The sequence below is a fragment of the Leucoraja erinacea genome, chromosome 37 (genome assembly GCF_028641065.1).
Source record: "Leucoraja erinacea ecotype New England chromosome 37, Leri_hhj_1, whole genome shotgun sequence".
NCBI lineage: Eukaryota > Metazoa > Chordata > Chondrichthyes > Rajiformes > Rajidae > Leucoraja > Leucoraja erinaceus.
In genome coordinates, this window is record NC_073413.1 from 2353875 (window position 1) to 2424613 (window position 70739).

The following is a 70739-nucleotide window of genomic DNA, read 5'->3' on the forward strand; positions in this document are numbered from 1 at the left end:
ATTACTCTAGAAACATAACACGCGAAGATTGAAAATAAAGAACTCATATACTACCTGACGCGCTGAGATCCTCAGGCGCCTTTTGCTGAGGACAAAGGTATTTGTGAATCACCTTCTTTTGTATTTGCGGCAGTGGAATACCGGGCAGATCGCTGCACTGCGGCATCCCACAAAGTAGGCAGGTCACCACTAGGGCGACCTTTACCCGCTCAAAAATTCCTCTCGCACTATGCGGCGAGGACCCGGGCGTCACCCCGGACCGTTATTTTCCTTACTCATTAGTTTAAGGCATAAGGACTAAACCTCGCAGCGGCAAAGAGGACTCTGGCAGACCCGCTCTGGGTCAGGGTGAGACCATCATCAGCTCACTCAGAATGTCACAATCTATGCCGGGCAGCATTGATTCCCCACAGTGTTCGATAACTTTCCCCCAAAACACCTCATATGATAAAATTGAACACAAACATTTCTTATGTAAAATAATAATTCCCGGGGTATTATGGGAGCGACTGTGCAGCCGAGCGGCGATACCGGTGGGGATTGTGGGATTTGTAGTTTAATGCTGGGCCTTCCAATTGATCAAGGCTTTGCATTTAGTGAATCTCCAATAAATGAGGCCATTCGGCCCACCGAGATCCTAGTTCCGATTCGCTGAGTTACATCCTAACATCATCCACATGTCTTATCGCCATATATCTTCACTTCCAGCAACATAATAAAATGTATTATTACCATTATTTGCATTACTTGCTGTTTGAATTCTGTGCATGTTTAGTTTAGACATGAGCTGACAGTGCTGCTGGTCACAGTTTCCAACAGCTGGGTTCGTGTCTGTCTTCAGGTGTTTTCTGTGTGGAGTTTACTTGTTGGCTCTGTGATCGCGTGGGTTTCCTCCAAGGTGCTCACGTTTCCTCCCGCATCCCAAAGACGTGCGGGTTTGTAGGTAGACAAAATTGCTGGAGAAACTAAGCGGGTGAGGTAGCATCTATGGAGCGAAGGAAATAGGCGATGTTTCGGGTCGAGTCCCTTCATCAGACTGATGTGGGGGCGGGGGGGGCAGAAGAAGTAAGGAAGAGGTGGAGACAGTGGACTGTGGGAGAGCTGGGAAGGGGAGAGGAAAGAAGGAGAAAGCAGGGACTACCTAAAATTGGAGAATTCAATGTTCATACCGCTGGGGTGTAAACTACCCAAGCAAAATATGAGGTGCTGCTCCTCCAATTTATGGTGGGCCTCACTCTGGCCATGGAGGAGGCCCAGGACAGAAAGGTCGGATTCGGAATGGGAGGGGGAGTTGAAGTGCTGAGCCACCGGAAGATCAGATTGGTTATTGCGAACTGAGCAGAGGTGTTGGGCGAAGCGATCGCCAAGCTTGCGCTTGGTCTCACCTATGTAGAGCAGCTGACACCTAGAGCAGTGGATGCAATAGATGAGGCTGGAGGAGATGCAGGTGAACCTCTCACCTCTGTTTGTAGGTTAATTTGTCTCAGTAAATTGCCCCTAGTGTGAAGGTGAAAAAGTGGGATAACACAGAACGAGTGTGCATGGGTGATCACTGGTCAGTGTGGGTTTGCGGTCCTGCCTTCGTTCAGTTCAGTGAGACGGCATGAAATGTTTTGATCCAGAGGAGTTCCCTGTGTAAGAAAGCAATGTAGGCTCACTCATGAAGTTGATGTATTTTTGGATTATTGATGGAACTGATGTCTGAAGGATTAATGCTGGAAGGGCTGGCCTACTTTTGTTTCATGCCCTTGAACCAAAGATCCTTTAGCGGCCTTGAACATCGAGGGCGGCTTGGAGGAGTGCACGACAGCGCCACCCATCGGTTAGAAAACCGCCAACAGTCAGTCGGAAGAGTGCGCAGCAGTGACCCCGCCGGTCGGAGGACTGCACCGCAGCGCCACCAACCGGGCGGAGGAGTGCACGGCAGCGCCACCAACCGGGCGGAGGAGTGCACGGCAGCGCCACCAGCAGGGCGGAGGACTGTACGGCAGCGCCACCAGCAGGGCGGAGGACTGCACGGCAGCGCCACCAGCCGGGCGGAGGACTGTACGGCAGCGCCACCACCAGGGCGGAGGACTGCACGGCAGCGCCACCAGCAGGGCGGAGGAGTGCACGGCAGCGCCACCAGCAGGGCGGAGGAGTGCACGGCAGCGCCTCCCGGTCGACATGCGGCGCCGCTGTCCGCCGTGCGCAGGCGCGGCGGAAGTGTCATGGCGGCGGACGCGAGTGCAGAGCGGCTTCTCGAGGTCGAAGATGAGATCGAGGACGACGATAATGTAAGGAGCCGGGAGGGTGGAGGAGGAGGGTGGAGCGAGGTCTGGAAGGAGGCCGCAGCTTGGATCTAACTCGTGGGCTCTGCTCCCGCTCCCTCATTGAGCCCCACCACGGGAGCGCTACCTCCCTCATCCACCCCCTTCCTGCTACCACCCTCCCCTTTTCGTATTCCCCCACCTCCCCGTTGCATATCCCCCCCCCTTCCTTGTTCCGTATCTCCCCCACTCCGTCCCATTTCTCCACCCCTCTTCTCTGTCCCGTCTCCCCCAACCCCGTTCCGTGATCTCAGAACCAGGAGCATAATATTATCGAGTCATAGAGTGATACAGCGTGGAAACAGGCTCTTCGTCCCAACTTGCCCACATCGGCCAACATGTCCCAGCAACATTAGTCCCACGTTTGGCCCTCCTAACCTGTCCTATCCATGTACCTGTCTGACTGTTTTTAAAAGCCTCAACTACCTCCTCTGGCAACTTGTTCCATACATCCAACGCCCTTTGTGTGGAAAAGTTACTTCTCCGATTCCAATTAAATATTTTCCCCATCACCTTAAACCTATGCCCTTTGGTCCTTGATTCACCTACTCTGGGCAAGAGACTCTGTGCAATCTACCCGATCTATTCCTCTCATCATATTTATAAACCTCTATAAGATCTCCCCTCATCCTCCAGTACTCCAAGGAATATAGTCCCAGCCTACTCAACCTCTCCCTTATAGCTCAGACCCTCTAGTCATGGCAACATCCTAGTAAATCTTCGTTGTACCCTTTCCAGCTTGACAATATATTTCCTATAACATGGTGCCCAGAACTGAACACAATACTCTAAATGCAGTCTCACAAACGTATTTTACAACTGTGACATGATCTCCCAACTTTTATACTAAATATGCTGCCTGATGATGGCCAATGTGCCAAAAGCCATTTTGACGACCTTATCTACTTGTGACTCGACCTTCAAGGAACCATGCACCTGCACTCCTAGATCGTTCTGCTCTACAACACTCCCAAGGGGCCTACAATTCACTGTATAGGTCCTGCTCACGTTAGACTTCTCAAAATGCAATACCTCACATTTCTGTATTAATTTTCCTCAACCTTTCATCGGCCCACCTGGCCAATCGATCAAGGTACTGCTGCAATTTTTCACAACCGTCTTCACTATGTGCAAAACCGCCCACTTTTATATCATCAAACTTGCTAATCTTGCCATGTATGTTCTCATCCAAATCGATGATGTAGATGACAAACAGTTACAGGAGCAGCATCGAACCCTGACCACTAATCACATTCTTCCATTCCGAGAAGCAACCTTTCACTCTCTGCTTCCTTTCATTAGCCAATTTTCTATCCATTCAGCTATCTCTCATTGGATCCTCTGCGATCTAACCTTCCAGAGCAGCCTACCATGTTAAATGCCTTACTGAAATCCATGTATATAACATCAACAGCTCTACCTTCATCGACCTTTTAGGTTAAGTCTTCAAAAAACTCAATCAGATTTTTGAGCCGCAAGACTATCTCTAATCAGCCCTTGTCCATCCAAATGCCTGTACAACCTATCCCTCAGAATACTGTCTAGTAACTTTCCAACTACAGATGTTAAGCTCACTGGCCTATAGTTCCCAGCATTTTCCCTGTAGCCCATCTTGAATAGAGGCACAACATTTGCCACCCTCCTGTCTTCCGGCACCTCTCCTGTATTTGAAGACGACTCATAAATTTCAACCAGGGCTCCCGCAATTTCCTCTCTAGTTTCCCATAATGTTCTCTCACCAACCTACCAGAGCCTGAGCCTCAGCACAACCCACCAGTTTTTCATCTTGGCTCTGAGATTTATCACTGATACAAGCTTAGCACGGCACTGCTGTTAAAGAACTGGAGACCCGTGCCAGTGACAGGACTGGCTGGTGCACCAGCACTAGGAACATGGTCACCGAAGCCAACTCGTTAGTGTCAGAGACAGGAGGAAGGCTGCAGCCCTAAATCCTCCCACAGTGGCCTCCATGTGCCCCCACTGCTCCCGCATGTGGCTCGTGCATCGGACTAGTGAACCACACTCGATCCCACAAGACAAGAGACTGCACAATTATGCTATCGTCGTCTACCATGGGCCACCACCACATGCGGATAAAGGATTAACTCTGCCAATTTTCTTGTGATTGCAGCTCGACGAGTCCCTGGCAGAGAGACTGTGGGGGTTGACAGAGATGTTCCCAGAGGGAATGCGGAATGCCTCCGGTGTAGCCGCAAGTTGCTCGCTGACGATAGCCAAGAAGCTTTACAGGTGTGAAGCAGGCAGTTCAACGTGGTTCCTGGAGATAGCGGGGACATCAACCACCCTAGTGCTAACAGAGACAGCAGCAGAGTGAAGGGTACAGGAGAGGGTGATGGAGTTTTGCAGCACAGAACACAGGCCCTTTGGCCCCCCTATTCCATGTAAACCATCGACCCATTTGGCGCACAGCCCACTAAACACTAATGGGATGTTTCCACAAGTGAGAGAGTGTAGGACCAGAGGGCGCAGCCTTAGAATAAAAGGACGTACCTTTAGAAAGGAGGGGAGGAGGAATTTCATTAGCCAGAGGGTGGTGAATCTGTGGAATTCATTGCCACAGACGATGGTGGAGGCCAAGTCTTTGGTTATTTTTAAAGCTGAGATAATAGATTCTTGATTAGTACGGGTGTCAGGGGTTATGGGGAGATGGCAGAGGAATGAGGTTGAGAGGGAGAGATAGATCTGCCATGATTGAATGGCGGAGTAGACTTGATGGGCCAAATGGCTTATTTCTACTATTCCTTATGAACTTAAAGGCCCCTTGCCCTGGCTGCGTGTAGGGGGAATTTTGTTGGGGGGGGATGGAGAGACGCTGTATGCTGGGTGCAGTGTGTGGGGAGAGGGTGAGACAGTGGGTGCTGTGTGTGTGTGTGTGGGGGGGGGGGGGGGGGGGGGGGGGGCTATTTACCATGTGGTATGTGAGGGAGAGTGTCTGGCAGATGCTGTGTGGAGTGGAGACGTTGTTTGCCGGTGGTGTGTGTGGGAGACTGTCTGCCTAGACTGTCTAGAGACAGTGTCTACCAGGCCATGACACTGAGCTCGGGACCTGTGTTGCAGCTTCACTCGCTCGGCCCTGTGGGTGGGCACCACGTCCTTCATGATCCTGGTGCTGCCAGTGGTGTTTGAAACGGAGAAGCTGCAGCTGGAACAGCAACAGATCCAGCAACAGAGACAGGTCAGTACTGGGCTCTGATACGGTGGGGAGAAGGGAACAGAAGCTGGGCCTGCGGTGTGAGGCATGGCCTTGGGGAGTGGGATCGGGGCCAGAGGAGATGCAAGAGCTCGGTGCAGGGTGTGGAGTGGCCAGTGTTTGCCCACCTGAAGGGTGAGCCTGATGCATGTGCCCCAGTCCGAAAGTGGAGCTGAAGCTCTGTTGCGTGACATGTGTCTTGTAACTGGAGGCGTTCAAGCAATGAGTGACTGAGGAAGGGAAGCTCGTACTGACTCTGCTGGCAGACGCTGGAACTTTGAGCAAAATCACAAAGTGCTGGAGTAGCTTGGACCAGGCAGCATCTATGGAGACCATGGACTGGTGACATTTTGAATAAGTGTCCCGACCAGATACATCCACAACGAAACAAAGCTGTCCACAACAATCTCCAGAGATGCTGCATGACACGCTGAGTTACTCCAGCACTTTGTAGCTTTTACTGAATCCGCTGGTCAACGTTTAAACGAGTTGTGCTTCTCTCCTGGGCTTTAATTATATTTACATAAAAATCACCATGTTTTTTTTCCTGAAAAGTCAGACGTCGACTTAAAAATGATAGAGAGCAAACATTTCCCATTAAGTCAGGAAGTTGGACTATTTCCACTCCGTACCCTCCCTGCACTCACTGGCCTTCACAGTATGATTTTCGTTTGGGAATCCTCTCTTTAACTCGAGTGCCCGTCTCAGGAGCGTTTAGAGAAACAGGCCCTTCAGCCCACTGAGTCCACACACTAGGGACAATTTATATTCGTACCAAGCCAATTAACCTGCAAATCTGTAAGTGTGGGAAGAAACCGAAGATCTTGGAAAATACCCCACGCAAGTCACAGGGAGAATGTACAAACTCTGTAAAGACAGCACCCGTGGTCTGAATCGAACCCGGGTCTCTGGCGCTGTAAGGCAGCAACTCTACCACTGCACCGTGGTGCCGCCATAGTTGGTAACCATCCAAATAGCGTTTAGCGCCACTGGCAGACCTGCCTGTCCCTGCTGGTTCCACCCATAGGGCCCAGTGATCAGGTGGGCAGGCAGGCAGGTTAATTTGCCTCTTCCTCAGCCACAGCCTCCACAGTCAACCTTCACAGCCCCTCTCACCATGGACAGCCTTGGAGTAAACTGGGTGGCGATCACCCCCTCCCCCCCGGTCTCCCCTTCCAATGACGACCGTGGAGACTCCTGGCCCTGACCCCTCTACCCACACAGCCTCAGTTTCTGTTTAGTTTATTGTCACGTGTACCGAGGTACAGTGAAAAGCTTTTGTTGCGTGCTAACCAGTCAGCGGAAAGATAATACATGATTACAATCGAGCCTTTTACAGTGTACAGATATGCCTGTTGATGTTAAGGGGAAAGTGTCATCCCCTTATCACCAGGGCGTGGAAGGCAAGCAGCTTTCGTGTCGGCTGCAGGAAGTTCAGTGCGGACAATGAATGAATGAAAACTTGTCATGTGCCAAGTCACAGTGAAATTCTTTGCTTGCGTACCCAAGGTATGCAAATAGTCGCCACATAAAGGGCGCTCCTTCCCGAAATGGAATGAAACCCGTGTAGGGAGGGTGGTAGGAATTGGGAATGGTGCTGTGGTTTTGGGCACGGGATGTGGGTCGGGTCGGGGTGGGCAATGGGGCTGTTGTTTTGCGCATGAATGTGATCTGCATCGTTTCCTGATCTCTCCTCACTGGGTGTTTCTCGTTCCCAGATTCTGTTGGGCCCGAACACGGGGATGTCGGGTGGAATGGCGGGTTTGCTGCCGCCTCCGCTTCCAGGGAAAATATAACGGAGCTGACCCTCGGAGCGGGAAGCGCTGGGGATCTGACAGCACGTGCAGACGCGGGACCCCGGCCCGTCGCCAGGGAGCGTTGCGTTGGTCCCGGCCGTCCAGCTCTGGACCCACCAACCGCACCCAACCTGCAGGAAGGAACTGCAGATGCTGGTTTACACTGAAGATAGACACAAAAAGTTGGAGTAACTCAGCGGGACAGACAGCATCTCTGGAGAGAAGAAATGGCTGACGTTTCGGCTCGAGACAATTCTTAAGAAGGGTCTCGACCCGAAACGCCACCTATCTCTTTTCAGAGATGCTGTCTGACCCGCTGAGTTACTCCAGCTTTTTGTGTCTAACCACATCCAACACATTGAGCGCCCGGTCTGCAGGCACTGCCAGTCTCTCGGGATGGGGGAGGTTTGGGGGATATCCGTACCAATATCTGCCGGCTAGTTCATGGCAGGGGGTGGAGACAACTCAGCGAGTGCTCCTGCCCTCTCACCCGTGATCTGCAATCTGATCGTCCGTAGCAGCTTCATCAGCAGGTGTACAAGCTATTCTTCAGCAGCTTCGGGCACCAGTCATTCATGAATGAAATTGCCGTGTTCACCAAGTTCAGCCGGGGAGGGGGAGGTGGGGGGTCAGCAGAGGGGTGTAAGGAGCAGAGGTACCAGTTCAGAACTCTCTTAGCAGAGAACAGCTCATATGTTCATAAGTGATAGGAGCAGAATTAGACCATTCGGGCCATCAAGTCTGCTTCTCCGTTTAATCATGTTGTTTAAGAAGGAACTGCAGATGCTGGAAAATCAAAGGTACACAAAAATGCTGGAGAAACTCAGCGGGTGCAGCAGCATCTATGGATCGAAGGAAATAGGCAACGTTTCGTGCCGAAACGTTGCCTATTTCTTTCGCTCCATAGATGCTGCTGCAACCGCTGAGTTTCTCCAGCATTTTTGTGTACCTCCGTTTAATCATGGCTGATCTATCTCTCCCTCCGAACCCCATTCACCTGCCTTCCACCCATAACCTCTGGCACCCGTACTAATCAGCCTGCATCTGTCTGCCTCGATGTGACAAGCAGGGCAAGGCTACTGATATGTGCTGGCTGCAGCAAAGACAGGCACAGTTAGTGCATGGCGTACGTGACTCGTGTACAGTCAGGGTGCCAACACTGATAAACGAGACAGGCGTGGGAAGGATGTGCCGACGTTGGTTTACACCAAAGATAGACACAAAATGCTGGAGTAACTCAACGGGACAGGCAGCATCACTGGAGAGAAGGAATGGATGACGTTTTTAGTCAAGGCCCTTCTTCAGACTGACGAGGTCATTCCCTCTCTCCAGTTCTGCTGAGTTCCAGCATTTTGTGTCTCTCGAAGATATTCGAGAGACAAAGAGGGATCCAACTGCTTCCTGTAGCCTAGTGCCTCCCTGACTAATTGCTGGGCAACCAGGCTGACAGAATGGTGTCACTGGAGATGTGCAGGGTGAAAGAGATGGGGCAGGTTGTATTTCATTGCTGATACATGACTCTGGACAATATTTCAGAGACCAGCCTGAACTGCATGCAGACTGGCGATAAGTTGACGTGGAACTGATTGATTTGTATTGTAATAAAGCTCTGGTGCTGGATTGTGAAAGAGTTAACTTTTCTAATTGAAAGAGGGTGCACACACACACTCACATTCACATTCTCGCACAGGAGTGACTGGTCTGGCACTTAAAGCAGTCGCACTAAGGCTGAGCAATTGCACAGGGCCGAGAGAGGCCAAAAGGTCTTGGCCTGCCCTTTCCCACTTGCTCACTAACGCAGTGTGGAAACTAAAAGCTACTCTGGTCTGGTTTGGCTATTCAATTCCATGCAGATGGATACTGTAGCTGGTAGCAATGTTCAGATAGGTATCTCAACTGAAATGGGCTGCAGTGAAGGTTCGTCCAACTCTGCTGGTGCACCTGCAACTGAAGCTCCAGCACCAAAACGACACCACCTTCACCAACTCCCAATCATGACGTTGATCCTAACTGACAGCCGAGAGGAATTTTAACCCTGTATCTAGTTTGTCTGTCCTTGTCCTGGGTGTGCTGGGACTATGCAGAGCTTTGCTCTTTAACCCTTTTCCACTTTTTTTAAATTAAATAACTATTAGAAACAACAGCATTAGTTAATAATATTGACTTTAGTGTTGAGGATGCACTCAACCCCCAGCAGATTCCAATTGTGTGGCCTCCAGTAAACCTGTGTCCCCTCTCTAGACTCAAACATAGACTTTAGAGATACAGCAAGGAAACAGGCCCTTCAGCCCACCTAGTCCGTGCCAACACATACACAGACACACATACAGGCTAGGGGCAATTTTACTTACCAAAGTCAATTAGCCTTGAATCCTGTACGTTTTTGGAATGTGAAACAAACTGTGGAGCACCCAGAGAAAACCCACGTGGTCACAGGGCGAATGTACAAACTCTGTACAGACAGCACCTGTAGTCAGGATCGATCCTAGGTCCCTAGCGCTGTAAGGCAGCAACTCTATTGCTGCGCGACTGTGCTGCCCACATTGTGTCTGAGGACAAAAAAGCCACCTGGACTGGACCCAGGAGCAGAACAACAAGGAGCTGACCTATTCCTCCCCCACCACCAAATGCTAGAGATTGGGAGAATGAGCCTGATGTGCATTCAGAACTTGAGTTGTCCTTCAACCATTCAAAGCTGGCTGCAATTTCACATATTCCATGCACACACATGGAAAGTGGATATGTAGAGATTACAAGTGACCTGGGAACTCATGATGCAGCCTTAAACTCTTGCGCAGAACGGCCCTATGTAACTGATGTGTAAACACAATCTGTGAATGTGAGGAGCACACAGATTTTGCCAAGAGAGACATCTTCATGCACTATTGCCAGGTTTTCACCCAGGATGTCTCAGAAGATAGGCACAAAATGCTGGAGTAGGTCAAGCAGCATCTCTGGAGAAAAGGAGATAGGTGATGTTTTGAGTCTGGGCCTTTCTTCAGACTAAGCGCGAGGGGAGAGGGAAACTAGAGATATGAAAAGGTACAAAGAACAGACGAATGAATGAAAATAACAACTCATGATGATCAATGAAAGGTAGAGAGCACAAGGGTCCATTGTTGGCTGTGGGGAAGTAGGTAACGAATGGGTGCAAACGGTGAAACAGCAGGTCGGAGGGGGCGGGGCGGTGAGGTGAAAAGAGGCGGGGCGAGGTGGTGACGCGCAGGCGGGGGCGGTGACCAATATTGAGAGGCGAGGAGCCGCGCACGCGGAGTGGGAGACGCGGGAAGGGGGGCGGGGATTGGCGTTGTGGGGAGGGGTTGATGACGCGCGGAGGGGGTGTGGTTGATGACGCATAGAGGGGCGGGGATTAGAGTTTGGGGGCGGGATGGTAACGCACGATGGGGGCGGGGTTACTGACGCATGGAGGGGGCGGGGATTGGCGTGGGGGCGGGGTTGATGACGTGTAGAGGGGCGGGGATTAGAGTTGAGGGCGGGGATGTTGACGCACGATGGGGGCGGGGTTACTGACGCATGGAGGGGGCGGGGATTGGCGTTGGGGGCGGGGTTGATGACGCACGGAGGGGCAGGGCTCACTTGGAAGGGGCAGATGGAGGGGCGGTGACGTGCCCGGTGTGGCGGGGACGCGCATTTGGGGGCGGTGACGTGCCCTGTGTGGCGGGGACGCGCGTTGGAGGACCAGGGCGGACCAGTGGGCAAAGACACTACGATCTTTGCTAGCGGGTGTCATGGCGCTGCCTGCAGGAGAAGCGGGGGGCGGCGGGGATGCGGACCTCCACCGCTACCGTTCGCCCCTGGTCAGCCGGTACTCGTCCCCGGAGATGGCCTTCAACTTCAGCGAGGCCAAGAAGTTCAACACGTGGCGCCGGCTCTGGCTGTACCTGGCCAGGGGCGAGAGGGTGAGAGGCCCGGCTGGGTCTGGGTGAGGGGCGAAGGTGATAAGGTCACAAGTGATAGGAGCAGAATTAGGCCATTCGGCCCATCAAGTCTACTCCGCCATTCAATCAATGCTGATCTATCTCTCCCTCCTAACCCCATTCTCCTGCCTTCTCCCCATAACCCGTACTAATCAAGAATCTATCTCTGCCCTAAAAATATCCACTGACTTGGCCTTCACAGGTAATAAATTCCACAGATTCACCACACTCCCTGAGTAAGAAATTCCTCCACATCTCTTTCCTAAAGGAATGTCCATTAATTCTGAGGCTGTGACATCTAGTCCTGGACTCTTCGACTAGTGGAAACATCCTCTCCACATCCACTCTATTTAAGCCTTTCACTATTTGGTATCAGAGAGAGCGAGAGCAGGGACACTGGGAGAGGGGAGGAGGGGAAAGGTTGGTTGGGGACAGGGGTGGGGAGCAGGGGATGGGTGGTGGGGAGAGAAGATTGGGGGAGGGAGGATTAGGGTGGGGAGCAGCAGGGGAGTGGGAGGAGGGGCAATGAAAGGAGGGGGAGCCAGGGGGTGGTGGAGCAAGGGGAATGGTGGGATTGGGGAGCAAGGTGGGGTGCAGGGGGAGAGGAGCATGGGGAAAAGGAAAAAGTGGGATTTGGGAATGACTCGGGGTAAATGAGAGCGACGGGGCATGGAGTGAGGAGCGGAAGGTTGGGAAACTAAGTTTGGATAGAATTTATAGGATTTGTTAGCAAAAGTGGTGGAAATTGATGGAGTGTCTACCCTAGGAGAAAACATATTAGGAAATGTTTGATCGCCTTGCTTTACTGGCTGGATCTTTTACGTCACCACTATCCCCATCTCCATGCACCATCATTTTCTTTAAACACGGGGTGCTTTTTGTTTTAAAGCACGTGCCCTTGTGTCAACGTGTTCTGCGCTGCTTGCCCTGAATGCCCTCTATAATGTTTTAATTTAATTTCCTGTCTTGTGATGTTTTCTGTAATCCAGTTAATAGATTGATAAGGGCCTAATAGTGAATGGCAGTCATAGAGGCATACAGCCTGGAAACAGGCCTTTCGGCCCAACCTTCCCATACCGACCAACATGCCCCATCTACACGTCCCACCTGCCTGTGTCACTGTATTTGCACAGTTGTCCAAAACATTCAGACCGGTGCTCCCCTCCTTTTTGACAATGTTAACTAGTGCAGGTCGTCTTTGTGTTGGTCATGGAGTCTGATGAAGTGCCTTGAGCCAAAACGTCACCTATCCATGTTTTCCAGAGATGCTGCCTGATCCGCTGAGTTACTCCAGCACTTTGTGTCCTTTTTGGACAAGGAGTAAAGCTTTGATTGTCTCAAGATGTATTGTCCTCGAAGGGTCGTAGAACAAAACACCGTAGGAACAAGCCCTCCAGCCCACAATGACGTCAAGGATTACGGGGAGAAGGCAGGAGAATGGGGTTGAGAAGGAAAAATAGATCAGCCATGATTGAATGGCAGAGCACACTTGATGGGCCACAATGGCCTAATTCTGCTCCTATCTCTTATGACACCAATTTACCATAACAATCCTCAGACTAAACATGGTTAACATGTGCTTATGTGGTGAAGGTTGGGTTCGTATTCCCTTAATTTAAAACGATTGAAGAATTAGCTAAATTGAACTTCAGATGATTAAAGAATTTATTGCAGTTCATTTGGAGAAACTTTCCTCTGGTTTAGCAGTGAGAGGGAGTTATGGACAAGTTAGGGAGCACATCCTGAAAATAGGGGAAGGTTGTAATGTCAGACAGCATTTAAACAATGGGCATGATGATTTTAAACTCTTCCCCCCCCCCCCCCACAAGATACAGACTGGGTAGGTGTAGGGATACGTGAGATTTTTTGTAGTGAATGTTAATGTTATCAAGGAGCAAAATTGATAGATATGTGTAGGCGGCAGACCAATACCAGTTAACTTATCGAAAAGGTACGATGGACAATGTCTGACAATAGCACGGGAGGCCTTTCGGCCCGTTGTGTATGTGCTGGCTCTTTGAAAGCGATCTTCATAATGATCCCCAGTGTGTTTGTTCCATTGTCCAAACTGACTTTTGAACGTTTCTGAAAATCAATTCTCCAGCCCTTTCAAATGTTGAGTCCCAAGTTTTATTCATATACTAGGAATGACCTTCTTCCGTGTCTTGTGATCCTTGCAGAAAGCTTTCCTTCTGTCTCTTTAGTTCTTGGCCCATTGTTTAAATATTTGGCTTCTGGTCCACTTTTTAGAGGAAATAATTTCATGTGTAGGAAGGAACAGCAGATGCTGGTTTAAATAGAAGGAAGACGCAAATTGCTGGAGTAACTCAGCAGGACAGGAAGCATCTCTGGAGAGAAGGAATGGGTGACTTTTCGGGGCGAGAACCTTCCTCAGATTGACCCGAAGTGTCACCCATATCTTCTCTCCAGAGATGCTGCCTGTCCTGCTGAGTTACTCCAGCCATTTGTGTCTATCTTTGGAAATAGTTTCATCCTGGGCGCATTGTTGAACTCTTTGATAGTTTGGAAAGTCCATCTGTTCTGACCCCTCTCTGAACTATTGCACCTTCTGCCTGTGACCACGTGCATCCTCTTGGATGGTGTGCGGATCAGTCCTCACTCCAGTTCTCGCTTGCCTCTCTCTGTAGATGTTGGGATTGCCGATCACCGAGGAGCAGCTCCAGGAAATGGAGTCAAATCTGGAAAACATTGATTACAAGATGGCTGCCGAGGAGGAGAAGAAGCTGCGCCACGACGTGATGGCCCACGTCCACACGTTTGCCCACTGCTGCCCCAAGGCCGCTGCCATCATCCACCTTGGAGCCACCTCCTGCTACGTCGGGGACAACACGGTGAGATGATGTGACGCACTCACTCACCCCTACTGCACCCCCCACCCTCCAAACCTGACACACACTGCAGTACAGCACACAAATACCCCCCTTCAGCCCACCATGTCCATGCCACCACTGTACCTAATCCCACTAAACCCGTTCACCTGCATCCACCTTGCTGTGTCTTACCGATTTAAGTACTTGTCTGGGTGCTGCTTTAATGTTGTGGAGGTATCTGCATCTTGTGCATCTTATACACACTGTACACGCCATTTCTACCCCCTGCAGTTGAGATCCCTGATATAAGGAGGCCATACGGCAGCTGAAGCTGTACGAGAAGAGGTAGTCATGGCGGTATTTGCTCCATTACTCTCACGCAGCTTATTCCAGACATTCTCCCACCTATCCTTCGGGAATACGAGTCAGATGCATTGGGGCGGAACAGCGGCACATCTGGTAGAGCCACTGCCCCACAGTACCAGAGACACCGGTTCGATTCTGACCTCGGGTACTGTCTGTGTGTGGAGTTTGTACGTTCTCCCTGTGGATGCGTGGATTTCCTCCGGGTGCTCCGGTTTCCTCCTACTTCATAAATGACGTGCGGGTTTGTACGTTAATTGACCGCTGTAAAATTGCCCCTATTGTGTAGGGAGTGGATGAATGAATGAATGAATGAATGAATGAATAAGTTTATTTTTTTTTTTTTTTTTATTTTATTTTATTAGAAGTAAGCACAGTCATATGGCACCAAAGTGCCTAATATATATTTTCATAATACATTTTATGTACAACTTCTTTTTTTTTTTTTGTTACATTGAAAAAAGATGAGAATAAGAAAAAGAGGTTAGATAGTAAAGGATAGAAAAATGTGAAATATATAGTGTGTGAAGAAAGAAAACGAGTAAATGAAGAAAGTTGAGAGAGAAAATAGTGAAAAGAAAAGGAGATCATTATTTATAGTCTTGACCAACCCTCGTCCAGTCCTGAAACAGTTATTTTTTACAATTGTGTTACACCATATGATTCCAAAAAAACGACGAATGGAGACCAACTCGTTATGAATTGGTCTGATTTATCCATTAGGAGGAATCGCATTTCCTCAAGATGAGCAGTGTCCAACATACTTGCAATCCACATTTTAAGCGTTGGTATTGATGTACCCTTCCAAAATTTAAGTATTATTTTTTTTGCTATTATTAAACCATAATTAAGGAATAGATTTTGAGATGTGTTCAATTTATTCCCATCTTCCATTACACCAAATATAATCATTTCAGTATTAGGTTCCATTCTTGTCTTGAATAATTTTGTAAGTATTTCAAAAATATCATTCCAAAATCTATAAAGTTTTATGCAGGAAACTAAGGAGTGTGTTATAGTTGCCTTTTGGGCTAGACATTTATCACAAGTGGCGGATATATTTGGATAAAATTTGTTCAATCTTGTTTTTGAATAATATAATCTATGTACAATTTTAAATTGTATTAGATTATGTCTTACATTAATTGAACATTTGTGAATATATATCAGGTATTTTTCCCCATTTAACCTTCGTAATTTTTATCATTAATTCCCGTTCCCACTCTTCTCTAAGTACCTCTGTCGATGGTAGGTCTATATTTAGAATACTATTATATAAATAGGATATTAATTTTTGTGAGTCAGCTTCAATATTCATTGCTTCTTCCAATAAGTCAGGAGTTACTTTTTGATATCCTTGTATATATTTTTTCACAAAGTCGCAAATCTGAAGATATTTAAAATATTGATTGTTTTTCAATTTAAATTTTAATTGTAGTTGTTGGAATGATAGTAGGTTTCCTGTTTCGTACATATCCCTGATCCTTCTAATTCCGAGACTTTCCCATTGGTTATATGTCTTATCAATAAGAGATGGTTTAAATAAAGGGTTATTCGCAATTGGCATTAACAGTGATAGATTTCTTAATTTTAAAGATAATTTTATTTGTTTCCAAATTCTTATTGTACCATATATAATTGGGTTCTTCTTATATATTGTGTTATTCAGTTTTTTGGGGGAAAAGAGGATCGTTCCTATATTACAAGGATGACAATCCTCCTTCTCCATTTTTTTCCATTCTGTCTGTTGTGTAGAACTATCCAACCAATAAATCATATTCTTAATATGCACTGCCCAGTAATAATACATAAAATTCGGAAGTGAAAGTCCCCCGACCTCTTTTGGTTTACATAAGTGTTTTTTTGTGATTCTATGTGATTTATAGTCCCAAATATAATTTGTAATGTTAGAGTCTAATTTTTTAAAAAAATATTTTGGTATATATACCGGTATAGACTGAAATAGGTATAGTAATTGTGGTAGGAAGATCATTTTTATTGCATTTATTCTACCTAATAATGATAAGGGAAGTGTTTTCCCAAATTTAATCTGTGTATTAAGTTTATTTAATAAAGGTATGAAATTAGCATTGAATAATGCTTTATATTTTCTAGTAATCTGAAAACCCAAATATTTAAATTTTTCTGTTGCGATTTTAAAGGGGAACTTCAGTAAGTGTGTAGGTTCTTGAGGTTTTAATGTCATGATTTCGCTTTTGTTCCAGTTTATTCTATATCCAGAAAAAGACCCAAATTCCTCTATTAAGTTTAATAAATTTGGTATGCTCGTTTGTGACTTTGTAATATATAAAAGTATATCGTCTGCATATAATGAGATTTTATTCTTTGAGTCCCTGGTATTATAGCCCTGAATATTCGGATGAATTCTTATACTTTCAGCCAGAGGTTCTATCATAAGGGCAAATAGCAGGGGTGATAGTGCACATCCCTGCCTATTACCCCTTGATAGTTGAAATTTTTGAGATAACATGTTATTAGTTAAAATTCTTGCCATCGGTTTATCATATAATAATTTTACCCATGTTATAAAATTCTCTCCCATGTTAAATTTTTGTAGTACTTTATATAAATATTGCCACTCTACCTGATCAAATGCTTTCTCTGCATCCAAAGAAATAATTGATATATCTTCTTCCTCTACTTTATGCGAGTACATTATATTAAACAGACGTCTCAGATTATTAAATGAGTATCTTTTAGGTATAAACCCCGTTTGATCAGGGTTTATCAGTTTACTAATATATTTGCTTAATCTACTTGCTAAAATCTTTGCTAAAATTTTCTGATCTGTATTTAAAAGTGATATAGCTCTGTACGAGCCCGGATCTTCTAAATCTTTATCTTTTTTTGGAATAAGCGTAATAGTTGATTCTGTTAGTGTTTCAGGTAGTTTGTTTTCTTTAAAAGCATGGGAGTATAAATTAAATAAAATAAGGGGCCGTTATCTCCTGAAATTTTTTATAAAATTCATTATTAAAACCATCTGGTCCCGGTGTCTTACCATTTTTCAGCGATTTTATTGTTTCACTTATTTCTTTGATTGTAATTTGAGCTCCTAGTTCCTCTTGTTCCAAAGGGTCCAGTATTGGAAGATTACAGTTATCTAGAAATGTTTTTATTTTACTATCTTCTATTTTAATTTTAGATGTATATAAGTTTTGGTAAAATTGGGCAAATCTATTATTAATATCTTTAGGTAATATTAGTAATTCGCCTTTCTCTGATTTAATTTTGGTTATAGTATTTTCCCTTTCTTGTTTTTTCAATTGGCGAGCTAAAAGTTTATGTGGCTTGTCACCAAACTCAAAATGTTCCTGTTTTGTAATTTGGAATAGTCTTATTACTCTTGCCGATAAAATTCGATTAAGTTTAATTTCAGTAATACTATCTTATTGTGTTTATCTGTCGTGGAATCTTTGGCATTATCCAACTCTAACTGTCTGATTTCTTGTTCTAACAACAATTGTTCTGTCTTATTCTTTTTATTTTGAAAACTTTGGTATGAAATTATAATTCCTCTCATAAATGCCTTAAAAGTTTCCCATAATAAAGAAGGCGAAGTACCTGGTATATCATTTGTATCGAAAAAAAGTTTCATTTGTTGTTTTAAATATTGATATCCTTGCACGTCATTTAAAATATGTGTATTAAACCTCCAAAAAAATTTTTTACCCGGCATTCCCTCAAATTTTACTGAGAATGTCAACGGAGAATGATCTGAGATACTACTAATGTGGTATGTTGGGTTGTTTGTATAAGGCATTAATTTCATGTCCACTAAAAAATAATCAATTCTTGAATAAGTTTTATGCACCGGAGAGTAAAACGAGTATTCCCTTCCAACTGGATTAGCAGATCTCCATACATCTATTATATTAGTATTTTTTATATATGTATTTAGAAGTTCGCTAGTTTTAGATTTTAAATTACTCTTCTTTTGTTTTGATGACTTATCTAGATATGAATCTAAAACACAGTTAAAGTCCCCCCCTATTATCACATTTTGGTAATTAAACTCTGATATTATATCAATAATTTTATCAAAAAATTGGGGGTTATCAAAATTCGGAGCATAAATATTTATCAAAGTTAGTGGGGTTGCATAAATTTCACCCGAGACTATAGTATACCTTCCCTCTTTATCTGATATAGTATTCTTTAATTTAAAAGGAATACCTTTCCTAATAAGAATAGCTGTACCCCTAGATTTAGAAGTAAATGAGGAGTAGTATGTTTGGCCTATCCAATTCGCCTTTAATCTTATTTGTGTTTGTTGTTTCATGTGGGTCTCCTGCAAAAACATTATGTCGCTTTTCAACGATTTTAGTTGGGCAAAAATTTTACCCCTCTTAATTGGTTCGTTGGCACCCCTTATATTCCAACTACAAAATGTAATTCCTCCATTCTTTATTTGTCTATCGTCTTGCATTGTAATCAGGGTAATATTCCTGAATCATATGGTGCAACCAAATACCTCAGAATTTTAGGACTTGGGTGGTCATCCCGGTTCATTAGATTTATATTGCATCTCCTTCTTGTAAAGTGCCTTAGAAAAAGAAAAAAAGAATGTGATATACAATTACTTTCAAAAAAATTAAACAGATAAAAATTGTGCTTTAAAAAAAAAGGTGCTATTAAGGTATCTAAGGGAAGATACCTTAAGGACGAATAGCCATCAATGATGGCAAAAAATGTATCGACCTCCGTGATGTTGTTATACATTGAGCTCCTCCCCCTTGGTGAATCCTCATAAAAAGTTACATACCGTTTCATATTTTGTCTTTTCTTATATGAGTTTATCAAACCAGTGAGTGACAGCCGAGAGAAAAAATAAAAAATTAAAAAAAAAAAAAGTTACCAGGAAGAGACATAAAGAGTAAAAAAAACCCCAAAACAAATATAGAACACAACATATACACGATTTTATATAAGTATATATGTCCTTCCAATTATCCAATCTTAGTCTAATCTAAACTTTCCAATATATATCCCCCCAGGATTCTTACATAATATCCCTTTCTATAACTACCATACATCATACAGGCCGGTACCAAAGGGTTAACTACCGTACAGGCAGGTGCCAAGGGGTTAAACTTTGAGCTTTTCATCCAAGGTTGAATATAACCAAGCTCTCTGAATAACACATTCCAACGAGATAAGCTTTTTAATTGTCTGGTTAGCTCGGCCATTTTAATCAGTTCAAAGCTCTGTAAAAAGTTCAATCTTCTTCTTTGTCGGCAGCTTGCCCCGATGTTTTCTTAGCGATGTCCTCTGCATAATTTAAAGCTTTTCCGGGCACTGCAAATGAGCGTTCAACGCCATTATAAGATATCTTCATTTTTCCGGGAAAGTAAATTCCATATCTTACTCCCGGGACATCCCTCAAAGTGTGTCTTGCCGGTGTAAACAATCTCATTTTCTGGACTACCTCAGGAGAGTAATCACGAAATATTCGCAAATTATCCCCACGGTATGTTAGCTTCTTGCCATGAATGATCTTTTTCAATATAAATTCCACTGAAGAGATGTCACGGAATTTCACGATTATCTGTCTTGAATACTTTTTTTTTTCCTTGTGCAACATACCCAACTCGGTTAGCGACGTCTATTCTTGGTTCTTCTGACAGTTCAAAGACATCTTTGAGCAAATCAGTAACGAAAGTACATGCTTGAGATTCATGCCCTTCGCGTCCTTCCTTTACCCCAAGAATTCTCAAGTTATATCTCCGAGTTCTTGATTCCAGGTCCAGACATTTATCAGTCATTCTTCCAAGTTTTTCCTCTTCAGTTTTCTGTGATTGTTTCAAACTCTTTATTTCCGAGACAATCTCTTTTATCTCCTTCTCCATTTCTTCCATTATCTCATCCAGCTTTCCGAAATCATCCTTTACACCTTTAAATTTCTTGTTGTAATCATTTTCAATTCTGACACACTCTGATTTTAATCTCTTATCAAATTCCTTATTCTGCTTTTTCAGTTCTTTTAACTCACTGCAAGTATTATCAATTTTTTGAGAAAGTTTCTCCATGCTAGTTTCCATGTGAGACTCCATACTTTGCATCTTCTCCAGTGTAATGTTAATTGTAGCATTCATATCTAAAAGCAATTGCTTCACTTCTTTCTCCTCCTTGTCTCCTTTTGTTGCCATTTCAAACAGAGACCCTTGTCTGTATGAATCTTCTTCTTCTGAACCTTCTTCTGTCGTTTGCAGAGTATCCAATACTTTCTCGAGCTGAAGGCTGATAGTGTTTTTCTTTGGCGCCCTTGAACGATTATCTCTGCTCATTTAAACTCCTTTAAACACTCGATTTCACCATTAATCTCCCCGATTTTCACGTCTTCTTCTGATGATATCACCCTTATACAACACCAGGCAACTTCGGTGAGTTTTTTTAAAATCGGTGCTGACTTAAAACGGCTTTTACAATTTTTTTACGGGGGAGAAGCTCAATGCCGCGCCTTAATTCTCCATGACGCCACCGGAAGTCCATGAATGAATAAGTTTATTGGCCAAGTATTCACATACAAGGAATTTGCCTTGGTGCTCCGCCCACAAGTGAATGGCCTCCTCCTGCACCTATTTTCTATGTTTTTTTTCTATTAAGTGACAACATGACATACAGTGACCGTTAGAAATGACACATAAAACATTAAACAATAATAAAACATCATAGAGAAAACATTAAGAAAATGGGATAACATAGAACTAGTGTGAACAGGTGATCGATGGTCGACGTGGGCCGAAGGGCCTGTTGTCATTTTGTAACTCTGAACTACACTAACCACAGGTGCAATGATGTGCCTGGGGTGACCAAACACGGCGGTGTTGGGAACCCTCCCTTGTAGACAAATGCAGATAGGAAGTTTCTGAGAGGTTATAAGTAAATGGGGCACTTAATTGTTTAATTTAATTAGAGTAGTTTATTATTGTCATGTGTGCCGAGATACAATGAAGAACTTAGTTTTGCGTGCTGTCCAGTCAAATCATTCTATACATGAATACACTCATACAGAAGTAAAAGAGAAACTATTGTAGTGGATAATAATGGATCCTCTTAGTTTAGTTTAAAGGTACAGCGCGGAAACAGGCCCTTCGGCCCACCGGGTCCACGCCGACCAGCGATGCCCGCACATTAACACTATCCTACAAACACTAGGGACAATTTTCACTTTTACTAAGCCAATTAACCTACAAACCTGTACGTCTTTGGAGTGGGAGGGAGGAAACTGAAGATCGCGGAGAAAACCCACGGGGAGAACGTACAAACAGCACCCGTAGTCGGGATCGAACACGGGTCGCTGGCGCTGCATTCACTGTAAGGCGGCAACTCTACCGCTGGGCCACCGCGACTGCCTCTACTCGTACAGCTCCAGCTGCCGTATGGCAGGGATCTCAACTGCAGGGGTAGAAATGGCATGTACAGTGTGTATAAGATGCACAAGATGCAAGCTTCTAAAAAAAAATGGTTTTAATGCTGCGTTGACGTTGCCGTACGAACGTGCACCCTAAATTGTTTTCTAAGATGCTGAAAGGGTGGCGCAGCGGGTAGAGCCACTGCCTCACAGCCCTGGAGACCAGGGTTTCATCCTGACCTCGAAATGCTGTCAGTGTGGAGTTTGCACATTCTCCGTGTGACCACGCGGGTTTCCTCCCACCTCCCAAATGCGTATGGGTTTGTAGGTTAATTGGCCTCCAAATTGTGGATGAAAAAGTAGGATAACAAAGAACTAGTGCTGGTATGGGCACCGCTTGTAAAATCTGAATGGTGGACTTTGAAAGTGGCACCTCAGTAGATTATTCCTGTACACTTGCTGCTCGGGGGTGGGGTGATGCTCTACTAGACTGTTTTGAAGGACAGGAATTTCACTGTGTTGATGTGACATTAAAAAGCACAATTGACCAGGAATGAATGAATGAATGACTTTATTGTCACATGTGTCAAGTCACAGTGAAATTCTTTATTTTGCATACCCAAGGAATGCAAATAGCCGTTGCATGAAGGACACCAACCAAGTTACAAAGTACTCCATGCCGGGTCCTCCTTTGATCTTTAACCCCCACCCGCCCCACAGCGGTTCCCCCACACCGCACCCTCCGACTCCCACGTGGCCCATCCTCGACCGTCGATGCCCGCCAACCTCTACCACAAGTGCTCTCATCGACCTCCGCGCCGCACCACAGACCAGCAACAGACAGGTGAATGATGGTAGACACAAAATGCTGGAGTCAATTCCTTCTCTCCATAGATGCTGCCTCACCCGCTGAGTTACTCCTGCATTTTGTTTCTACTTTCCATTTTACCAGCATCTGCAGTTCTTTCTTATAGACAGGTAAATGATAGTCAGCTTGGACTCAGTGGGTCGAAGGGCCTTTTTCCATGGGTGTATCTCTGAACTAAACTGAGCTTGTAGCTGTTCATTCTGTGCTGGCTGGTTTAGTGTTGCAGCATTCTTTCTAAACATAGTTCCCTGACCTTTCCCCCTGCTGCAGCCTCACAAGCAGCGTGCTGGTTCTTGTGTAGTCAGGAACTGCAGATGCTGGTTTAAATCGAAGATGCTGGAGTAACTCCGCGAGCAGGACTGGCAGCATCTCTGGAGAGAAGGAATGGTTGACGTTTCAAGATTCAAGTGTCATGTGTCCCAGATAGGACAATGAAATTCTTGCTTTGCTTCAGCACAACAGAATACTAAAGGTCGAGACCCTTCTTCAGACTGATGATTCAGCTGCTAACCCCCCCCCCCCCACCTCCGCGCCTTGGTACTTGATCGTTAATGATTGATTTTTTCGTCGGCAGGATCTGATCGTTCTCCGCGATGGTTTCGACATCCTCCTGCCCAAGGTGAGACTCTCGCTGTTGGCTGCGGCTGCATTTCCCCTGCCACTGTCCTTGAGCCGCATTGACTGACTATCTCTCTCTATCCCTCTGCTGCAGCTAGCGCGAGTGATCAGCCGGCTGGCGGGCTTTGCCCAGGAGCACGCCACTCTCCCAACCCTCGGCTTCACCCACTACCAGTAAGTGTGAAGGAAAAACTTACACACACCCCAAAGATCGAATGTGTGAAACTTTGAATGAAACACTCATGTCACATGGACCTAAGATCATAAGAAATAGGAGTAGAATTAGGCCATTCGGCCCATCAAACCTACTCCGCCATTCAATCATGGGTGATCTATCTCTCCCTCCTAACCCCATACTCCTGCCTTCTCCCCGTAATCCCTGACACCAGTACTAATCAAGAATCTTTCTCTGCCTTAAAAATATCCACTGACTTGGCCTCCACAGCCTTCTGTGGCAAAGAATTCCACAGATTTGCCACCCTCTGATTAAAGAAATTTCTCCTCATCTCCTTCCTAAAGGAATTCCGACGCTATGCCCGCTAGTCCTCGACTCTCTTATATCGCACACTGTTGACGGCTCAATAGTGATCACATATAGTCTTTGCGCTGTCTGGAATGAAACGCTTTTCTCTGTACCTCGGTACATGTAACAATAAACTAAGCTAAATGTCACTAATGTTTCATCCCCAAATGTTCCACCAGTGAATGGTTTGGGAGGTCACTCCACAGGGTCAAAGACCTCCTGATCTGTGGGATGTTCTCGAGGTTAAATACTGCTCAAACACAGGCCCTTCGGCCCATTGTATTCGCGCCGACCAGCGAGCCCCGCATGTTAACACTATCCTGTAAGGATTTTTCAGGCAGAGATAGATAGTTTCTTGATTAGTATAGGTGTCAGGGAGAAGGCAGGAGAATGTGGTTAGGAGGGAGAGAGAGATCAGCCATGATTGAATGGCGGAGTAGACTTGATTGGCCTAATTCTGCTCCTATCACTAGTGAAGGTGGGGGTCCATGTCAGGGTCAGAGTGGTTCAGCCACGGTGGGGGGAGTCTCCACATAACTTGTGTGTGTGTGTGTGTGTGTGCTGTCGTTGTCCAGGCCGGCTCAGCTGACCACGGTGGGGAAGCGCTGCTGCCTCTGGATCCAGGACCTGTGCATGGACCTGAGGAACCTGGAGCGCGCCCGTTCCGAGCTGCGTTTCCGGGGGGTGAAGGGAACCACGGGCACCCAGGCCAGCTTCCTGCAGCTCTTCGAGGGAGACCACAGCAAGGTGAATGGAGGCGGCTGCCCTGGGCCGTGGGGGTTGATTGAACGATACAGCGTGGAAACAGGCCCACCGTCCACTCCGACCGTCCGACACCCGTTCACACTGGTTCTGTGTTATCTTCACTTTCTCACCCACTCCCCGCACACTCGGGGCAATCTACAAAGGCCAATTCACCTACAAACCCACACGTCTTTGGGATGTGGGAGGAAACCGGAGCACCCGGAGGAAACCCACACGGTCACAGGAAGAACATGCAAACTCAACGCAGACAGAGGTAGTGCTCTAGGTACACAAAATTGCTGGAGAAACGCAGCGGGTGCAGCAGCATCTATGGAGTGAAGGAAATAGGTGACGTTTCGGGCCGAAACCCTTCTTCAGACTGATGGGGGATGGGGGGGGAGAAGGAAGGAAAAGGGGAGGAGGAGGAGCCCGAGGGCGGGCGGATAGGAGGGTGGGAGGAGACAGCTAGAGGGTTAAGGAAGGGGAGGAGACAGCAAGGGCTAGCAAAATTGGGAGAATTCAATGTTAATGCCATCGGGACGCAAGGTCCCCAGGCGGAATATGAGGTGCTGTTCCTCCAATTTCCGCTGTTGCTCACTCTGGCAATGGAGGAGACCCAGGACAGAGAGGTCGGATTGGGAATGGGAGGGGGAGTTGAAGTGCTGAGCCACCGGGAGGTCAGGTTGGTTATTGCGGACTGAGCGGAGGTGTTCGGCGAAACGATCGCCCAACCTACGCTTAGTCTCCCCGATGTAAATCAGCTGTAAATCAGGTAGTGCTCGCCCAGGTTGATTGTAAATAGCAGTGGGTTTCTGCTCCATGAGCATTTGCCCGATCCAGCTGGCCTGCCTATGGACCGAGCTTTGCCGGGCAGTGAGCTGAATCACTTAATTCCTTCAGCAGTACTCCAAGCAAAGAGTGTTTTATTCTCATATGTCCCCAACAGGACAATGAAATTCTTACTTTCAGCCACACAACAGAATATGTAAACATAGTTCTGTGTAAACAATGTAATAAACGAAAACTTCAGTATACGTGCGCGCACACACACACACGCAATCAAAATGCGTAAAGACAAAACCAATGCACATGTGGGGGCGCGGCACGGTGGTGCAGCAGGAGAGTTGCTGCCTTGCAGCGCAAGAGACCCGGGATCGATCCACCACGGGTGCTGTCTGTACGGCATTTGTACATTCTCCTGCTGACCACTTGGGTATTCTCCGGTTTCCTCCAACACTCCAAAAGCGTACAGGTTTGTAGGTTAATTGGCTTTGTAAAAAACATTCTAAATACAGATGCTCCCAGATGTACGATGCTTCGACTTACAATACTTCGACTTTACGATGCTGGGCAACAGCAGTGAGCCGCAGCTCACTTCCGGTCACGTGATCAAATTGTATTAAATGCGTTTTCCATTTATGATATTTTTGATTTACAATGGGTTTACCGGAGTGTAACCCCCATCGTAGGTCGAGGAGCAGCTGGAGTCCCCAGTGTGATTAGGATACCGTTAGTCTATGAGGATGGCTGGTCGGCGGGGGCTCAGTTAGCTGAAGGGCCTGTTTCTGCGTTTTATCTCTAATCTAAACTAAACAATGCCCAAGTCCATGTAGTTCAGAGCTTTATTTGAAGGTCATAGTGGTTAATAGCCTCATGATTATAGGGAAGAAACTGCTCCTGAACCTGGCCGTTGCAGATGCAGCACGAATACACAATTAGAACGAGCTGATTAGTTGCAACAGTGTTTTAATTCCATCCAGTTGCTTTATGGCTGAATTGGATGTCAACCTATCTGATCTGTTCACTCACGCATGGACTCTGGTTCAACACCCTCAGCGCAACGTATGGCTTCACATTCCTGTATCCATAGTTGATCACCAGGATAGGAACTTCCCTCTGAAGAAGGAAGCTAGAGGTTCCGATGTAGATGCCTGAGTCGACCAACTCAGAAACTCTGCCACTGACTGTTGGACAATCACACTGCATTACTCAGCTTCTTCTTGTGTATGGGGTGCACAGCCTAAAGTTGTAGGACAACTTGTTCTATTTGACCTTACTCGATTGTTCACGCCAGGTTGATTGCATTCGTCGAAACAGGGCGGACCACGTGAAGGTTGCAATCTCCCCACCCCTGCATTACTCTGCTGAATAGCAGGCTGGTTCTCCCACAACCCCACTCCTTGAAACATTGAACCTGAGTGGCCGCTCTCATAGAAACATAGAAACATAGAAATTAGGTGCAGGAGTAGGCCATTCGGCCCTTCGAGCCTGCACCACCATTCAATATGATCATGGCTGATCATCCAACTCAGTATCCCGTACCTGCCTTCTCTCCATGCCCCCTGATCCCCTTAGCCACAAGGGCCACATCTAACTCCCTCTTAAATATAGCCAATGAAGTGGCCTCAACTACCCTCTGTGGCAGAGAGTTCCAGAGATTCACCACTCTCTGCGTGAAAAAAGTTCTTCTCATCTCGGTTTTAATCCCCTTTATCCTTAAGCTGTACGCAATACTCCAGGTGTGGTCGGGGCATGTTGGTCGGGGTCTGTAGTCCAAAACTGTACGCAATATTCCAGGTGTGGTCTCACCAAGACCCTGTACAACTGCAGTAGAACCTCTCTGCTCCTATACTCAAATCCTTTTGCAATGAAAGCTAACATACCATTCGTTTCGCTTTCTTACTACTGCCTGCTGCACCTGCATGCCTACCTTCAATGACTGGTGTACCATGACACCCAGGTCTCGCTGCATCTCAGTACCGTGTTAATGTGCACATTGTCACGGTATTACACTGTGTAACTCAACAACACTGTATTAGTTGTGAAGTCCTGTTTGTGCAAAGGCAGTGTATAAGGTGCATGTCTTTGCTTTTCTATAAAATATATATCTGCATCTTTCCTAAATCTTCCCCATTTTCTGTAGTTTTTTTACATTGCAAATCTTCCGAATGCTGAAACTATGCAGAGTGGACACAGGGCATTCGGCCCAGCCAGCTGCTCGGTCGGTGTGTGTGTCAGTGCTGCTACTCCCTGAGCTTCCCAGTGTTCCTCTGACTCCTCCAGCCCTCCCAGCTCTGCCCAGTGTTGCTGAGTTACTAATACAGTGTTGTTGAGTTACACGGTGTGATACCGTGACAGGCAGTCCTGGCCACTGCGTCTGCCTGCGGCACTACGGGAGATCGGTGTTCAGTGACCCATTCTGCTTCTAACGCTCTCTCCTCCCCCCCCCCCCCCCCCCCCCCCGGCTCCCCCTCTTTCAGGTCGAGGAGCTCGATCGCCTGGTGACAGAGATGGCCGGATTTCAACAGTGAGTTATCAGCCGTCACCACACGGCATGTCCACCACCGGCGGTCAGTGCTCCCGTTCACACTGGCAGGTCTCTGTCCTCAGCCCGACACTCCCTGGTAGCGTCCAACCCAGGCAAATATTTGCGTGCTAGCCACAGACGCAATCACACATTACAATCGCTCCACGCTTTTAAAACTGCTCCTACAACAACATTTCTTACTTTAACTGTGATACCCTCGGATTATCTTTGATTGGACTTCACTGGCTTTACCTTTCATTAAACGTTGTTCCCTTATTATGTATCTATACACTGAAAATGGCTCAATTGTAATCGTGTTTTGTCTTTCCGCTGACTGGTTAGCACCCAACGAAAGCTTTTCACTGTACTCGTGACAATAGATAAACAAAACTCTGATCTGCGACTGACTTTGCTTCTACCGACCCCTTCCTTCTCAACGCTCCTGCCCTCCTCGCAACTTTACCCCTGGCCAGACTCACCACACGTTGTGAAAGGGACACTCCCCCCCCAATTGGTCCCTTGAACTAGTATTAGTATAAACTTATTCATTCATTCATTATTGTCATTCAATAAGATCACAACTGATTCAACTTGTCCCGGTGTGCTCCCGTTTTCCCCACCATCTCTCCACCTGCCGTCACCCTCCACCCACCCCACCCATTCAGTAATTCAGAATGAAGGAGATTTAGAAGCCTTGGGCAAATTGAATTGTTACTTTCTTTATTTTTATTCTTTATGTTTACGGAGAGGAGAACAATCTGCGCATGGGCGGTTTAAGATTTTTTTTTTAAGCCGACTGACTGCCTACCCTGAGTAATTACTCACGGCACGTGCCTGCCTTATAGGTAACACCCTCCAATCCAGGCAGCATCCTCTGCACCTTCTTCAAAGCCTCCACATATTGTCAGCAATGAGGCGACCAGAACTGTACACAAAAAATGCTGGGGATACTTAGCGGGTGAGGCAGCATCTATGGAGAGAAGGAGTAGGCGACGTTTCGGGTTGAGACCCTTCTAAATCTGCATCATGACTTCCTGACTCTTATACTCAGTGCGCCAACAAATGAAGACGAGCGTGCCATACGCCTTCTTTACCGCTTTGTCTACTTGCGTTGCCAATGTCGGGAAGCGATGGACTTGGGCCGCAAGAGCCCTCTGCTCATCAATGATGTTAAACTTCTTGTGGCGCCTTCCCACCCACACGTTGGTGTTGCATGCAGCCGGTTGCAGCTGGCGACTCGCCTGCAGTAACGGGCTGTGTGCAAAACCAACGCGGGCGTGCAGGCGCCACAGGTTTACGCGGTCGACTGCCACCGTGTCACTTTTATCGTCATCTCCGCGAGTGAGTGGAAGGTTGCATGTGGCAACGGGGTCACCAGTGGTAGAATCTGCTGAATCCCACCACAGAAAGCCAAGGACAGCCGACACGTGTCTCGTGTATTCCAGAAGCTTCTTTTACCCACAATCGCACTAATCATAACCCGTGTGCAAATAAGGCTGATTAGTGCGTCTGACCTTGGGGTTGTTTATTTTAAGAAGGAACTGCGGATGCTTGAAAATTCGAAGGTAGACAAAAATGTTGGAGAAACTAAGCGGGTGAGGCAGCATCTATGGAGCAAAGGACAATAGACAATAGGTGCAGGAGTAGGCCATTCGACCCTTCGAGCTAGCACCGCCATTCAATGGGATCATGGCTGATCATCTCCAATCAGTACCCCACTTCTCCCCATATCCCCTGACTCCACTATCTTTAAGAGCCCTATCTAGCTCTCAGAGACTGGAAACGTCACCTATTCCTTCACTCCATAGATGCTGCCTCACCCGCTGAGTTTCTCCAGCATTTTTGTCTACCTTGGAATTGTGATTGAGCTTTTGTGGCTGGGCCACTCGTGAGGCTACTCGCGAATCACCGGCAGTAGCCAGCAGTATGCAAAACCAACGGCGCCACTGTCTTGTCGTTAACTGTCAACTTTCCTCGTACATTCAACCTCCCGACACCTCACACCAGCGTGGATTAAACTGTGTGTGTGTATGTATGTGTGTGTGTGTGTGTGTGTATGTGTGTGTGTATGTGCTCTGTGCCCGCACCACTGGCCCGTCCTCTCTCCCTCCTCCATCCCGTCACCGATCCGTATCTCCATCCTCGTTCTCCCCTCCTCCTGCCTCTCCCACTCCCCCATGGCTGCTCCCTTTGGGCCTTTCTCATCCCGCCCCCCTCTCTGGTGGGGTCAGAGAGCAGCAGGAACCCTCCTCGCTCCGGCCGGCTCCAGACCGGTCTGCCAACGTCGGGTTTGCACAAACCGTGAGAGGGGGGGGGTGGGAAAGAATCAGCGTTGCCGTTTTGTACCCGCAGGACCTACATGGTGACGGGACAGACGTACAGTCGCAAGGTGGACATCGACTCTGTGGCCGTACTCTCCAGCCTTGGAGCCTCAGTGCACAAGGTGAGAGGAGTGTCCAGTCAGTGTGTACTGGGGAGGGGGTTGGATGCTGTGTCAGGGTGGGTGGGGGAGGACAGGAGCAAGGGTGTGCCTGCCTGGAAGGGAGGGAAGCGTGTAATTGTGGGGAATATGTGTGTTGGGCCACGGGGAGGTTCATAGAAATTAGGTGCAGGAGTAGGCCATTCGGCCCTTCGAGCCTGCACCGACATTTAATATGATCATGGCTGATCATCCAACTCAGTATCCCGTACCTGCCTTCTCTCCATACCCCCTGATCCCCTTAGCCACAAGGGCCACATCTAACTCCCTCTTAAATATAGCCAATGAACTGGCCTCAACTACCCTCTGTGGCAGAGAGTTCCAGAGATTCACCACTCTCGGTGTGAAAAAAGTTCTCCTCATCTCGGTTTTAAAGGATTTCCCCCTTATCCTTAAGCTGTGACCCCTTGTCCTGGACTTCCCCAACATCGGGAACAATCTTCCTGCATCTAGCCAGTCCACCCCCTTAAGAATTTTGTAAGTTTCTATAAGATCCCCTCTCAATCTCCTAAATTCTAGAGAGTATAAACCAAGTCTATCCAGTCTTTCTTCATAAGACAGTCCTGACATCCCAGGAATCAGTCTGGTGAACCTTCTCTGCACTCCCTCTATGGCAATAATGTCCTTCCTCAGATTTGGAGACCAAAACTGCACGCAATACTCCAGGTGTGGTCTCACCAAGACCCTATACAACTGCAGTAGAACCTCCCTGCTCCTATACTTAAATCCTCTTGCTATGAAAGCCAACATGCCATTCGCTTTCTTTACCGCCTGCTGCACCTGCATGCCTACCTTCAATGACTGGTGTACCATGACACCCAGGTCTCGCTGCATCTCCCCCTTTCCCAATCGGCCACCGTTTAGATAATAATCTGCTTTCCCGTTTTTGCCACCAAAATGGATAACCTCACATTTATCCACATTAAACTGCATCTGCCAAACATTTGCCCACTCACCCAGCCTATCCAAGTCACCTTGCAGTCTCCTAGCATCCTCCTCACACCTAACACTGCCCCCAGCTTAGTTTCATCCGCAAACTTGGAGATATTGCCTTCAATTCCCTCATCCAGATCATTAATATATGTTGTAAATAGCTGGGGTCCCAGTACTGAGCCTTGCGGTACCCCACTAGTCACTGCCTGCCATTGTGAAAAGGACCCGTTAACTCCTACTCTTTGCTTCCTGTTTGCCAGCCAGTTCTCTATCCACATCAATACTGAACCCCCAATGCCATGTGCTTTAAGTTTGTATACTAATCTCTTATGTGGGACCTTGTCGAAAGCCTTCTGGAAGTCCAGATACACCACATCCACTGGTTCTCTCCCCTATCCACGCTACTAGTTTACATCCTCGAAAAATTCTATAAGATTCGTCAGACATGATTTACCTTTCGTAAATCCATGCTGACTTTGTCCAATGATTTTCACCACTTTCCAAATGTGCTGCTATCCCATCTTTAATAACTGACTCTAGCAGTTTCCCCCACTACCGATGTTCATCTGTTCTAGACCAGGGAGGGGGGGGGGGGTGGAGGAGTGTCAGTGGGACCACGGGGAGGTGTTTGATCGAGTGCGGAGTGCCCGGTAACCCCCTGCATCTTTACAGATCTGCACTGATATCCGCCTGCTGGCAAATCTGAAGGAGATGGAGGAGCCCTTTGAGAAAGAACAGATCGGTGAGCAAGGCAGTGGGCGGAGGGGAGCAGCTCCCCTGTATGGGTGGGGGGGGGGGGGGGCCAGGCTCGTCCTCCACTGGGTGGAGGCTGGGGGCCATTGGTTTATCATTGCCACCTGTACGGTACAGTGGGTAACAGTTGGTCGTGTGCGACCCATTCCACTCACACTGGACAGCTAGCCATTCACACGTACTACAGAATAGTGCAAAGAGAAAAATGCCATAGAGTGCAGAGTATAGTGTTCCAGTGTTCCAACCACAGAGAAAGCGCAGAGATAAAAAAGTGTAAGCGCTGTAATGAGGTGGGTTGGGAGATGGGGACTGCACCCTAGCTTACGGAAGAAACAAAAAACCACAGAGGCTGGTTTATACCGAAGATGGATACAACGTGCTGGAGTAACTCAGCGTGTTAGGCAGCATCTCTGGAGAAAAAGGATGGGTGATGTGTCAGGTTGGGTCTGAAGAAGGATCCTGACCCGAAACGTCACCCATCCATTTTGTTACAGGGATACCTACTGACCCGCTGAGTTGCTCCAGCACTTTGTGTCTATCTCTGACCAATGAAAGGTACATTGATAACAGCTGGGGAGCAATTGTTCCTGACCCTGGAGGTGCGTGCCCAGCTCGCCCTACTGTGGGCGAATGGATGGCTTTCCACCAGTCGGCTCAATTTAAAATGCTGGCGTGTAGTTCCCTGCGTGAGGTGTTCTCATGTGGCTGCATCAAATGCCCGCACGTGTTCCACATCACTCCAAGGTAGACATAATTGCTGGAGAAACTCAGCGGGTGCGGCAGCATCTATGGAACGAAGGTAATTTGTCTGCCTTCTATTCTCCAGCATCTTCAGTTCCTTCTTGAACATCCACGTCACTCCATTCCCCCGCACGTCCACGTGCCCATCTAAAAGCCCCTTCAAACACCACCATCGCACCTGCCTCCACCACCACCCCTGTCAACGTGTTCCAGGCACCCACCACTCAACAGTGGGTGGAGGTTGATGGAGGGGCAGGCAGAGGGCGAGGGTGTCCCTGGTTTGGGTGCAGGGTGAAGGTTGTTGTGGCTGGGGGGGGGGGGGGGGGGTGGTGTGTGTGGGCCGTGAAGGGTGTTCAGATTCAATTTTAATTGTCATTGTCAGTGTACAGTACAGAGACAACGAAATGCATTCGTTCCATGCGTATTGGGGGGGGGGGTGGCTGGAGGGCGAGTGTTGTCCCTGTTCTGCGTGGACTTGAGGGGATTCTGGTGGGTGCCCCCTGGTATGAGGATATCGTGCACGTAGTGGGGACGGGCAATGGGCATCCCGTGCGGGCAAGGGGGCGTGGGTTGAGGGGCATCCTGCATGGATTGGGGGTGGGGGGCCATCCCGTTCACCTGTGCCACTGTCTGCAGGCTCCAGCGCCATGCCCTACAAGAGGAACCCGATGCGCAGCGAGCGCTGCTGCAGCCTGGCCCGCCACCTCATGATGCTGGTCCTGGACCCGCTGCAGACCGCAGCCGTGCAGTGGTTCGAGCGCACGCTGGACGACAGCGCCAACAGGTCGGCGTCGCAACCCACCCCCACCCCCCCTCGGGGAAACCCCCTCACAACACTAGCGCCTCTGGCCAACACCTCACCGCCCACCGTTCCCCCCCCCCCCTCCCCCCCATCCTTACCCCCCCCCATCCTTACCCTCCCCCCCCCCCCATCCTTACCCTCCCCTCCCCCCCATCCTTACCCTCCCCCCCTTCCCCCCCCCCCATCCTTACCCTCCCCTCCCCCCATCCATCCTTACCCTCCCCCCCCATCCTTACCCTCCCCCCCCCCTCCCTCCCCCCCCATCCTTACCCCCCCCCCCCCCCCCATCCTTACCCTCCCCCCCCATCCTACCCTCTCCCCCCCCCCCATCCTTACCCTCCCCCCCCCCATCCTTACCCTACCCCCCCCCCATCCTTACCCCCTCCCCCCCCCATCCTTACCCCTCCCCCCCATCCTTACCCTCCCTCCCCCCCATCCTTACCCTCCCCCATCCATCCTTACCCCCCCCATCCTTACCCTCCCCCCCATCCTTATCCCCTCCCCCCCCCATCCTTACCCTCCCCCCCATCCTTACCCTCCCCCCCCATCCTTACCCTCCTACCCCCCCCATCCTTACCCTCCCCCCCCCCCATCCTTACCCCCCCCATCCTTACCCTCCCCCCCCATCCTTACCCTCCCCCCCCCCCCATCCTTACCCTCCCCCCCCATCCTTACCCCCCCCCCCCCCCCCCCATCCTTACCCTCCCCCCCATCCTTACCCTCCCCCCCCCATCCTTACCCCCCCCCATCCTTACCCCCCCCCATCCTTAACCCCCCCCATCCTTAACCCCCCCCCCCCCATCCTTACCCTCCCCCCCATCCTTACCCCCTCCCACCCCCCCCCCCCCCCATCCTTACCCCCCCCCCCTTACCCCCCCCATCCTTACCCCCCCCCATCCTTCCCCCCCCCCCCCCCAACCCCCCCCTACCCCCCCCCAACCTTCCCCTCCCCCCCCATCCTTACCCCCCATCCTTACCCTCCCCCCCATCCTTACCCCCCCCCATCCTTACCCTCCCCCCCATCCTTACCCTCCCCCCCATCCTTACCCCCCCCATCCTTACCCCCCCCATCCTTACCCCCCCCCCATCCTTACCCCCCCCCCATCCTTACCCCCCCCCATCCTTCCCCTCCCCCCCATCCTTACCCCCCCCCCCATCCTTACCCCCTCCCCCCCCCATCCTTTCCCCCCGTCCTTACCCCCCCCCCCCCCCCCCCCTCCCCCCCATCCTTACCCTCCCCCCCCCATCCTCCTTACCCTCCCGCCCATCCTTACCCTCCCCCCCCATCCTTACCCCCCCCCCCCCCCCGTCCTTACCCTCCCCCCCCATCCTTACCCCCCTCCCCATCCTTACCCCCCCCCCATCCTTACCCTCCCCCCCATCCTTACCCTCCCCCCCATCCTTACCCTCCCCCCCCATCCTTACCCTCCCCCCCATCGCCAACACCTCACTGCCTGCGAGATAACTCGTGTGTGTGTGTCCCGTCTCTCAGTTCCTCCCTCCCCTACCTACCCTCCGTCTGACACCTCACCGCCCGCTGAGACACCTCGTCCCCCATCCTCTGGCCGACACCTCCCCCATCTCTCTCTCTCTCTCTCTCTCTCTCTCTCTCCCTCCCTTCAGGCGCATCTGTCTGCCCGAGGCGTTCCTCACGGCAGACGTGATCCTGAGCACACTGCAGAACATCACGGAGGGGCTGGTCGTTTACCGAAAGGTAGGCTGGCAGTGAGGGAGCTGGGCCGTGGGCTGACGTCTGTATAACGTGGTGGGATTGAGTCTGCAGCCAGAGCTGACAGGCCGGAGTAACGTAACGTGAGCCTGCCTTTCCACGCTGCACGTGTAACTGGTGCTGCTCATGGCTTCCAGTCCAGTAAACTGTCTTCAGCTCCTTGGACAGTAGAGATCGTTGAACCTAACCTTGCTAGTTTGTTTAGAGATAGAGTGTGGAAACAGGCCCTTCAGCCCACCGAGTCCACACCAAGACCAGCAATCAGCTCAAACTACCCTGCACTCTTGGGGCAATTTACAATTTTTACTGAAGCCAAATAAGTTGACAAAGCTATAATACCTTAAAATCCAGAGCCCCAAAGGATTGAATCCCAGGCACCTGGGAAAGAGTTTGGGAGATTGGAATAAGGGTCAAAGGGGCAGCAGAATGGAACTGCTTCCTTACTAGAGTTGCTGCCTTACCGTGCCAGAGACCCGGGTTCGATCCTGACCATAAATGTACACGTTATCCCCGTAACTGCGTGGGTTTTCTCCGGTTTCCTCCCACATCCCAAAGTCGTACAAGTTTGTATGTTAATTGGCTTCGGTAAAAAAATTATAAATTGTCCCTTGTGTGTAGGATAGTGTTGGTGTACGGTGTGGACTCGGTGGGCTGAAAGGCCTGTTTCCTTACTATATCTCTTTAGTCTAAAGAATGGGAAGGCTTTTAATTTTTTTTAAGGAAATGGGGGACTTTTGTTTGAAGGCAATGGATTGTAATCTTAAGACAGAACTGAGGAAATGTGACATTAAACTCACGAAGTTGAACTTGAACTTGAAGAAATGTGACAATTTAAAATGTTGTTTCTTTCCCCGCGATTAATAGGTGTTAACTATAACATTTTTTACCCTAAATATTTCTTAGAAGTAAATCAGGCATCTTGTGATTTGCAAAGAATAAAATGAAGTGGGTGGTAATGGAGCCATCGTCACCATGAGATATTTGTATAAAATTGATGTGCAGTGACTTGTGTACACAAAGGGTGCTGGCGGGATGTTTCACTTGTGTCAAGAGTGTTTTACCGTCAAAACGGAACAATGAAATTCTTACTTGCAGCGGCACAACAGGCTGTACTCAATAGAAAATAATTAGTGCTCAGTGGAAAATATAATTTAAAAAAAAAAAGTTCAATAAATTTATAAAGGAACAATCTAGTGCAAAGACAAAACCAAAAGTCCCTAGTGCAAAGCCCCAAGTCACGAGGCAGTTTGTAGTTCTACTTCCCTTCCCATTCCCATACGGACCTTTCTGTCCCAGGACTCTTCCATTGTCAGAATGAAGCCAAACGGAGCTTGGTTTCAGTTTCAATTTAGTTCCGTTTATTGTCACGTACACTGAGCTACGGTGAAAATTGGAGGAACAACATCCGATATTTCACTTGGGCAGCTTACAAGCCAGCAGTATTTCTCTAACTTCAAGTACCCCTTGCATCCGCTCTCTCGCTCTCTCTCTCTCTCTCTCTCTCTCCATCCCCCCCCCCCCCCCCCCCCCCCCCCCCACACCCAAGTCGTCCTGCTGAGTTTCACGGTTTGTTTCACTCATTATCACCTTCTCCACAGCCAACAATGGAGCATTGTGGGCTCCACCTTTCCTTGATCATTCATTTGTTCTATGTACTTCTATGTCTCTCGTTTCTGTCTCCCCCTGACTCTGTCTGGAGGAAGGTCTAGACCTTCACCTATTCCTTTTATCCAGAGATGGTGCCTGAGCTACTGCAGCTTTTTGTGTCCACCATGTTTGTAGTTCTGCCAGTGTAGTTGGAGTTTGTAGGGTAGTTCATAGGAGAACTAGTGTCCTGTTAGTAGGCTCACAAAATTGCTGGAGAAACTCAGCGGGTGCAGCAGCATCTATGGAGCGAAGGAAATAGGCGACGTTTCGGCCCGAAACGTTGCCTATTTCCTTCGCTCCATAGATGCTGCTGCACCCGCTGAGTTTCTCCAGCAATTTTGTGTACCTTCGATCTTCCAGCATCTGCAGTTCCTTCTTGAACATCCTGTTTAGTAGGCTGCGGGTGGCCTGCCTGAGCTTATCAACAGGATCCACGTTCAAGGCTGTGCATCTCTGGAACGGCTGAGAGTAACGAGTAAGATGTAACCTCCTGCCCTTCACCTTCTGTCTATCTTCTCCTCCTTTTGCCCGTGATCCTAGAGTCGTCATTCTCAGCCCCGTGCTCATCGTCAGCTCCTCAGTGTTCATTCCCCCCCCCACTGGCCTCCCTTCACCGTTTAATCCTCTGTTTCAGGTGATTGAACGTCACATCCTTCAGGAGCTGCCCTTCATGGCGACCGAGAACATCATCATGGCCATGGTGAAGGCCGGGGGCAACCGGCAGGTCAGTGGTGGTGGCGGGGGGTCGGAGGTCGCGGGGACCGGTCAGTGGTGGTGGGGGGGGTCAGAGGTCGCGGGGACCGATCAGTGTTGGTGGGGGTCAGAGGGTGAGGAAGGTCAGAGGGCGAGGATCTTAGGTGGTGGCAGGGGTCATGGGGTCAGTGGTGAGGCGGGTTGGGGTAGGGTCCTTCCTACACCCTTTTGGGCTTGTGTGCGTTTCCTGTGAATGAGAGATGAGTGGCCATGATTCATTCTGCAAACACAGCACTGGGTTGTGGGGATGCAGGGGGTGGTGGTGCGTGCGGTTTGTTTTCCCTGTGGCGGGGTCACCACCCTGGTGGGTCACTGATTCCGCTCTCTCTCTCTCTCCCCACCGCAGGATTGCCACGAGCGGATCCGCGTCCTCTCCCAGCAGGCGGCGGCCGTGGTCAAGCAGGAGGGAGGCGACAACGACCTGATGAGCAGGATACGCAGCGACCCCTACTTCAGCCCCATCCACGGGCAGCTGCAGCTGCTGCTCCGCCCCAGCTCCTTCATCGGCTGCGCCCCACAGCAGGTGAGGGCAGGCAGCAGCAATCCGCACTGTAAACGCTCACTGTCCGAATAACACAGCCTGGGCCTCTCACTGTAACACAAGGGCCAACCAGTAACACAGCCAGGGCCTCTCACTGTAACACAAGGGCCATGCAGTAACACAGCCTGGGCCTCTCACTGTAACACAGGGGCCATGCAGTAACACAGCCTGGGCCTCTCACTGTAACACAAGGGCCATGCAATAACACAGCCTGGGGCTCTCACTGTAACACAGCCTGGGGCTCTCACTGTAACACAGGGGCCATGCAGTAACACAGCCAGGGCCTCTCACTGTAACACAGGGGCCATGCAGTAACACAGCCTGGGCCTCTCACTGTAACACAAGGGCCAACCAGTAACACAGCCAGGGCCTCTCACTGTAACACAGGGGCCATGCAGTAACACAGCCAGGGCCTCTCACTGTAACACAGGGGCCATGCAGTAACACAGCCAGGGCCTCTCACTGTAACACAGGGGCCATGCAGTAACACAGCCTGGGCCTCTCACTGTAACACAAGGGCCATGCAATAACACAGCCTGGGGCTCTCACTGTAACACAGGGGCCATGCAGTAACACAGCCTGGGCCTCTCACTGTAACACAGGGGCCATGCAGTAACACAGCCTGGGCCTCTCACTGTAACACAGGGGCCATGCAATAACACAGCCTGGGCCTCTCACTGTAACACAGGGGCCATGCAGTAACACAGCTTGGGCCTCTCACTGTAACACAGGGGCCATGCAGTAACACAGCCTGGGCCTCTCACTGTAACACAGGGGCCATGCAGTAACACAGCCTGGGCCTCTCACTGTAACACAGGGGCCATGCAGTAACACAGCCTGGGCCTCTCACTGTAACACAGGGGCCATGCAGTAACACAGCCTGGGCCTCTCACTGTAACACAGGGGCCATGCAGTAACACAGCCTGGGCCTCTCACTGTAACACAGGGGCCATGCAGTAACACAGCCAGGGCCTCTCACTGTAACACAAGGGCCATGCAGTAACACAGCCTGGGGCTCTCACTGTAACACAGGGGCCATGCAGTAACACAGCCTGGGCCTCTCACTGTAAGACGGGGGCCATGCAGTAACACAGCCTGGGCCTCTCACTGTAACACAAGGGCCATGCAGTAACACAGCCTGGGGCTCTCACTGTGACACTGAAGCCATGCGGTAACACACTGGCAAGGCCCCCTGCTCTCACTGCCACACTGGGGCCACACGGTAACACGTGGCGGGCATGGCACGTGTTCTCGCTCTAACACCTGGATACGGCCCTGGTTGTGACACGTGGCCCTTGCACGGCTCTGGGTGTGACACTGCGGGGACACACAGAGGCAGCCCACCACTCTTCATCTTGCATGTGGGCTTGCTGTGTGACACAGGCCACAACTCTCACTGACACACAGACATGGACCACAGCTCCCACTCGAGCACGTGTACACCAGCTACGCTCTGACACGCTAGGTTGCAATATCATTTCAAGAACGCCACACATTTCACATACGGAGCAAGGTGCTGAGACCAGACTCCTCCATGTCCCCAGCTACCATCTTCACTGCTGTACCTGGGGGAGCCCTGTCCCCTCTCTCCCTCGCCTTCACTGCCTGTCCTGCCGCTGACTTCAGCAGCATCATGCCATCCCCGTGGCCAGTCAAGAGGTCGAGACTCCTTAATGTTGCTGTATTTGTAAACAAATAGGCGGAACCATCGACAGATAGAACGTCCTTGAGCTCTTGACGAAACGCAAACCTTGCATATTGTATCAGCATCGCTCATTATGTACTGAGTCATAAGGTCATCCGTGATAGGAGTAGAATTAGGACATTCAGCCCATCAAGTCTATTCTGCCATTCAATCATGGATAACCTATCTCTCCATCCTAGCCACATTCTCCTGTCTTCTCCCGATAACCTCTGACACCTATCTACTGTATCTCTGCTTTAAAAATATCCATTGACTTGACCTCCACAGCCTCCTGTGGCAAAGAATTCCACAGATTCACCATCCTCTGACTAAAGACATTTCTCCTCATCTCCTTCCTAAAGGAACGTCCTTTTATTCTGAGGCTGTGACCTCTAGTCCTAGACTCTCTCACTAGTGGAAACATCCTCTCCACCTCCAGGTCTTTCACTATTCTGTACGTTTCAATGCGGTCCTAATGGGAGATTTGAGACCGTTCCTCCGTCCGGCACTCTGATCATGCCCCTCTCCCCTGGTCTGCCTGTAATATTCTGGTGGTTAATCTTGTCTGAGGTGAGGCACACTGCCATAAATTGAACCTCAAGTCAAGAGTATTTCATTGTAATACAATCCAACAATGCAACAATTAAATTGCAGTAGCTTAACAGGCGTGTAAACTCAGTCCACATAGATTATTCATATATACGGCACAGTACAGAACGCCACAGGAGATCCTTCTTCTCTGTGGCTATCAAACTGTACAACTCCCCCTTTAGTCGTCGGGTACTGACTGACTCTTCCCCCCCCCCCCCCCCCCCCCCCCCCCCCCACCCCCCCCATCCTCCCCCTTTTTCCACTCGTCACTTTAATCACATGTTTCATGTATTTTGTGTTATATGATTGTTGGCAGATCAATAGACAATAGGTGCAGAAGTAGGCCATTTGGCCCTTCGAGCCAGCACCGCCATTCAATGTGATCATGGCTGATCATCCCCAATCAGTACCCCCACTCCATTCTTCTCCCCATATCCCCTGACTCCGCTATTTTTAAGGGCCCTATCTAGCTCTCTCTTGAAAGCATCCAGAGAACCTCCACCGCCCTCTGAGGCAGAGAATTCCACAGACTCACCACTCTCTCTGTGAGAAAAAGTGTTTCCTCGTCTCCGTTCTAAATGGCTTACTCCTTATTCTTAAACTGTGGCCCCTGGTTCTGGACTCCCCCAACATCGGGAACATTTCCCTCCTTCCCTCTTGGGATAAATAAAGTTCTATCCCATCATATATAATACACAAAGTAAAACACTAAGGTAGACAAAAATGCTGGAGAAACTCAGCGGGTGAGGCAGCATCTATGGAGCGAAGGAATAGGTGACGTTTTGGGTCGAGACCCTTCTTCGGACTCACTATAAACACTCTACCAGTGTAAAAATAAATCCAGTCCTTAGTGCAACCAAAGATAGTTAGTTCATGCTGGGTTTAGTATCGTGTAGTTTTCAGAAGCCTGATGGTTTAGTTTAGAGCTACAGTGTGGAAAAAGGCCCTTCGGCCCACACTGATCTATGATCACCCATATGATAAGCGCTGGGGACAATTTTATCGAGGCAAATTAACCTAGAACCTGCATATTTTTGTAATGTAGTGGAAACCGGAGCACCCGGAGAAAACCCATGCAGTCACGGAGAATGTGCAATATCTACACAGATAGCACCCGTAATCAGGATAGAACCTGGGTCTTTGGTGCTGTAGGGCAGCAACTCTACCACAGCTCCACTGCGCTGATCACTGTTTTCAGACGCCTGTACCTCCTTCCTCATGGTAGGAGCAAAATAATAATAATAATAATAATAATATCTTGTCATTACACATAAGCGCAACGAGATTTGGTATGCAGCTTCCATCCGATGTCATAACATAAATAACTAATGAAATATTGATTTAGATACCCCGAGAACATGGATTGTAAAAAGAACAGTGAATGAGAAAAGAAAGAAAATGAGAGCGTGGCCAGGGTTTTTAAATGATATTGCCTGTCATTTTGAGGCGGAGGTCAGCCTCTGTGACGGACCTAGGACCTGCACGTTTTTGGAATTCAGGAGGGAACTGGAGCACCCGCTGTCACAGGGAGAACGCGCAAACTCCACACAGACAGCACCGGTAGTCAGGATCCAACCCGGGTTCATCACTTCCCTATGATCTCCTTCGTTCCCGGGCGTTCGAGTTGCTGAACCTGGCCGCGAAGCAAGCAACCAGTCAATGTGCACAACCCCAAGCGACTGCGTGAACATCAAAGACTGCCGATAAAATGCGTTGGGATTAACTGAAGCTGATTTCTGCCCCGGCAGGTTGTCCGATTCCTGGAGCAAGAGGTGCGGCCGATGCTGGTCCGGTACGCCAGCCAGATGGAGGGAAAGGTGGAGCTGGAGCTGTGAGAAACGGCGAAGAACAGTAGTGGTCCCCGCACCTCCGTGTTGCCGTTCATCCAAGACTTGCGGGGCAAGGCACGGGTGGGAATCATGCTTTTGATTTGTGTTCTGCTTGACTAGAGAGTGTTAATGTGTACAGGTTCTCCCAAGGTTACGGGAGCTCACGATACAGAGATCCCACACATAGGAACAAGTGCAAGGTGGATTACAGAAAGATTCTGCTGTGTGAGAACTCAGTTCCCAGTAACACCATTGTATCTTGCAGAGAAATCTAACTGAGTTAAACCTCCCCAGTTTTAACTACACAATGGCCTTAATAGGCCGACGTTTTTTTAATATATTAGAAACAAGGAACTGCAGGTGCTGGTTTACCAAAAGAAAATGGAGCAAAGTGCTGGAGTTACTCAGTGAGCCAGGCAGCATCTCTGGAGAACATGGATAGGTGATGTTTCAGGTTGGGAGAGTGTAAAAGCATCTCAAGCTGAAGCATCATTTGGCTATATTTGGCTATATTTAAGAGGGAGTTAGATGTGGCCCTTGTGGCTAAGGGGATCAGGGGGTATGGAGAGAAGGCAAGTACGGGATACTGAGTTGGATGATCAACCATGATCATATTGAATGGCGGTGCAGGCTCGAAGGGCCGAATGGCCTACTCCTACACCTAATTTCTATGTTTCTATCATCTATCCATGTTCTCCAGAGATGTGTAGGATCTGGAGATTCTGGTTTACACTGAAGATAAGACACAATGCTGGAGTCACTCAGCAGGACAGGCGGCACCCCTGGAGAGAATGGGTGACGTTTCAGGTCGAGACCTTTCGTCAGTCTAAGAATTAAGGGAGAGGGAGTCTAGAGATATGGAAGGGTAAGGTGTGAAAATGACAGATCAAAGCAGACGTTGATCAAAGAAATGTGAAATGGTTCCTTGTTGGTTATGGGGAAGGTGACAACGAGGCATACAAACAGTAAAATTAACCTGGAGGACAGTGAACTGGGGTGGGGGAGAGACAGCGAGAGGGAAAGCAAGGGTTACTTGAAGTTAGAGAATTCTGTCTGACATGCACTTTGTCTTTTTTCTTAATGGTGGAAACTTGAGTTATGTACAATTGTCGGGAATGGAGCCCTGTTGTAACCTGGGAGGACCTGTATCTATCCATGGCAGGGTGTTGATGATTGGAAGTGTTGGTCAGGGCCGCTGAAGCTGCAGTGTTACTCTGGATAGAAAGCCTCATGTCAGCCGCAGTTCATGTGGCTGTCTCCCAGCTGGCGTGGAAATGTGATTGAAGAGGCGTCTTCTCCAAACCCCACCACCAAGCACCGCTCAAAACCACAGGTGACTCCAGTCAGACTAACAGTGAGGGTTCCAGCCTGCAGCATGATCTCTGTGGGAGTTGTAGTCTGGCTGCACTTCATGCCCTTGTATCAATTTATTCCAGTTGGGAGATCACTGCCCATGCTGGTGCTCAGGGTAGTTCTGTACAGCTGAGAGATTCTGTCTCTTTTAAATAAAGGCCTCTTGGAATTTTGTATACAGAACAGCTTTGAGTGTTTAATCCTCATTTGAATAACTACTGTGAAGAGCAAAAGATTGAATAAAACCTTCTTCATTTTGCCTACAAAAATCCAGCGTTCTCCATCTATGGAATCATAATCATACTTTATTAGCCAAGTATGTTTTGCAACATATGAGGAATTTGATTTGCTGTACAGTCATACTAATAAAAAGCAATGGAACACACAAAATACATTTTAACATGAACATCTACCTCAGGGACTCCTCTGCATTCCTTACTGTGATGGAAGGCGAAAAAAAGTTCAATCTCTCCGTTCTTTGTCCTCCAGCGGTCAGGGGCCTCCAACCTTCCGTTGACGGGAGGATCTTACTCCCGAAGCCGGTGGCGGGTCGGGGCGATCAAGCTCCTGCATCGGGGGTGGGGGGGGGGGAATCTCAACTCCCCCGCGTGGGGCGATCTACCCCGGGTCGGGGCTAGTCGAACATCATGCGGTGTTGGAGCTCTCCCGAGACTGCGAGCTCCTTGATGTTGGAATCCGCAGGCTGCGGTTGCAGCGTTGATTCCAGGCAAGGAATCGGCTCCGATGGTAGGTCCACGTCCCCATGGTGGGGCTCAAAGTCAGTCCCGAGCAAGGCCTCCAGCTCCACGATTTTAGGCCACAGAGCGACCGGAGATACGACACGGAAAACAATCGTATCTCCAGCAAGGTAAGAGATTGAAAAAAGGTTTCCCCCGCCCACCCCCCACCTAAAACAAACCAGAGAACATGAACAAACTTTTTAAACACAGTAAAAATAACAAAAAAAGGACAGACAGACTAGGCGAGGTTGCCATCGAATAGACTTTAGACTTCACTTTAGACTTAAGAGATACAGCGCAGAAATAGGCCCTTCGGCCCATCAGCGATCAGTAATCACCCTGTTCATTAACGCTATTCAACACACTAGGGACAAATTAAAAATTCACGGAAGCTAATTAACCTATAAACTTGTACATCTTTGGAGTGTGGGAGGAAACCGGAGCACCCAAAGAAAACCCGCGCAGGTCACGAGGAAAACGTACAAACTCCATACAGACAGCACCCGTAGTCAGAATCGAACATGGGTCTCTGGCGCTGTAAGACAATAATTCTACCGCTGTGCTGGATCTTAGGGAATTAATAATCAAAAACAAGGAGATGGTAGATGAATAGAAAGTATCTTGCATCAATCTTCACCGCAGCAGACACAAGTAGTATAGAAATAAATACAATAAAGAATGCAGATGTCAGCAATCTGAAATAAAACAGAAAAACTTAGTAAGGTCAGGCATAATCTGTAGGAAGAGAAATAGTTAATGTTTCATGTTAAAGTCCTTTCATCACAACTGAGAGAGAAAACTAGGTTGCAGAGAAGGTAGGAGAGTGTAATGGGTGGGCCAATGTCTATGACAGTGAAATGGCGTATTAAGGGGCAGTTAAACTCTGCAATATTGGGAGTCAGGTATGTGAACCATGGAAATAGCAGATGTATACTCAGTACCCACTCAGTACTGAGGTCGTCAGCCAAGGTAAGAGTGTTTTATTGTCATATATCCTGAAAGGGAAAAATGAAATTCTTGCTTGCAGCAGCACAGCAGCTATGTAAACATAGTAAGTACTCTAGATGTTTGCTGATGAAGGTGGTTAGAACTATTAGGGAGGTGGAGGTATGTGGCGGGTCGCGGGGACCTGCATGAAGGCTCAAGACTCTTCAGAAGATCGTCCTTCAGCCTGAAGAGGGTCTCAACCCGAAACGTCACCCATTCCTTCTCTCCGGGGATGCTGCTTGTCACGCCAGGTTTAGTTTAGTTTAGAGATCGAGCGCGGAAACAGGCCTTTCGGCCCATCGAGTCCGTGCCGACCGGCGATCCTACACACATACTAGGGGAAATGTTCAAATTTACCAAACCGATTAGCCTACAAACCTGTACGGCTTTGGAGTGTGGGAGGAAACCAGAGAAACCTCAGCATTTTGTGTGTGTGTATATATATTCAAGATTCAAGAGAGTTTATTGTCATGTGTCCCTGATAGGACAATGAAATTCTTGCTTTGCTTCAGCACAACAGAACATAGATTCACCACCTCCAGTTTAAATACCATTTGGAATATTTTGGAGGACCAAGAAACCAAGAACCAAGAACCAAGATTACAGAACAGATCAGTGTGTTCATATACCATTCTATAAATATATACACACATGAATAAATAAACTGATAAAGTGCAAATAACAGATAATGGGCTATTAATGTTCAGAGTTTTGTCCGAGCCAAATTTAATAACCTGATGGCTGTGGGGAAGTAGCTATTCCTGAACCTGGTCGTTGCAGTCTTCAGGTTCCTGTACCTTCTACCTGATATATATATATATATGTGTGTGTGTGTATATGTATATATACACACTGTAGAAGGGTCTCGACCCGAAACGTCGCCCATTCCTTCTCCCCTGAGATGCTGCCTGTCCCGCTGAGTTACTCCAGCTTTTAAGGTGCATATATAAATATGCACACACTGAATGGTGTTTCTTTCCTCTTTTATTATTATTAAATATACAGAGTACAATGTTTACATATTCTGGTTTGCTGCTGCAAGTAAGTATGTCATTGTTCTGTCTGGGACAATACGACCATAACGTCGCCAGCCCTCGCTGTTACGAATTCAACTTGGAGAAAAGTTCCTCAACTGAGAAACTTCAAATGGGTGTGAAGAAAGTTTCCAAAAGTTACAATACAATACAATACAATACAATACAAATTTATTATCATTTGAGCCCCAGTGAGACTCAAACGAAATGTTGTTTCCACAGCCATACAAACAAAGACACTGTCTTACAGACATACACATAATTAAATTCACACAAACATCCATCACAGTGAAGCCACTGTGATGGAAGGCAAGTCTTTTCTCTCCCCTGTTCTCCGTGTCTCTCCCGATGTCCGAGCCCCAGGCGGGCGATGGTGAGTCCCACGGCCATGAAGCCGAGCCGGGTGATGTATTGTCCCGGTCCGGGTTGTTCCAACCCCGTGACACGGGCTGAAGAAGTCGCGTTGCGGGAGCTCCGGGAAGCGGTCTCTCTCTCTCTCCTCCCAGACCCGCGAGCTCCCGATGTCACAGTCCACCGGACCTGCGGCTGCGTTGCTGGAGCCTCCGAGCCCCAGGAGTCGAGTCGCAGCAGCGAGTCACCGCCGCTCCCCACGCTCCGAGGCCGGCCAGCCCCACGATGGTGAGTAGTCCGCAGATCCGCAGCTCCGCAGTCTCCCGAGCCCCCGGGTCGTTCAGGTTGGAGGCCGCTCCACGGTGCTAGGCCCCAACGACAGCCGAGACCCGACAGGGAAAAGGTCGGGTCTCCCGGACAGGGAAGAGATTTAAAACAGTTTCCCCCTCCCCCCCCCCGCCCCCCACATTTACACATTTAAAAATACTATTGAAAAACACCAAAACTACATTTAACTAGACTAGACTAAAGTTGTCTGTCCCCTCCCCAGTTGCTGCTTGCGGCCTGACCCGCTGAGTTCCCCAGTGTGCTGAGTTTAGCTGCAGTTTCTAGCAAAGATTACTCTGTGATCTTTGGTTTCTAGTCCCTGTAAATCCCAAACTTGTATCTAAAGTGATCTTGTTCCCCTCGCTTCCTCACACGTGGGTCCCTGGCGGCTGCGCGTGGAGCGGTGACCGCAGCCTCTGCCAGTACTAAAGATGGCGGCCACCCTCTCGGCACAGTCAGTGCCGTCGCACGCTGGCGGGCGGCGAATCGCTGACCCTCGAGCCGGACCGCTTCCGGGGCGCCGGGCCGGAAGAGGACGTGAACGGACAATTTGCCACGTAGGTGACGTCATCTAAAACAACATTGGAACTACATCTGGGAAAGAAGGTGAAAATAAAGCGGGCCCGAGGGCCGAGTGGCCGGGGGGAGACGGGGTGGGATGGCCCCTGGGGGCCGGCATCCAGGGGCTGGGATCCAGGGGGTGGGATCCAGGGGCTGGCATCCAGGGGCTGGCATCCAGGGGCTGGGATCCAAGGACTGGGATCCAGGGGCTGGGATCCAGGGGTGGGATCCAGGGGCTGGGATCCAGGGGCTGGCATCCAGGGGTTGGGATCCAGGGGTTGCCATCCAGGGTCTAAGATCCAGGGTCTAAGTTCCGGGCGGTTAGGGTCCAGTGGCCAAGATACAAGGGCTGGGATCCAGGGACTGGGATCGTGTGGATCCGATCCACTGGTTGGGATCCAGTAGTTGACATCCACTGGTTGCGATCCAGGAGATGGGAATAGTGGTTGTGATCCATGGGAGTTGAGGACCAGGGGGCTGGAATTCCAGCGGTTCAGACCCAATGGTTGGGATTCAAGGGTCAGCATCCAAGATAGTTGATGTCCAATGCCTAGGATCCAGGGTTTGGCATCCAGGGGTTGAGATCCAGGGGTTGCCATCCAGGGTCTGAGTTCCAGGCCGTTAGGATCCGGTGGTCAAGATACAAGGGCTGGGATCCAGGGACTGGGATCGTGTGGATACGATCCACTGGTTGGGATCCAGTAGTTGACATCCACTGTGATCCATGGGAGTTGAGGTCCAGGGGGCTGGAATTCCAGTGGTTCCGACCCATGGATCACAGTGGGTCCAATGCCAATGTCCAATGACTGGGATCCAGTGGTTGGGATCCAGGGTGTAATATCCAGTGGTTGAGATTCAAGGGTTGGTATCCAATGGGAGTTGAGATCCATTGGAGTTGAGATCCACTGGGATGGGATCCATGAGTTGACACCCAGGGTCTGAGTTCCAAGTGCTGGGATCCAATGTTGGGGTCCATAGAGTGGAAAACAAGAGCTGTGATCCAGACATTCTGGAGTCCAGGTGTGTTGGCATCCACAGTCTGTTCCAGTCGTTTGGGATCAAAGGGCTGTGATACAGGTTTTTTTTTTAATCCTAGGTCTGTCACTGGCACAGAGATGATGGATTGTAGCAGAATGTCATTGGCACCAGAGTTATTGGGTTCTTTGAATGGACAAATTGTCAGTTCAGAAGTTTAGGCTTCTGGTCTGGTTTGGGATCAGTACAGATAGGGATTGAGATCTTTGTCAATAAAGTTAGCTTCCAAAGGGAGAAATTGTGTGAATAAAGAGGGTTGGGATGTGTGTCCTTAGAGATGTGCTTTGGATATGAAACGGGCAAGATTGGAAGATAAATGTCTTGGTATGTAGAAGGAGGTTAGGATTGTTGGGGAGAGAGAGTAGGATACAGTGAATGGGATATCAAGAGAAGGCCAACAATTATTGCATTTGAGTGCGTAGGAAGTAATTGCAGATGATTGTTTATATTGAAGGTAGACATTAAAATGCTGGAGTAACTCAGTGGCAGGCAGCATCTCTGAAGAAAATGAATAGGTGACGTTTTGGGATGTATATTTCAGACTAAAGAAGGGTTCTGACCTGAAATGCCACCTATTCTTGTTCTTCAGAGATGCTGCCTGACCCACTGAGTTACTCCAGCATTTTGTGTCTATTGCAATTGAGTGGGTATATTATTCTAATAAGTATTAGAATTGAGTTAGTATCTTGTATTTGTGCCCGTAAATAAAAAACAAGCATCTTTAGAAAGGGTCCCGACCCAAAACATTGCACCATATACTGGGTTCGATCCTGACCTCGGGTGCTGACCGTGTGGAGTTTTTACGTTCTCCCCATTTTTTTTCCCAGTCCTTTCATGCTGTCGCTTTTGCCCAGCTCTGTGACCTCCTCCAGTGCTGCATCTCTCTGATTGCTAGTCTCCAAACCAGTACATTCTCAGTTTTAATCCATGTCCTCCAGAGATGCCGCTGAGTTACTGCAACACCTTGTGTTCTACTCAGCTTAACCACTCCATCAAAGGCAGACCCACCCTTAGCCTCCCAGGCCCTGATCATTGAATTTCTATTCAAAACCTCCCTGACACTTCTCCTCGACATGTTTCTTAAAGACCAGAATCTATCGCTTTAAGATGATAGGGGCAAAGTTTACAGGAGATGTGCGGGGCACGTTTTTTTTCAGAGGGTGGTGGGTGCATGGAACGCCTTGCCGTGGTGGTGGCAGGAGCAACAGGATGGCAGGATGTTCCTTTGGGAAGGAGGTGAGGAGGAATATCTTTAGTCAGAGGGTGGTGAATCTGTGGAATTCTTTGCCACAGAAGGCTGCAGAGGCCAAGTCAGTGGGTATTTTTAAGGCAGAGATAGGTAGATTCTTGATTAGTACGTGTATCACGTTATGGGGGGAAGGCAGGAGTTTACTGTCTTTTGGGTGCTATATGAATGCAGTTATTGCCTGTGAGCAAGTAAGGCAAAAAGTATCAATAATAAAACTGCCCAATATGTCCTCTGCAGTGTCTGGAAACAGCAGGAGGTTGAGAGGAAATTATCATGTACGGTGACATGGATTTTGAAATTGAAGAAGATAAATTGTGAGTAATCATCACTTAAAGTGAACCAGGGACTTTTCTAAATGTTTGCTGGTGGTTGGTATGCAATTCCACCAGGTGGCGCTTTGATGACAGCCTCGCCTACAGTCTGTGTGTCCTTTTTTGTTATTTTTAAAGCGTGTTTTTAAAGTATGTGTTAATGTTCTCTGATTTGTTTTATGTTGTGGGTGGGTGGGAAATGGATGGGGATGGGGGGGGAAGGGGAAACTTTCAATCTCTTACCTTGCGTTTGTTTCCCGGATCGTATCTCCGGTCGCTCTGCGGCCTAACATCGTGGCGCTGGTGGCCATGCTCGGGACTGACTTTGAGCCCCACCGCGTGGGCCGTGGACTTACCATCGGAGCTGATTCCTTGCCTGGGATCGACACTCCAACTGCGGCCTGCGGACCTTAACATCAGGGAGCTCGCAGTCTCGGGTTGACACCGGCGTCAAAAGTTTTGGAAGCTCCAAAACCGGATGACGTTCGACTAGACCCCGACCCTGGGAAAGATCGCCCGGCACGGGGGAGCTGAGATTCCGCCCCCCCGATGCAGGAGCTAGATCGCCCCAAGGAGGAGGCCCGCCACTGGTCCCGTCAACGGTTGGCTCGAGGCCCCCGACCACTAGAAGACAAAGATGGGAGAGATTTAAATGTTTTCCGCCTTCCATCACAGTGAGGAATGCGGAGGAGTATAGGTGTGGCAATACGGGACTGTTTGTAAGAAAGGAATTTCACTGTTTGCAATTTGCACATGTGACAATAAAAGCATCATTGAACCAGTGAAGTCACCCATTGATTGGAGTGGATGAGGGTGGGGGTGGGGGGGGGAGGGAAATCACCCATTGATTCGAGTAGGTAGGGGTGGGGGTGTGGTGTCACCCATTAATTCCAGGAGCATTATTTCACAGTTGTGGTGCAACGTAGAGTTGCTGCCTTACAGCGCCAATGATCCGGGGTGATCCTGACGACTGGTGCTATCTGCACGGAGTTTGCACGTTCTCTCTGTGACCATGTGGGTTTCCTTCAGGTGCTCTGGTTTCCTCCCACACTCCAAAGGCGTGCATGCTTGTAGGTTAATTGGCTTTGGTAAAAGATTATAAATTGTCCCAAGTGTGTCGGATAGTGCGAGTGTATGGGTGACTGCGGGTTGGCGTGGACTCGATGGGCCGAAGGGCCTGTTTTGTTTATGCGCTGCCTCTCTAAAGTCTAAAGTCTAAAGTCCCGTGAATTGCTGCTTTATGGATTTTATGTTGAAAATCCAGCGGCAACCAGAACAAGGTACGACTCTTTGGGCCACCACTCACGACCATACAGGCTTCACCCCGCGACATGTCGCCTGTATGGTCGTGAGTGGTCTCCTCAGTCGCCCAAAGAGTCGGAGCGTCTTTTTGGTGGACGCTGGATTTCAACATGTTGAACATTTTCGCCGACCTGCAACAACATGTTGCGGGTGCCGGCAATCGCCGAAAAAGTCGCGTAAGTGGGACAGGCCCTTAAGTATTTCAAAAGTAAAGCAAACATATGTCAAGTGTTAACTTTGTCTTTTGCTCAGGGGCATTCCGACCGTGCCTGGGACAGTGACACTGAAAAAGGATTCCCAGAATTTAATTGGAATCAGCATCGGAGGAGGTGCGCAGTACTGTCCCTGTCTGTACATCGTGCAGGTGAGGACCCACAGGCAACATCTCCTGCTGCACAAACAGCCGCCTCTCACTGCTGGGTCACACTCACTCCCCCCTCTACGCTGGCCTCATCAGCTCACGTTCGCCACTTGGTTTCCTCAGTTAGCCACTTTCCCGTTGGGATTTGTAAATGAAAGATACTTTATTGTCACATGTGACACGGCACAGTGATAAACAATAGACAATATAGCAATGTTACAAAATTTTGAGATTTAAAAAATCAAGTCTGTAATTTATCCCATCAGATAAAGCATAAAAATAAGTTTAATTTGACACCTAATCCACTTTCACATCTCAAGTATTAAAAAAGTTATGGCCATTTTCATACTCGGAAATTAGCATCTTGATCCCTATTGATTTTCTATGGACGTAACAAAAAAGCTGTGATCGTGGGCAGTCAAAAACCCATAACCTTCTTAAAAATTAAGAGAACTGAATGAAATTTTCAGTTATCGTAGATTGAAGCATTCTGAAACAAATATAAAATAATCTTACTTGGATGACCTGAAATTAAAACATATAATTAGTTAGTTACCCAAGTGTAGCAAATTTCAAACTTCAATTACTAGATCTAAACATCTATCCATTTCTTAATAAATGATTAACATTTTTAAATAGCCTAAGTGTCCAAATAATATTCACAAATAATTCACAATAAAACATGATTTTTAAATCTCATTTACATCAATTTATAGGCCAAATGGAAGCAATTTATTGTTCAATTGCTGTAAATTAAAGTCCATTTTAAATCAGCTTTCTAGTGGGATCCTGTGAATGCGCTGGTTCGCCGACCTCACATTGCGGTGGATTTGTGCCCTCAAATGCCCCGAAAAAATCTGCGGTAATATAAGAGCCCAAAATGAGCTACTCGTTATAGTAAACTTTGTATAAAGGTTTCTTAAGAAGCCCTTTTTCAGGGTAAAAAAAGCTACATACCTTTAACAGTGACACTTTAAAAAATTCCCTGGGGCTGCGAGAGGTCGCGGGTTTAGAGGTGTGAGTTTTAAACTACTGTCTGTTATACAAGGCAGGTGAGGAACCACAGGCAACTTTTGCGACGGGGTCAAACAGCCAGCGATTCACTGTGGGTAATGATTTACTAGGCTGAACATTTTCGACTTGGCAACAGCATAGCTAAAAATCGCGTTTGGTAAACCTCCCCCTCTAAACGTTGGGATTTGTAAATGAAAGATACTTTATTGTCACATGTGACGACGATTCAGGTAGGTTTTGCAACATACCTAGACAATAGGTGCAGGAGTAGGTCATTCGGCCCTTCGAGCCATCACCGCCATTCAATGTGATCACCCCCAATCAGTATCCTGTTACTGCCTTCTTCCCATATCCCCTGACTCCGCTATCTTTAAGAACCCTATCTAGCTCTCTCTTGAAAGTATCCAGAGAACAGGCCTTCACAGCCCTCTGAGGCAGAGAATTCCACACTCACAACTCTCTGTGAGAAAAAGTGTTTCCTCGTCTCCGTTCTAAATGGCTCACTCCTTATTCGTAAACTGCGGCACCTGGTTCTGTACTCCCCCAACATCGAGAACATGTTTCCTGCCTCTAGCGTGTCCAAACCCTTAATAATATTATATGTTTCAATAAGATCCCCTCTCATTCTTCTATACCTAATGTGATATACCTAAGGTATGCAAAGAGTGGCTACAGAGAAAGAGCGCTAACATAGTATTCCATGTTACCCAAACCATTTTTAACACATTCCTCTCATCCACTGATCCACTTCTGCTCTCATCCACCCTAGCACTTGATCCACTTGTTCCTGATCCACTCCAGGTCTGATCCACTCTCACTCCTGATCCACTCCAGATCCCGATCCACCTGAACCTTTGCGTCCGATTCACTCCAGCTCCGAGTCACACTTGCTCCTGATCCACTCCGGCTCCTGATCCACTCAGGCTCCTGATCCACTCCGGCTCCTGATCCACTCAGACTCTTGATCCACTCAGGCTCTTGATCCACTCCTGATCCACTCCAGCTCCTGATTCACACTTGCTCCTGATCCACTCCGGCTCTTGATCCACTCCAGCTCCTGATCCACTCCGGCTCCTGATCCACTCCGGCTCTTGATCCACTCCGGCTCCTGATCCACTCCAGCTCCTGATTCACACTTGCTCCTGATCCACTCCGGCTCTTGATCCACTCCGGCTCCTGATCCACTCCAGCTCCTGATCCACTCCGGCTCCTGATCCACTCCAGCTCAGATCCATGCTTGCTGTCCCTTCACTCCGCCAGCCCTCCATCTCCGCTCCGCCTTTACTCCGGCTCCGATCCGCCTGTACTCCGGCTCCACTCCGCCTGTACTTCAGCTCCGCTCCGCCTGTACTCCAGCTCCACTCCGCCTGTACTCCAGCTCCGCCCCACCTGTACTCCAGCTCCGCTACGCCTGTAATCCGGCTCCACTCCGCCTGTACTACCACTCCGCCTGTACTCCAGCTCCGCCTGTACTCCAGCTCCACTCCGCCTGTACTCCAGCTCCACTCCGCCTGTACTTCAGCTCCGCTCCACCTGTACTCCAGCTCCGCTACGCCTGTAACCCAGCTCCACTCCGCCTGTACTCCGGCGCTGCTCCAGCTGGACCATGCTGAGCGGCCGCTGACCTGCGTTTCTGCGGGCAGGTTTTCGACAACACTCCGGCCGCTCTGGACGGGACGCTGGCCGCGGGCGACGAGATCGTCGGAGTGACGGGGAAATCGGTGAAGGGGAAGACCAAAGTGGAGGTGGCCAAGATGATTCAGACTGAATTTGAAGGTGGCAGTGTTGGGGGGGGGGGGGGGAGTAGGTGGATCGCAGTGCTATCTTTTGGCAATAGCAGTGGGTTGCCCGCCATGCTGGGGGATCGAGAGGTGGCTTGGGAGGGAGGTCAGTAAAGCCCGCTGGTGTGGCAGAGAGGAGGCTGTACTGAACTGGGTGGGTGAGGCGAGTAAATACATCAATGAGCATGGCAGTGATCTCCATAACAGACCATAATGGAAAGCATGGAACTGCACACAACCTGTTGATGGTCGAACCTTTTTTCCACAGGGTGAAAATGTCACTGGTCACTGGTGCTTCATTATCACGTGCAAACGCTCAGTGTAATTCTGTTTTCACACACAGTCCAGTAACGTATTGCCAAACCGAAGCACAATCCCTGATTGGCAAAGTCTACAGATATAGTCCACTGGGACAACATGCAAGAGGCGTCATGTTCTGGCACCATTTTCCAAGTCCAGTCCGCGTTCTAGTCATTACGAGCGGTGCCCGATCCAGGCGAGCCCCCAGGCTGCTGCAAGGCCTCCAGCCGTCGCCTTCCTTGGCCGTGTGGGTCGACCAGTGAACCGACGTCCCTCTCCTCGCTCGCTCACCTTCGTGCCCCCCGGGGGTGGGAGCCTCCCGCCGCCGGCGGCGGGGGGGTGGGGGGGGGGGGAGGGGCATGGACCATTCCCTCTCTTCTCCCACCGTCCCCTCTCCTCGCATCCGGCATCACCACCTCCCCCCTCTCCGCTCTCTGGTGTTCGGGGGGACCGGCGGGGGGCCGGACAATTTTTACATTTACCAAGCCAGTTAACCTACAAACCTGTACGTCTTTGGCGTGTGGGAAGAAACGGAAAATCTCGGAGAAAACCCACGCAGGTCACGGGGAGAACGTACCAACTCCGTACAGACAATGCATGTGACCGTGTGGGTAATTTCCAGGTGCTCGAGTGTCCTCCTGCACTCCAAAGTCGTACGTTTGCAGCACTGCCCACTTCCCTGTCATCAGTCTGAAGAAGGGTCTCGACCCGAGACGTCTGCCTGACCCGCGGAGTTACTCCAGTATTTTGTGTCTACCTTCGATTGAAACCAGCATGTGCAGTTCTTTCCTACACGTCAATGGAAGGGAGGTTGGTTCGTGGGATGGTCTGGGCTGTGTCCACAATTCCTTAGCATTTTAGTAAATGTCATCTATTTAAATTTTTCATCTATTCTTTTAATGTCCGCAAGGGAGAAGTTACGATTCATTACAATAAACTCCAGGCTGATCCGAAGCAAGGCAAAACCCTAGACATCGGTAAGTGGTGATATCTGTTCAGAATGCCAATGTAAACATCCATGTATTCCCTGTCCACCCTTCGCCCTGGCATCGTCTGCCACCCATGCCCTTCCTGCTGTGTTCACCCTACCCCTAACCTCACGTAGGGAGCTGCACCACGTATGATGACGGTGGCATGCTGTGGTTTAGAGCCCCCTCCCTGGTTGTGGGGCTCTGGTTTTGAACCACTTGTCGTATTTGCCGACAAGTGGTTCTCCTTGGCAGAAGGTTTGGGCTTCATCTGTTTGTGCAATAATATTTTTACTGTGTAGTGTGTATCCGGACCTTAGACGTCACCTATCCATGTCCTCCACAGATGCTATTTGACCCGCTGAGTTACTCCAGCACTTTGCGTTCTCCGCTCTCTACCTTCAACACCGTCTGTTCTATCTGGCTCAGAAATAGAGCTATTTAAACTCTGCCATCGCATAATTGTGGGGGAATAATTTATCGTTACAGATGATTCATATTTTACATTTTTTTACCCATGATTCCACTTTCTGTAGTCCAGTGTTGCTTTCCCTCGCCATTGCTCGCTCCGAGTTGGAATTTGACAGCTTCCTTCTCCATCCGTCCTCGGTGTTTGAGATCCCTGGTGTTCACTCGGCTGCTGAGCACTTTGACCCTGGCAGAGTCGCTGCCTGTTTCTGGCAAGCTGCGGCAGAACTGTTTTAAGAGTTAGAGTTTAGTTTATTGTCACGTGTACCTAGGTACAGTGGAAAGCCTCTGTCGCGTGCTAACCAGCCGGCAGAAAGACAATTCCTCATTACAATGCAGCCATCCACAGCGTACAGATACATGACAAAGGGAATAATATGAATAACATTTAGTGCAAGGATAAAGTCAGTACAGTCCGATCAAAGATTGTCCAAGGGTCTCCAATGAGGCAGACAAAAGTGCTGGAGAAACTCAGCGGGTGCAGCAGCATCTATGGAGCGAAGGAAATAGGCAACGTTTCGGGCCAAAACCCTTCTTCAGTCTCCAATGAGGTAAATGAGAAGTCAGGACCGCTCTCTAGTTGGTGATACTAGGATGGTTCAGTTGCCTGATAACAGCTGGGATGAAACTGTCCTCAAGTCAAGACAAGTTTATTTGTCACATACACATACGAGATGTGCAGTGAAATGAAAGTGGCAATGCTCGCGGACTTTTGTGCAAAAGACAAACAACAAAACAACCAAACAAATTATAAACACAATCATAACACACATATTCTTTTACATAATAACTGGAGGTGTGTGTTTTCACATTTCTGTACCTCTTTCCTGATGGGAGAGGGGAGAAGACGGAGTGAGACTTGTCGTAGATTATGCTGGTGCCCTTGCCAAAGCAGCGTGTAGTGTAGATGGAGTCGGTGGAAAGGTTTACATCATCTGCCCATTCCATTCACATCCGGAAACATCGTCTATCCATGTTCTCCAGGGATGCTGCCTGACCCGCTGACTTCCTCCAGCACTTTGCTCTTGTTCTGCTCAAGATGCCAGCATCTGCAGTCCCCTGTGTCTCCTCGGTCCAGTTAATGGTGGCCGGTTGCTGCCGGCAGTCGGCCGATCCCTCATCGGACAACTCAGTTCCACTCGAGGAAGTCAGGGAGGTGGTGTGATATGTTCGACGTTGACGGGCTGCTTTGTGTTTTGCAGTTCTGAAGAAGGTTAAACATCGACTGGTGGAGAACATGAGTTCGGGAACGGCGGATGCTCTGGGTCTGAGCCGGGCCATTCTGTGCAACGGTGAGTGAGGCAGAGAATGGGGGGGGTTGCTCAGGGAAACAGCCAGTGGTGTAGGAAGCAACAGCAGATGCTGGGTTATACATAAGATAGACATAAAACACTGGAGTAACACAGCGGGCCAGGCAGCATCTCTGGAGAGAAGTAATAGGTGACATTCTGGGACTGAAGTGTGACCCTCCCAAGATGCTGCCTGACCCGCTGAGTTTAGTTTAGAGATGCAGCACGGAAACTGGCCCTTCAGCCCACCGATTCCGTGCCGACCAGCGATCCCCGCACGCTAACCCTATCCTACACACACTGGAGACGATTTACAATTTTACCAAGCCAGTTAACCTATAAACCTGTCCCTCTTTGAAGTGTGGGACGAAAACCAGAGCACCCAGAGAAAACCTACCTAGTTCACGGGGAGAACATATAAACTCCATACCAACACGGGAGGTCACGGTGGCACAGCAGTAGAGTTGCTGCCTTACAGCAAAATGCAACGCCAGAGACCCGGGTTCGATCCCGACTACGGGTGCTGTCTGTATGGAGTTTGTACCTTCTCCCCGTGATCTGCGTGGGTTTTCTTCGAGATCTCTGTTTTCCTCCCACACTCCAAAGACATACAGGTTTGTAGGTTGATTGGCTTGATAAAAGTGTTAAATTGTCCAAGTTGGCGATATGCAGAGTACTGCCCTGCCGACTACAAAATTCAGAAGGTTCAGAAGGTTCAAACAGCACCCGAACTCGGGATCGAACCCAGGTCTCTTGCGCTGTAAGGCAACAACTCTACCGCTGTGCCACCGTGTCGCTCCAGCATTTTGTGCCAATGATGGAATCTGGGTCACAGTGTGACAGGAGCACATTAGAGATAGGAGTAGGCCATTCGGCCCTTCTCATGCCTGCTTCTCCATTCAAAAAGACCATGATGATCCTTTACCCTTGTGCCAGTTTCCTGTATCCACCCTGTGTCCCTTAATACAGGTGGTTCTGCAGTAACACAACAGTTGCATTCCCCCCTAAAAAACTGCTATTATAGAGAAATCATGTTATAAAGCCCATTGTGAAAATGGGGGGAAGGATTAGAGGGTGGAGTGTTTCATACTGGCGATAACAAAGTTATTGTTCCCACAGAATATTAAAAAAATAAAGGTCCTTTCAATGGCAATAAGTTGATTTTTGTTACTACAAGCTAAAAATACTAAGGGCTGTATGTTACATTGTTTAATAGAGCATCATTGCACGAGCATCAATAGAAGTAATCGCTTGTCAATTCCAATGGCCTTTCACGGTGAAACTGACATTAAGAGGCAATGGTGTCTGGGTACAACAGACAGGTTGCACGGAAACAGTTTTTTCCCCCTATACTGTTTAAATCTAGGACAGCTTTTTTTCTGCTTGTCAATTTCCAGAGTAACTTTTAAGTTGTCCTCTGGTTCCCCATCAAAATCGCATTATAACCAATTTGGCCCGCATAATAGAAATAGTATTCCCTAATTCCCCACACTTGATATCCAACTTGTTGTAGCAAAACTGCCTCTATCCAAAGGTTCACTGATTTCTGGGAGTGAGCCCAAGGAGAGGGTAGACTGAGGTGGTTGTTGAGGGTTAATTGAGACTCGCAGCACAGAAGGAGTACATTCAGGCCATGTCTGTGCCCATTGACACAGAGCTCTGCTGCCTCATCCAACCTTCTAGCATAAAACCCACAGCCCTACAGAGATGAGGGAGAAAAACTGGGATTTAGTCGGGGTTAGTAAAGGAGTGACAACAAGTTGGAAAAGGTTGTAGAGAAGATTTACAAGGATGTTGCCAGGACTCGAGGGTCTGAGCAATAGGGAGAAGATGAACAGGCTGAGACCCCATTCCCTGGAGCGTTGGATTTAGTACGGGTGTTTGAGGTTATGGGAAGAAGGCAGGAGAATGGGGTTAAGAGGGAAAGATAGGTCAGCCATGGTTGAATGGCGGAGTAGACTTTGATGGGCTGAATAGCCTAATTCTGCTCCTATGACTCTTAACAGAGTTTATTATGTTGGATTGATGAGACGAAGAGAGTGACACCGGGACTCGATTCAGGGTTAATTGCGGAGTGGAGGATTATTCAAGGTTAATGGGAGAGTGACTGTGGATTTCATGCAGAGCTGGAATGGTTTGAGGGTCCTGGATGGGGTTGAGTGGTCCTGGAAGGGGTTGAGGGCATGAGCTATTCCAGTTTAAGTGGGAAAGTTAAACCAGACACCTCCTGAATGCCCTTTCTTCCAGATGGACTGGTGAAGAAACTGGAGGAGCTGGAGAGGACGGCGGAGCTGTACAAAGGTATCGGGGGCCGGAGGAGGGTGGGGGAAGGGTGGGGGAAGGCAGACAGCAAGGATCAGTGGTGGGGAGGAGGCTGAGAGGGGGTGAGGGTGCACCAGGGGACGGGGGGGGACGGGGGGGGACAATGGGGTTGTGCTGCTGGAAGGTTATCGTATAGACCATGTTTTTTTAAAGTTAGAAGACATGTTAGAAGACTGCTGAGTATGGGTTGTGGATGTGGGGCAATGTGAGGGCGTGGGTGCTGGGAACAGGTGCAGGTCTACCTTGGGTGCCGGGAATGTGGGTGCAGCTTTGCCCTGTGTACTGGGAATGTTGGCGCTGGGAATGTGGGTGCTGGGAATGTGGGTGCCAGGTGCGCATGTGAGGTGCACGAGTGCTGGCTGAGTGGGGTCAAGGTCTGTGGGTGCCACGGGAGGGGCGCTCGTGGTGGTGGTGGGGGGGGGGGGGGGGTGGTTCGAGAGCCGGGTGTGGCAAAGGGGGGAGGGGGTAGCATGGGGAGAGAGTGGGGGCACACTGGGGGTGGGGGAGTGGGGCCCGGTGGGTGAAGGAGACAATGGGTGCCGGTAGGGAGGGTGTGGGGGGCTGCTGGCGAGAGCAAGGCATGGACAAGTGACTACGCCAGGGCTTTGCTTGGATCTTTACCCCTGTGCCAAAGCCTGGTTGAGTCGCTGAGGGAACAAAGATGGGCCATTAGGGACAACACTGAACACTTTCTATCTTTGGCGATTCAAGATTCATTATTCAAGAGAGTTTACAGTTGAACAGAGGGATCTGGGTATAACCGTGCATAGTTCCTTGAAGGTGGAATCTCATATAGATAGGGTGGTAAAGAAAGCTTTTGGTATGCTAGCCTTTATAAATCAGAGCATTGAGTATAGAAGCTGGGATGTAATGTTAAAATTGTACAAGGCATTGGTGAGACCAAATCTGGAGTATGGTGTACAATTTTGGTCGCCAAATTATAGGAAGGATGTCAACAAAATAGAGAGAGTACAGAGGAGATTTACTAGAATGTTGCCTGGGTTTCAACAACTAAGTTACAGAGATAGGTTGAATAAGTTAGGTCTTTATTCTCTGGAGCGCAGAAGGTTAAGGGGGGACCTGATAGAGGTCTTTAAAATGATGAGAGGGATAGACAGAGTTGATGTGGACAAGCTTTTCCCTTTGAGAATAGGGAAGATTCAAACAAGAGGACATGACTTCAGAATTAAGGGACAGAAGTTTAGGGGTAATATGAGGGGGAACTTCTTTACGCAGAGAGTGGTGGCGGTGTGGAATGAGCTCCCAGTGGAAGTGGTGGAGGCAGGTTCTTTGGTATCATTTAAAAATAAATTGGATAGGCATATGGATGAGAAGGGAATGGAGGGTTATGGTACGAGTGCAGGCAGGTGGGACTAAGGGGAAAAAAATTTGTTCGGCATGGACTTGTAGGGCCGAGATGGCCTGTTTCCGTGCTGTAATTGTTATATGGTTATATGGTTATTGTCATGTGTCCCTGACAGGACAATGAAATTCTTGCTTTGCTTCAGCACAACAGAACACAGTAGGCATGAATGCAGAACAGATCAGTGTGTCCACATACCATTGTATAAATATATACACACATGAATAAATAAACTGATTCAGTGCAAATAAACAGATAATGGGCTATTAAAGGACAGAGTTTTATCCGAGCTGAGTTTAATAGCCTGATGGCTGTGGGGAAGTAGCTATTCCTGAACCTGGTCGTTGCATTCTTCAGGCTCCTGTACCTACTACCTGAAGGTAGCAGGGAGATGAGTGTGTGGCCAGGATGGTGTGGGTCCTTGATGTTGCTGCCAGCTTTTTTGAGGCAGTGACTGCGATAAATCTCCTCGATGGAAAGAAGGTCAGAGCCGATGATGGACTGGGCAGTGTTTACTACTTTTTGTAGTCTTTTCCGCTCCTGGGCGCTCAAGTTGCCGAACCAAGCCACGATGCGACTGGTCAGCATGCTCTCTACTGTGCACCTGTAGAAGTTCGAGAGAGTCCTCCTTGACAAACTGACTCTCTGTAATCTTCTCAGGAAGTAGAGGCGCTGATGTGCTTTCTTAATAATTGTGTACGATGGGCAAAAACAAAGACTTTCACTGTGATGTCACGTGTGATCAAGTATCAGTCAATCAGTGGGGAGGAAGAAGGAACGGTTTAAGAGCTGATTGTTCCCGAGCTCAGGAAGGAAAGACTTCAAGCTCTCTGTTCAACGTGCTAAAATGTTTCCCATTTCCCACGCACGGCAGGGATGATGGAACACACAAAGAGGCTGCTGAGGGCGTTCTTCGAACTGTCACAGACACACAGAGGTAACCCTGCCGCTCGTTGTGTGTTTATCCGTCGCTTGGTCCACTCTACAGCTGTGCTGCCCACAGCCTGGCAGACCTATGGGTACCTTCCTCGGGTGATCAGCAGGCATTTACCCTGCCAGTCTGTTCCATGTACCTCCGTTCTCTTTACCCTCCCTGGCATACTGCCACCCAACGCACTGCCCCAGTGAGATGATACAGTTCAGGGCTATAATGGGAGAGGCTTGTGCCGTGCCTGTCACAGGACATGCAGAGCGCAGCACAGGAATAGGCCCTTCGGCCCATAATGTCTGTGCTGACACCAAGGTAAACTAATCTCCTCTGCCCACACATGATCCCTATCCCTCCATTACCTGTATTCCCATGTGTCCATCTTTTAATACAACTATGGTATATCTGCCTCCACCACCACCATTCCAGGCACCCACCACCCTTGGTAAAAAGACTTTGCCCCCCCCCCCCCCCCCAAGTCACGTCAAGTCAAGTTTATTCGTCACTTACGCATACGAGATGTGCAGTGAAATGAAAAGTGGCAATGCTCGCGGATTGTGCAAAAAGACTATAAAACGGAATGGAATTACATATTTGTGGGAGGGGAAAGAAAAGAAGAAACAGCAATTTAAAAAGACACCACACAACAGTAAATTGGTTCAGTAAAGTTAGTCCCTGGTGAGATAGGAGTTTACAGTCCTAATGGCCTCTGGGAAGAAACTCCTTCTCATCCTCTCTGTTTTCACAGCATGGCAACGGAGGCGTTTGCCTGACCGTAGCAGCTGGAACAGTCTGTTGCTGGGGTGGAAGGGGTCCCCCATGATCTTGTTGGCCCTGGATTTGCACCTTCTGATGTATAGTTCCTGCAGGGGGGCGAGTGTAGTTCCCATAGTGCGTTCCGCCAAATGCACTACTCTCTGCAGAGCCTCTTGTCCTGGGCAGAGCAATTCCCAAACCCCATCAGATAAATCGGTAAATACAGGCGTCAGGGGTTATGGGGACAAGGCAGGAGAATGGGGTTGAGAGGGAAAGCCAGGATTGAATGGCGGAGCGGTCTTGATGGGCTGAAAGGTCTAATTCTGCTCCTAGAACTAACGAACATAAAGCAAAGCCATCTAGTTTTTGACATTTCCACCCTGGGGAAAAGTTCTCCCATATTTACACCTCTCATTATTCAATATACCTATCGGGTCTCCCCCATCAACTCCAGCGTTGCAGAGAAAACAAACCAAGTCTGTCCAACCTCTCCGTGTAGCTAATGCCCCCTCATCAGGGTAGTATGGAATGGCGTGGGTAGACCAGCTGAATGTGGCAGAGAAAGATTCTGGAGACGAAAACCTGGAGGCAACGGTGGTTTTAAAGAGAGATTTAATAGAGGAAGTTACGAGGGGATTCAATCGAGTACAGTACCTCCCCGTGTCATAGACAGTAGACAATAGGTGCAGGAGTAGGCCATTCGGCCCTTCGAGCCAGCACCGCCATTCAATATGATCATGGCTGATCATCCACAATCAGTACCCCGTTCCTGCCATCTCTCCATATCCCTTAACTGTGTACATGGGCACAGCCGTAGAGGTGCTGACTTAAAGCGCCAGGGCCATGGGTTCTATCCTGGCTACGAGCACTGTCTTTGTACCCTGTCCCCGTGACGGCATGGGCTTTCTCCGGGTGCTACGGTTCCCTACCGCACTCCCAAGATGTGCAGGTTTGTAGGTTCATTGACTTCTATAAATTATAAATTGTCCCCAGAGTGTGGGATAGTGCACTGGGTGAACGCTGGTCGGCACGGACTCGATGGGCTGAAGGACCAGTTTCCACTGCATCTCTAAAGCTATGATCCACCATCCTCAGTCCCTGACTTACGTTCCTGAGGAACCTACAAACTCCACGCAGACAGCACCCGTAGCGTGGATCGAACCTGGGACTCTAGCGCTGCAAGACAGCAACTCTACCGCTGCACCACTGTGCTGTCCCTAAGTGGCGGGGACCTTGTCTCAGCCATTCCACCTCCAGTAACGGCAGGAAGTCTACCGCTCTAACCTGATGCCTTTAATTGAAAGTCAATGCAGGAGAGACAGAAGGAATGATTTATACAGCGAGTTGTTTTGGTCGGGTCATGCTCTCTAGGGCAGTGGATGGAACCTAAATATTTAGCCAATAGAGATGGCATGGACTAGATGAGCTGAAGGGCCTGTTTCCATGCTGTGCAGCTATGACTTTGAGGATAAATTGGATTTGGGCAGGGACAAGGGTTTAGGACTATCTTAGTTTAGAGATACAGCGCAGAAACAGGCCCTTCGGCCCACCGAGTCCCCACTGCCCAGCGACCCCCGTACACTAGCACTATCCTACACACTAGGGACAATTATAATTCTTACCAAACCCAATTTGGAGTGTGGGAGGAAACTGGAGCACCCGGAGAAAACCCACGCAGGTCACAAGGTTACAAACAGTGTCCGTAGTCGGGATCGAACCCGGGTCTCTGGTGCTGTAAGGCAGCAACTCCACTGCTGCCGCCAACCGTGCCGTGCCCCGACTAATCCGGTAATTGCTGCACCGAGCCGGCACGGGGACACAGGCGGCACTGTGGTTTGGCTTCAGTTCCCCAACGGGAGCCCATGCCAAGGGTTTGCTGCTGCTTCTGGCACTGAACAGTCATACAGCCCTCTGGCCCAACTTGCCCACACCGACCAACATGCACCATCTACACTAGTCCCACCTGCCTGCATTTGGCCCATATCCCTCTTAACCTATCCTATCCATGTACCTGTCTAAATGTTTCTTAATCCTGATAGTTCCTGCCTCAACTACCTCCTCCGGCAGCTTGTTCCATACAATCCTCCACCTTATAGAAACATAGAAACATAGAAATTAGGTGCAGGAGTAGGCCATTCGGCCCTTCGAGCCTGCACCGCCATTCAATATGATCATGGCTGATCATCCAACTCAGTATCCCGTACCTGCCTTCTCTCCATACCCTCTGATCCCCTTGGCCACAAGGGCCACATCTAACTCCCTCTTAAATATAGCCAATGAACTGTGGCCTCAACTACCCTCTGTGGCAGAGAGTTCCAGAGATTCACCACTCTCTGTGTGAAAAAAGTTCTCCTCATCTCGGTTTTAAAGGATTTCCCCCTTATCCTTAAGCTGTGACCCCTTGTCCTGGACTTCCCCAACATCGGGAATAATCTTCCTGCATCTAGCCTGTTCAGAAAAAGCTGCCCCTCGGGTTCCTGTTAAATCTTTCCCCCCCAACCCCCCTCACATTAAATCTATTCTTCTCTTCTTCTCGGTTCCCCGTCTCTGGGTAAAAGCAGTGTTTTTGGTTTGTTTCAGCGTTTGGCGACGTGTTCTCGGTGATCGGGGTGAGGGAGCCCCAGGCAGCCGCCTGCGAGGCGTTCGTCAAGTTTGCCGAAGCTCACCGGAACATCGAGAAGTTTGGCATCCGCCTGCTGAAAACAGTGAAACCCGTGAGTCTCGGCCGCGGCAGAGCCAATGACAGCCCGTTCACAAGCGATAGGAGCAGAATTAGGCCAAGTCTACCCCGCCATTCAATCATGGCTGATCTATCTCTCCCTCTTAACACCATTCTCCCCTCCTGCCTTCTCCCCATAACCTCCGACACCCGTACTAATCCAGTTGCTGTTCCAGTGAAGGAGCACAGTGATTACGGGGGTTTCGATCCAGTTTGGCTGAAATGTGTGTGAACTAGTGGTTTGGGAGTCAGGTGGAGGCAGATTACCAGCTGCAACCTCCTCTGGCAAGGCGGAGCAGGCTACAAGTGGCACATTGGCTGACTCCTGCTCATTCACAGTGGGGAGCATGGTGACTGGTATGTGCGGAAACTACCGAAGGCAGAGTCTCGACCCGAAGCGTCACCCATTCCTTCCCTCTAGAGATGCTGACTGTCCCGCTGAGTTACTCCAGCATTTTGTGTCTACCTTCGGTTTAAACCAGTATCTGCAGTTCCTTCCTACACATACTGACTGGTCGCATCATGGCCTGGGCTCGGTAACTTGAACACTCAAACCACAGTGTGGCACAGTTTTTTTTTCAATCAAAAATATTTATTCAAATATTAAAATAGTATTTACTACACAATAAAACAAAACAGAAACCACCACCATAGTACAAGACAAAACAAATATATGAAACATAGAAATTAGGTGCAGGAGTAGGCCATTCGGTCCTTCGAGCCTGCACCGCCATTCAATATGATCATGGCTGATCATCCAACTCAGTATCCCGTACCTGCCTTCTCTCCATACCCCCTGATCCCTTTAGCCACAAGGGCCACATCTAACTGTATGAAGTAAACTACTATACAACTTTGTTACAATCCTTGTGCAGGATGCGTTCATAGAAACATAGACAATAGGTGCAGGAGGAGGCCATTCGGCCCTTCGAGTCAGCACCGCCGTTCATTGTGATCATGGCTGATCGTCCCCAATCAATAACCCGTGCCTGCCTTCTCCCCATATCCCTTGACTCCACTAGCCCCTAGAGCTCTATCTAACTCTCTCTTAAATCCATCCAGTGACTTGGCCTCCACTGCCCTCTGTGGCAGGGAATTCCACAAATTCACAACTCTCTGGGTGAAAAAGTTTTTTCTCACCTCGGTCTTAAATGACCTCCCCTTTATTCTAAGACTGTGGCCCCTGGTTCTGGACTCGCCCAACATTGGGAACATTTTTCCTGCATTTAGCTTGTCCAGTCCTTTTATAATTTTATGTTTCTATAAGATTCGCCCCTCATCCTTCTAAACTCCAGTGAATACAAGCCTAGTCTTTTTAATCTTTCCTCATATGACAGTCCCGCCATCCCAGGGATCAATCTCGTGAACCTATTCAAACCCCCTCGGTGCCCAGCGGTCCCGGAAATCCCCCAGGGCGCCCGTGGATAGCGCGTAGTCCCGTTCTAGTGCCACCCGGGCGCGGACATAACCCTGGAAAAGGGGCAGGCAGCCAGCTCGGGCAGAGCCTTCTTCTGCATGGCGCCTCAGTGTGGCACAGTGGCACAGCGGCACAGTTATCGCCAAAGATCCTAGAGCTAGCAAGATGGTCCACTCGACGAAAAAGACGTAGTACGGTCATGGGCAGATTCATGGGTCATTTTTCGGCCCCATTCCCGTAACCGGCTTCCGTCTCCGCACCAAAGATCCCGTAGTGGAGCAAAGATACTAGTGCGGAGACGGAAGCCCCCCGCCGGTACGGAAACATCCTCGTAAAAATCTACTCCTCATTTGGTAAAAATCTTCTCCTCATTTTCAGAATTTTAACTTATTAACACAAATCTGTGATAAATGCCTGTGTCAAGAAGCTACCATAGCGCACTCTTTTGTTTTTTGTACAAAAATCCAAAAATTCTGGTATGAAATATTTGATATTTTTTCAAAATTGATCAAAATAAAACTGGTACCAAAACCAGAATGGATTATCTTCGGAATATCGGAAGGTAACCCTGAACTAAACGTGTTTCAGAAGAATTTATTTAATTACGGGCTAATAATGGGAAAAAAGCTTATACTTAAATTCTGGAAAAATGCGCCGACACCAACAATAAAAATGTAGATATCAAATATGTTTGAAACATTACATCTGGAAGAGATGAGATTCCTCTTAGCAGGTAAAGCAGACCAATTCCAAAAGACGTGGTCTATGTTTCTGGACCTATTACAAGTATGAGGTGCAATAGTAATTTAAATAAACAAATAAATAAATAAGTGGTATCAGGCCCTGGTAACGGGAGGTAAAACAACAAAAACAGACTTGGTTGGTAGTCCCCTTTCTGCGGAGTTTAATGTTATAATAGAGCGATTGTTCCTATTTTCTTTTTCTTTCTTTTCTAGGGTCTATTTTCTCACTTTACTTCCTTCTCTAACTTCTTTTCTAAGGGGCTTTCTTTTCCCAACACTCTTGCACTGCACGACTCTCTTGCACTTTCTTTACTTTCCTTACTTCTACCTTTTTCTTAAAGCTCAAAAAAAAATGAAGCGGTACAAAAAATGTATTAAGATATATGTGTTGTGTAGTATTGTAATTTACCGTACTTCAAATAAAAATAAAATTAAAAAAAAAAACAAAAACTTATTAACACAAACTGTTCCCCCGCAACGTTGACCACACTGCGAGTCGGGTCGGGTTACTAAAATGGATGAAAAAAAGACCCACGTTCCGCTCCGTTGCGTACTACACGTCAGCCCATTGCATTTAGCACTAGTGGTCTATCTTGCTCCGCTGCAGGATCTTTGGTTGTCGCCTTACAGCGACAGGGTTCAATCCTGCCCTCGGGTGCTGTTTGCACGGAGTTTGCACGTTCTCTCAGTGACCGCGTGGGTTTTCCCCAAGCGCTCTGGTCCCCCCCCCCCCCCCCCCCCAAGTTCCGACAAGACATGCGGGTTTGTAGGTTTAATTGGATTCTGTAAAATTGTCCCTAGTGTGTAGGATAGAGCAATTGTGCGGGAGTCTGGTGGCCGAGGTGGACGGTGGACTCAGTGATTGCCACTAAACTCAACTAAACTAAACTGACACTAAAATTAAAACTAAATGTAAAAACAAAGGAAGCTGCAGAAACTGAGTAACGGCTGTTGTGTGGTTTTGCAGATGCTGAGTGATTTGAACACGTATCTGAACAAGGCCATTCCTGACACCAAACTCACCATCAAGAAGTACCTCGATGTCAAGTTTGAATATTTGGTATGTGCTCTCTGAAGGTTTGGATGGACACCACTCCTCAGTCCTGACTCCAACTGTTCCCAATTCCCTTCTCTTCACAGTGGCGCTGCCTCACAGCGCCAGAAACTGGAGTTCAATCCTGACCTCGGGTGCTGTCTGTGTGGAGTTTGCATGTTCTCCCTGTGACCGCATGGATTTCTCCCAGGTGCTCCGGTTTCCTCTTTGAGATGTGGGTTTGTAGACTAATTGGCCTTTAAGGGCGGCACAGAGGCACTATGATGCAGTTGCCACCTCATAGTGCTAGAGACACGGGTTTGATCCTGACTACGGGTGCTCTCTGTGTGGAGTTCGCACGTTTTCCCTGGGACCGCTCCAAACTGGACGATCGCTTCACTGAACACCTTTGCTCAGTCCGCCTGGACCTACCTGATCTCCCGGTTGCTAAACACTTTAATTCTACTTCCCATTCCCACATTGACCTTTCTGTCCTAGGTTAACTGCAAATAGGAGGAACATAGAAACATAGAAATTAGGTGCAGGAGTAGGCCATTCGGCCCTTCGAGCCTGCACCGCCATTCAATATGATCATGGCTGATCATCCAACTCAGTATCCCATACCTGCCTTCTCTCCATACCCTCTGATCCCCTTAGCCACAAGGGCCACATCTAACTCCCTCTTAAATATAGCCAATGAACTGGCCTCGACTACCCTCTGCGGCAGAGAGTTCCAGAGATTCACCACTCTCTGTGTGAAAAAAGTTCTTCTCATCTCGGTTTTAAAGGATTTCCCCCTTATCCTTAAGCTATGACCCCTTGTCCTGGACTTCCCCAACATCGGGAGCAATCTTCCTGCATCTAGCCTGTCCAACCCCTTAAGAATTTTGTAAGTTTCTATAAGATCCCCTCTCAATCTCCTAAATTCTAGAGAGTATAAACCAAGTCTATCCAGTCTTTCTTCATAAGACAGTCCTGACATCCCAGGAATCAGTCTGGTGAACCTTCTCTGCACTCCCTCTATGGCAATAATGTCCTTCCTCAGATTTGGAGACCAAAACTGTACGCAATACTCCAGGTGCGGTCTCACCAAGACCCTGTACAACTGCAGTAGAACCTCCCTGCTCCTATACTCAAATCCTTTTGCTATGAAAGCTAACATACCATTCGCTTTCTTCACTGCCTGCTGCACCTGCATGCCTACTTTCAATGACTGGTGTACCATGACACCCAGGTCTCGCTGCATCTCCCCTTTTCCTAGTCGGCCACCATTTAGATAATAGTCTGCTTTCCTGTTTTTGCCACCCGAACAGCATCTCATATTTCGTGTGGGCGGGCAGCTTTCAGCCCAGGGGTATGAATATTGAATTCTCTAACTTCAAGAAACCCTGGCATTCTCCCTCTCTCTCCATCCCTCCCCCACCCAAGTTGCACCAGCTTCTCGTTTTCACTCAACAAACAGCTAACAATGGCCTGTTTCTTTTATTATAGATACTTTTTTCTATATCTTTCATTCATTGTTCTCTATCACGCTACATCATCGTCTATTTCTCTCATTTCCCTTTCCTGTGCCTTTCAGTCTGAAGAAGGGTCTCGACCCGAAACGTCACCCATTCCTTCTCTCCAGAGATGCTGCCTGTCCCGCTGAGTTACTCCAGCTTT

At 48.6% G+C, this 70739-nt stretch overlaps 3 protein-coding genes and 1 non-coding gene across 4 annotated transcripts in view; 3 read left to right on the plus strand and 1 right to left on the minus strand.

Annotated features, from left to right (window-relative positions):
* Nucleotides 1-141: 141 nt before the first annotated feature.
* LOC129714020 (U12 minor spliceosomal RNA) lies at nt 142-292 on the minus strand. Its single transcript, XR_008726312.1, has one exon. It is a non-coding gene; the product is annotated as a U12 minor spliceosomal RNA (small nuclear RNA).
* A 1381-nt stretch (nt 293-1673) lies between these two features.
* On the plus strand, nt 1674-8944 carry tomm22 (translocase of outer mitochondrial membrane 22 homolog (yeast)). Its single transcript, XM_055663044.1, has 5 exons — nt 1674-2276; nt 4441-4559; nt 5388-5505; nt 7239-8116; nt 8244-8944. The coding sequence occupies exons 1-4, from the start codon at nt 1689-1691 to the stop codon at nt 7314-7316; spliced, it is 903 nt and encodes a 300-aa protein (XP_055519019.1). The 5' UTR covers nt 1674-1688; the 3' UTR covers nt 7317-8116; nt 8244-8944.
* Nucleotides 8945-10972: 2028 nt separating this feature from the next.
* Nucleotides 10973-43901, plus strand: adsl (adenylosuccinate lyase). The gene is made up of 13 exons (XM_055663045.1): nt 10973-11236; nt 13903-14106; nt 23266-23310; nt 23404-23483; nt 24408-24579; nt 27837-27883; nt 30236-30326; nt 31968-32037; nt 33426-33573; nt 35215-35305; nt 37602-37691; nt 38067-38243; nt 42285-43901. The coding sequence occupies exons 1-13, from the start codon at nt 11066-11068 to the stop codon at nt 42369-42371; spliced, it is 1473 nt and encodes a 490-aa protein (XP_055519020.1). The 5' UTR covers nt 10973-11065; the 3' UTR covers nt 42372-43901.
* A 3722-nt stretch (nt 43902-47623) lies between these two features.
* The window catches only part of pick1 (protein interacting with prkca 1), a 31110-nt gene continuing 7994 nt past the window's right edge, over nt 47624-70739 (plus strand). Inside the window, exons 1-10 of the mRNA XM_055663047.1 lie at nt 47624-47763; nt 50240-50316; nt 51868-51979; nt 54634-54766; nt 55986-56048; nt 57710-57799; nt 60044-60097; nt 62356-62418; nt 65746-65879; nt 69012-69104. Coding sequence (XP_055519022.1) covers nt 50276-50316; nt 51868-51979; nt 54634-54766; nt 55986-56048; nt 57710-57799; nt 60044-60097; nt 62356-62418; nt 65746-65879; nt 69012-69104 — 783 coding nt within the window. The 5' untranslated portion in view covers nt 47624-47763; nt 50240-50275. The remainder of the gene's footprint in view (nt 47764-50239; nt 50317-51867; nt 51980-54633; nt 54767-55985; nt 56049-57709; nt 57800-60043; nt 60098-62355; nt 62419-65745; nt 65880-69011; nt 69105-70739) is intronic.

Bases quoted from the DNA above. Each gene is read 5' to 3' on its own strand.
- tomm22 (XM_055663044.1), top strand. From the start codon at position 1,689: ATGGAACTGATGTCTGAAGGATTAATGCTGGAAGGGCTGGCCTACTTT. The intron at 2,277-4,440 runs GTAAGGAGCCGG...TTGTGATTGCAG, and splicing joins AGATCGAGGACGACGATAAT to CTCGACGAGTCCCTGGCAGA. The intron at 5,506-7,238 runs GTCAGTACTGGG...TCTCGTTCCCAG, and splicing joins AGATCCAGCAACAGAGACAG to ATTCTGTTGGGCCCGAACAC.
- adsl (XM_055663045.1), top strand. From the start codon at position 11,066: ATGGCGCTGCCTGCAGGAGAAGCGGGGGGCGGCGGGGATGCGGACCTC. The intron at 23,311-23,403 runs GTGAGACTCTCG...CCTCTGCTGCAG, and splicing joins TCGACATCCTCCTGCCCAAG to CTAGCGCGAGTGATCAGCCG. The intron at 37,692-38,066 runs GTCAGTGGTGGT...TCCCCACCGCAG, and splicing joins AGGCCGGGGGCAACCGGCAG to GATTGCCACGAGCGGATCCG.